General features: G+C 41.1%; 2 protein-coding genes and 1 pseudogene across 3 annotated transcripts; 1 reads left to right on the top strand and 2 right to left on the bottom strand.

Moving 5' to 3' along the window:
- Positions 1–9,364: 9,364 nt before the first annotated feature.
- LOC147645112 (uncharacterized) lies at positions 9,365–18,889 on the bottom strand. Of its 2 annotated transcripts, none has more exons than XM_086828095.1 (3): positions 15,278–16,194; positions 14,377–15,203; positions 9,365–9,585 (listed from the first exon to the last, which is right to left on the bottom strand). In XM_086828095.1, the coding sequence occupies exons 2-3, from the start codon at positions 14,842–14,844 to the stop codon at positions 9,532–9,534; spliced, it is 522 nt and encodes a 173-aa protein (XP_086684221.1). In that variant the 5' UTR covers positions 14,845–15,203; positions 15,278–16,194; the 3' UTR covers positions 9,365–9,531. The 2 variants fall into 2 exon arrangements, 1 of the variants encoding a protein (XP_086684221.1); XR_015270589.1 differs by lacking the exon at positions 9,365–9,585 and adding an exon at positions 18,800–18,889 and having other exon boundaries at positions 13,579–15,203; positions 15,278–15,477.
- Ugt50B3 (UDP-glycosyltransferase family 50 member B3) lies at positions 13,379–49,672 on the top strand. The gene is made up of 5 exons (XM_086828093.1): positions 13,379–13,612; positions 20,633–20,816; positions 47,968–48,264; positions 48,320–49,107; positions 49,161–49,672. Exons 2-5 carry the CDS (start codon positions 20,763–20,765, stop codon positions 49,327–49,329), a joined length of 1,308 nt encoding a protein of 435 aa, XP_086684219.1. The 5' UTR covers positions 13,379–13,612; positions 20,633–20,762; the 3' UTR covers positions 49,330–49,672.
- Positions 49,673–65,732: 16,060 nt separating this feature from the next.
- The window catches only part of LOC147645113 (uncharacterized), an 8,572-nt pseudogene continuing 2,215 nt past the window's right edge, over positions 65,733–72,089 (bottom strand).

Below are 72,089 nucleotides of genomic sequence, written 5' to 3' on the forward strand. Positions count from 1 at the left end.
ACTCTATGCTGTTGTAAGCCTTTAGCGAACGCAAGAAGAGAAACAAAAGGGGCTGGCTCTAGAGCGCTCTCTCGCTGGCTTTTGAACGAAGTCCGAGAGAGCCTGGAGCCAGTTCAAAAGCCAGCACGAAAAAATCGTGTGCAAAAAAATAGTATGGCGTTACTAATCTTATACTTATCTTTGCCTCCACTGTCGGAACTTCCTATTTATTGGAATCACCTTTCCGCTATTCAGATGGTTTCCAGTAGACTTTTGGATAGAGACCAGTTGGTAGTTCTAGGAGATTTTAATATCCCTGGTGCTATTTGGTGCTCAAATAATTCCACCAATACTCTCCATACACCTACACAACATGACTTTATCACTGGCTTGTTTGACATTTCGCTGTCTCAAGTCAACCATGTGCGAAATTCCTTACAGCGCTTGCTTGATCTTTGCTTTGTCTCTGATCCTGCGAGAGTAAGTTTAGCAAGGGTGGCGCCTGTGACGCAGCCCGAAGATCCTTATCATCCAACTTTCGATGTGACTCTTGATATTGGGTGTGACGTACAGAATATTTCTGACCGTTCAGCCAATAAAGTCCTATGTTTTCGCAAAACGGACTTTGAACGGCTGAATAATTTTATAAACGAGTTCAATTGGTCCGATCTATACATGTGCACTGACATGGCTGTTGCCGTGGATATTTTTTACAGTGCCATAAATTCATTTTTTACTGAATGTGTTCCGTTATATTATCCGCCAAGCTCGAATAAACCGCCATGGTTTACTAAAGAGTTGAGTCGACTTAAAAATAAAAAATCTAGACTGTATGCTAAATTTAAAATCACCCGTTCTCAATCTGCCCTTTCATCTTATTTATCAGCTCGGTCAAACTTTACCGTGCTGAACGCGCAGTGTTATAAAAACTATTTAACTCGTTGTAGGGCCCAGTTCTCACAGGACCCAAAACAGTTTTATAATTTCGTTAACACTAAACGTAAGCCTAAAACAAATCCTTCCTCGCTTTCATTTGAAAATACTACCGCAAATAATGATCAGGCAATAGCCGATCTATTTTCGCAATTTTTTCACACAACCTATTCTAGCTCTTCGTACCTACACCAGACCTATTCTTACGACATACCCAAATCAAACTTAATTTTCTGTCCTAGCCTAAACGAAAGCTCTCTCCTTTTAGATCTTTATCGTGTCAAGCCAGTTTATTCACCAGGTCCCGACGGAATTCCTGGCTGTGTGCTCAGGTATTGCGCCGACGCCCTGTGCTATCCCCTTCTGAAATTGTTTACCTTGTCCTTGGAAACCTCCCACTTTCCCATTATTTGGAAGGAATCGTTTATTATTCCTCTCCACAAAAAAGGTAGCAAATTGGATGCCAGAAATTATAGAGGAATCTCTAAGTTGTCGGCCATCCCTAAATTATTTGAAAACATTATCACCCCTCACTTACAGCACCTTTGTAGATCGGTTATTTCTCCATGTCAACATGGTTTTATGAAGCGAAGATCAACAACAAGCCATTTGGGACCCTTATTGCTTACATTGTTCATAAATGACCTGCCCAAAGTCTGGACAAACTCCAGAGTACTTATGTACGCGGATGACGTCAAGCTTTGCGTGCAATAAAATGACGTTGCCTGCCAGTCAGATTTACAAACAGATCTTAATAATTTTCAAACTTGGTGCCGTGTAAACTTATTAAACTTAAATGGCTCGAAATGCAAGCTAATGACATTCTCTCGTGTCGCTCCTAAGCTTGCTAATTACACGCTGAACTGCTGCTCTTTGGAAAGAATTAATACAGTTGACGATTTGGGCGTCCGCTTGGACCCAAAACTTGACTTTATTGATCATATTTCGTCTATGGTGAATAGAGCCAGGGGTGTGCTTGGATTTATTAAACGGTGGTCAAAGGAATTCAATGACCCCTATGTTACTATATCCTTATATACTTCCTTAGTTCGTCCTATCCTAGAATATGGATGCTGCGTTTGGAGCCCTCAGGACGGCGTCCATAGTAAACGCATTGAGTCGGTTCAAAAGAACTTTTTACTTTTCGCTCTACGCGGTTTAAATTGGGATGCAAACCAAAGATTACCTTCCTACTCTAGTAGACTCCTATTAATAAACTTGCCGTCCTTAGCCAATCGTAGAACGATGCTAGGGATAACATTTATTTTTAACCTTATACATGGTGATGTGGAAAGTGCTGACTTGTTGAGTCAGCTTAATTTCCATGTACCATGTAGAACTACTAGATCCTATATCCCATTAGTGTTGCGCCACTGTAGAACCTCCTTTGAACTGCATGAACCTTTTAGAGTGCTATGTGCAAAGTATAATGATTTGTACACACTAATCTCTAACGTAGATACCCTTCCCAAATTAAAATCTTTAATACTAACACACTTAGTAAGCATGCAAGCTAACAATCTGGCAGCACGCCGGTAGTCAATTTTCCTCGTATTCTGTCCTATATTTTCCATCGCGCTTACTTACACCTAACCCAAACAGGCACGTGCCTGGTGTCATACGGGCCACTTGAATGTACTGACCTTAGTGCATCAACGTCCAAGAAAAAAATGTATGCCTCTGTAAGCCTCTGCCTCTCGCTCTCTTTCTTACTCACAATAACATTTGGTATGTCTGCCTCCCTCTGTTGCAGCTCTAGAGATAGCGCTGACGCTCTATATTTCTCTGTTGCAGCTACAGAGGTAGCTCTTTCCCTCTCGCTTTCTTTCTCTGGTATCATTGATCAGGAAGTATAAATAGAGGTGCTTCGATCGCCGCGACAATTAAAAATTATAACTTCTTCAGTTTTCAACAGATTTTCATTAAATTTGAGATATAGCAATTTAATATTATTCTAAATTTTTGTGTACAGTTATATGAAAATCATACTACTGTATAATACAGCTGGCATAGGAACGATCAAGAAATTAATACAATTAAAAGTTATAACTTCTTCAGTTTTCAACTGACACTATTTTATATTATTCTACAATTTTTTGTAAAATTTTATGAAAATTGGACTACTATATCATTTAGCTGCCATAGGAACGATCAAGAAATGAATACAATTAAAAATTATAACTTCTTTAGTTTTCAACATAATTTAATCAAACTTAAGTTATAGCATTTTTAAATTATTGTACAATTTATTGTAAAATTTAATGAAAATCGGATTACTATATTCTATAGCTCCCATAAGAACGATCGAGAAATGAATACAATTTAAAATTATAACTTTTTCAGTTTGTAACAGAATTTGATCAAATTTGAGATGTAGCCATTTCATATTACTCTACAATTGTAAATAATATTTTATGAAAATCGGACTGCTATATCATCTCCCATAGGAACGATCGAGAAATTAGTACAATTAAAAATTATAACATTTTCAGTTTTCAACAGATTTTCATCAAATTTTAGATATAGCCATTTTATATTAGTCTTAAATTTTGTGTTAACTTTAATGAAAATCGGACTATTATATCACATAGGTGCCATATAGACGATCGTTACATGCAACGCTATATAAACTTCGGCGTGCCGAAGTTAGCTTCCTTTCTTGTTTTTTTAACCTCAATATATATTAACAAGTTTCTCGTTTGAATAAAATTATTTGGGTTTTTATTTCACAAGATTTTTGTTCTGTTCACAATGGAAGGAATCTAAGTATTTTACAATTCTGTATGAAACCTGGGCGGCTCTAAATGATTTTGAGAATTATGCTCTCGTTGCATCAGCCACCAACCTTTGTTTACAATATTGAACTGGGTCTTTTGTTTGTATCAAAGAGCTGCAAAGTGCTGTGACTGTTTATGTTTACGTTAAGTGCTTGGGTAGAATTTCTTAAATATCAAGTGCTGTGTAATTTAGTAAGCAGGCTGGGGTGTCGGAAGATGAAAATGTCACTCCTCCCCGCTTAAGATAAAGTCATGTCCTCATGACACCGCAGGGTATAGTTGTGGTAATTCTTGTAGTTTTTCTTGTGGTTGTTCTTCTTTTGTTATAATGTTTTCTTTTCGTTTCCAGTATCTTACAATTATTGTTTTGGGTGCATTCTTAAATTTAAACATTAAAATTGTTATTATACTTAAAGTTAAAATTGAACATGTTATAACAACTGTTATTTTATAAACTCTGTGTTCATGGTTGTGTTAAAAAATAATATCTTTCGTTTTAATATACGATGAGGGTTTTAATTTTGTGACATTATTGCTTACGTAAACATTTTGTGCGTATTCTAGGCTTGTACTAGATATTGATATTTCATTCAAAATTACAGAACAGTTGTGAATTCTTAATAGATTGTTTCCCTCAATTATAATATTGTCGTTCGGTAAATTCCAAGTTATTATTATATTTGGTTCAATGTAATTAGTTTATGTAGTTGAATGTGTTTTAGTATATCTACAGCTAGTGTTAGCTTGTTTAATGATGCCTATTTTTGATTTCGATCCTCCAGCAAGTATTTACTTTTATTGAATTTCTTTTGTTTTTGGAAGTTAGTTTTGTAGTGTTTTATCTTACGACCTCTGTTAGTTTCTTCAAAATGGTTATCTGCTCTATTCGGCCAGTAGGCTTAAATGGGTTATCGATGGTTTACCATGAATTAGGGATGCCTTTCTGAATTTAGTATTTACTTCGAATTCTTTTCTATTTCTATTGATATTCTGAATTCTAGATTCCTTTATTTGTTAAAAATGTCAGCTGGAGTTCTGCCAGTGGAATTGTGTTTTATTTTATGGTTATATGTGTACATTATTATTTCCATCTTCATTAGACGATTTTCTTCATTTTCATCGGTATTGATTATGCGAATTTTCTCATTAAGAGTTTTGTGAAACCGTTCTACGTCTGCTATACCATTCTTGCTTGTTGTTATTTGCAGTTCAACGCCCTCTTTATCTAACCATTCATTAAGTGCAATACTCATAAAAGCGCTATCTCTATCTGTTTTTAGTATTATTGGTTTTCCCATATTATTAAATATTCGGATGAGTCCTCTTTGGACTTCCATCCAATCCTTGCCATCTAATTCAACTGCACTAGCAAATTTTGAGTACAGGTCAATGCATGTCAGATAATTTTGATTTCTTATTGTGTAAATATCTACTACATATTTCTCCCAGAAAGTTTCCACTTCTGGTGTAATGTTCAATGTGTGTGATGTATCTCTGTGATCGATCTTGGCAAGATTACAAACATCACATTCGTTAATTATGTTTTGAATAAGTTTTTGAAAATCTGGGTAGTAATAGGTTTCTTTGAAAAGCCTGACCATTTTCTCGATTCCTAAATGCAACAATTTTCTATGGTTGCTTAAAATAACTTCCTTGAGTTCTGCGTAACTTTCAATGTTAGTTAGTTCTATATATTCGTTCTTAATAACTGAGTTGTTTTTAAATTAATGAATTCTTGGAATAGCCTTTGAATTATTTCGAAGTCCGCCTCATTATACCCTTGCAGGGTATTATTTTTTCAGTCAGAAGTTTGCAACGCAGTGAAGGAGGTACCTTCGACTATATAAAGTATATATTCTTGATCAGGATCAACAGCCGAGTCGATCTAGCCATGTCCTGTTTCTACGCAAACTCGTCTCTTATAAACTTTATAGTTAGCCTTCAATATACTCTCACTCGTATATATGTCGGAACGGGCTGGATCGGACGACTATATCATATAGCTACCATAGAAATAATCGGAAAATTGTTACAACAAAAATTATAACATTTTCAGTTTTCAACAGAATTTAATCAAATTTAAGAAATAGTCATTTCATATTATTCTACAATTTTGTGTAAAATTTTAAGAAAATCGGACTACTATATCATATAGCTCCCATAGAAACGATCGAGAAATTAATAATTGCTGAGCCAAACCAATGGTTTATGATCACGTAATATCTCAAATTTTCGTCCGTACAGGTAGGGCCTCAACACCTTTGTTGCCCATACTATGGCCAATAACTTTTTTTCAATTGTGCTGTAGTTTTCTTCGTGTTCATTTAATGTGCGGCTAATATAACTAATGGGTTTGTTTTCTTGAGAAAGCACTGCTCCTAAAGCAACATTGCTAGCGTCAGTAGTTAGAAAACTTTTTATTGAAATCTGGGCAACTAAGTATAGGATCATTAATTATTAATTGTTTTAATTTATTGAATGCTTTAATGTAGCTCTCATTTATTACTATTTTAGCTCCTTTTTTCAAACACTGTGTCATTGGTTTTGCTATATTAGCAAATTGTGGTATGAATTTTCGATAGTAGCCATAAAGGCCACGAAATGATTTTATTTCCTTTTGTGTTTTTGGAATGGGAAATTTTACTATAGCCTGGACCTTGTCTGGATTTGGTTTGACACCATCTGGTCCAATTTTGTGACCAAGAAAAACTGCCTCACTTGTAGTTTAAGATTTGCCTCTCCTAATTTTTTAAATACTTCCCTTAAAGAGTTTAAATGTTGGTCAAGTCACGCAGAAAATGTTATGATATCGTTGAGATATACTAGACAATGTTTATTTATTAAATCTTTAAGTATGTGACTCATACATCTTTGGAATGTTGCTGGGGCATTTTTCAATCCGAACGGCATACGTGTGTACTCAAAATGACCATATTTAGTCAAAAATGCGTTATTTTTTATGGATTTCTCGTCCATTTCAATTTGATGAAAGCCTTTGGCTAAATCAATTGTTGTAAAATATTAACAACGTCCTAGTTTACCGAGTATTTCATCCATATTAGGAATGGGAAATCTGTCGCTTATTGTTATCTCATTTAGTCCTCTATAGTCGATTACGATTCTAAACTTTTCTATACCTGTGGCATCAGCCTTTTTTGGTACATTCCACAATGGACTACTGTAGGGTGATTGGATGTGCCGAATAATTTTCTGATCCAACATCTCTTTTATTTGTTTCTCAACTTCCTGTTCGAAAGTAAAAGAGTAGCCATATGGTTTTCTGTAAATTGGGTTTTCGTGTTGTGTATTAATTTCATGTTTAACGACACTCGTAAAAGTCATCTTCACAAAATTGAATGTCATTGAAAATTTTTAGTAAATTAAGTAGTTTAATTTTTTCTTCGTTGTTCAAATAATCGAGTCGATATTTCTGTCCCCCTTTTATCTCATTTTTTATGGCGTAATTAATTTCTTCTGTATAGTTTTCTGGTTTTAAAAATGCTTCACGTGTTTTTTCTGCATTTGGATCCCTCGAATTTGAGAATTATGCTCTCGTTGCATCAGCCACCAATCTTTGTTTACAATATTGAGCTGGGTCTTTTGCTTGTATCAAAGCGCTGCAAAGTGCTGTGACTGTTTATGTTTACGTTAAGTGCTTGGGTAGAATTTCTTAAATATCAAGAGCAGTGACGGTTTATGTTTACGTTAAAGGCTTGGGTAGAATTTCTTAAATATCGAGTGCTGTGTAATTAAGTAAGGAGGCTGGGGTGTCGGGAGATGAATATGTCACTATATATAGCTTATATTGTCTGGATTCCAAAACATCGAAGTTCTATCTGCAAGGGTATATAAATTTCGGCGTGCCGAAGTTAGCTTCCTTTCTTGTTAATTTTGAAGGAGTTTGGAGTAATATACATATGTATTTTATCTGGCAAAAGGTGAAAAAAGGTTAAATTGTACAAATCTAACTATCGCGTGAAAGTTTTTGGTACAGCAGTAAATGCATTTGATAAATAGGGTAATTTAAAAAACAGGGAATTAAATTAAAAACAGTGGTATTATATGGAAATCAGCGAAATTATACAGGTAACCTTGGAATTATATGAAAGGAAGTGGAATTTATTGTTTTATATGAAGAAAGACTTAAAGTTAAAATTGAAAACTACGAACTAAATGATACAATTAACAGAGAATAACGACATTAAAAATTCAAGTGCAAAAATAAAATTACGACAACAGAAATTTAAGTGAAACCAAGAAAGGAAGCTAACTTCAGCACACCGAAATTTATATACCCTTGCAGATAAAACTTCGATTACTAGGAAACAATACAATAAAAATTATATATATTTATGTTATATTTAGAGTTTTACTTTCTAAGATTTGCATTATTCCTCCATATCTAACGATTGTTTGTATGGCAGCTATATGATATAATCGTCCGGTTTTCTTAAAATTTTACATAAAATTGTGGAAAATGAATTGAAATGAAAATAAATTATGAATTAACTATATCTCAAATTTAACAAAAATCTGTTGAAAACTGAAAAAGTTATAATTTTAAATTGTATTAATTTCTCGATCGTTCCTATGGGAGCTATATAATATAGTAGTCCGATGTTCATTAAATTGTACACAAAATTGTAGAAAATTATAAGATGCCTATACCTTAAATTTTATTAATTTATTTTATCGGTAATTTATATTACACTTGAGTGTATGTATGTGTGTATACATATATTTACCTAAGGGTTATAAATATAATTAAAATTAGAAATAACTAAAAAACTATTTGAAATTTGAAGTGTCATATGGCATTTATTTAGACATACATTTTTGGCTGTCTGATCATTTTAAAATGCAATGGATTTGGATTTGGAAGCTGCCGTAATGTCGGATCAATCGGACTTTGATTTAGACAATCATACAGAGAAGTAAGTCGAACAGAGTTTCGCAACACCTCACTGTAAGGCCTGTATGAAATATGTATCACTTATCTCGTGCGGTGTTAAAACCACTGGAGGTGCTGAGGCGGCTCTAAAACATTTGCACTTGATAATGAAAACACATCAAAAATGTCGGGGTATTACGCGACGTGCATCGGATCTTTATTGATTAGGAAAAGACATATAAATAACTACATGTACTACATTTGGACTGAGAGTGAGAGAGAGCCTACGGGACATTTGAGGCTGGTAGCGAGATTTATAGGTGAAGGAAACAAAAGCAGGCATTATTTAATTTTGTTAAGCATAAATTTATTTAATATGAATTGTATTAATTTCTAGTGATCGAAATTCTATATGCAACGGTACATAAACTTCGGCGTTCCGTAATTGTCTTCCTTTCTTGCTTTGGATTTACTTTATGGCACATAAATAAACGAAGACTCATTTCGAAAACTGGAACATGTTAACCACTTAAAAACAACAACCTTCAGTTATAAATTATGCGGCGGAGTTCCTGGCACGTCAAGCGAGTTCAAAAATTCCGTCGGATAGTTAGACGCTTCATCCTCGTTGATCACGCCATCGACCGATTCGTATGAATGCCGTTCTCTAGCGATTTGCGATACTAATCCAAGATTTGCCACCTCCTCCTTCAATGACTTGAAAAATTGTCCGGGAACGACATCAAACCAGTCGACGCATCAACAGGATGCCAAGCGCCAAAAGTAGTTTTGAGAATTCAACAGCAGAGGCGTCATTCTGTAAAGTGACTCTCATGCTAGTGGTCAATTTTTATTTCTTGAGTTTTACAGGTTGTCTTCTAGTAATATTTCATTTATTCAGCGTTTCTGCAGGGTATATTGGGTCCGTCTAATAGCTTTTTTTCGGCACGTTCATCTTCTGTTTGAGCACTCGCACACACCGTCCATTGTTAGGCCGTCTAGTACCTGGCATTATTAAAAAAAGCAATTAATTAATTGTTTCCAATGTCCAATGTCCAATGTTTAATCGCCTAAAAGCAGGCATTATTTGAAAAATAACATCTTACAAAGCTCACTTTGGTAATTTTCCGATGTAACCTCAGTGCATACGTAAAAAGTAAGTTGCCAACATCTGTTGAGACCCTAAAGAAACACATTTGCCTGGCAACTTTGAACAATGGGAACAAATTGTATTCAAATCTCAACTTATGTGAGAATTCCAAAGATGTACCCGATTTTTTTTATAAATACATAAGTATAACAGTTATGTTGCATTAATTATCTAATATATAAAATTCTCGTGTCACAGTTTTCGTGCCCTTACTCCTCCGAAACGGCTTGACCGATTTTGATGAAATTTTTTGTGCTTATCCGGTATCTATGAGAATAGGCCAACATCTATTTTTCATCCCCCTAAATGTTAGGGGTAGTCCACCCTTAGCGTTCCAAGTGACCCTACTGCTGCGCCATCTACAGGCAGCCAGCTGAATCAAAGCATTTCCTGTCAAACATTCAAAACATATTGAAAGAAGAAACTTGAAAAGTTCTGAACCGTTTATGCCCAAATTTTTAGAGAACATGCGTTGAGGTTCCAGCTCGGTTATTGACTACTTTTGATGTTGATAGCTTATCTGCGGCTGCGAATATATTTTTTTTTTTAGCGTTTCCCCGTGCCCCTACTACTGCGCCCTCTACAAGCAAATCAAAGCATTTCCTGTCAAACATTAAAAACATATTGAAAGAAGAAATTGGAGATACAAATTTTATTTTTTGTTCAGGTTCAGTAAGAAACGAAGTCATGCCACCAAAAAAGTCGAGATTGGGTCGTTGTATTCGCAATACAGAAGCAAAACGACGTAAGATTACGAATATGACTGACGAAGAACGGGCCTCCTTCCGAGAGACTGAGCGGCAGAGAGCAATGCAAATGCACATAGAGGAATCAGCAGAAAGACGAGCAGATAGGCTTGAGAGAAAACGATTGAGAGTTAGGCAGTCGCGTTCTGCAGCAATCGATTTGATTCACTCTCAAAATAATGATCGCGACAGGGCAAGGGTAACTGAAGCGCGTTTACAGCTTGAAGCAGATCAAACCCTGCAATACAATCGTCTTGCATTCAGATATAATCCAACTGTTGATTATAGCTCGAATCGCAATGTCGTTATTGGCCAGATGCATCAGGTCTGCATATACTGTCAGGCTCTCAAATTCAAAAACGAACCAAAAGGATTGTGTTGCGCTTCCGGGAAAGTGAAATTGCCTCAACTTGAAGCACCACCAGAGCCTCTGCACTCTCTATTCGCTGGATCTACTGCTGAATCGAAGCATTTCCTGTCGAACATTAGGAAATACAACTCTTGCTTTCAAATGACGTCATTTGGTGCGGAAATTATAACTGCGCAATTCATGCCAACTTTTAAAATCAAAGGACAAATCTATCATAAAGCCGGTTCCCTGCTTCCGTTCCAAGACAGCGAACACAAATTTCTTCAAATGTACTTCATTGGTGATGATGGAGATGAAGTAGATGCACGTTATGGAATCAATAAATCGCTGAAGAGGCCAATTATTTCGCAGCTACAGAATCTTTTTCACGAACGGAACAATTTGGTGCGTTTATTCAAAACAGCAATCGATATGATGCCTTCGGATACCCATAAAATTGTCATTCATGCAGACAAAACGCCTGCTGGAGAACATATCAGGAGATATAATGCTCCAACTATAGACGAAGTGGCAATTGTCATAGTCGGGGATCAGTTTCAACCTCGAGATATTGTTCTCCATCGACGAAACGATCGATTGGTAAACGTCGCAGAAACTCACCGTTGTTACGATGCTTTGCAGTATCCACTAATCTTCTGGGATGGTGCCGATGGATACCATTTCAATGTGACTTATTTCTTATGCGTTCAACCACAATATGCCACAGAGAAACGTGGCAGTCCATTTGGAGAATGGTCAACGTGTCTATTTCACAGAAAAAAATGTGCAAGAAAGAGTCCTGAATCGGCCAGCGACAACTCTGACTGCCTTCTTCACCTTATGCCAGGAAGATGATTTTGCCAGAACCTTGATGTATTCAGAAGTGCCCTCTTAACCATAATATGCCCGTGCGAAGCCGGGACGGGCCGGCTAGTTATGTATAAAATTGCAATCTTCAAGGGTATACAATCTTCGAAGTGTTAAAGTTGGCTGCATTTCTGCAGATTAATTAATAAAACAAAATATACTTTAACTTTGGTTATTATAAAACAGCAGCCAATCTAATATCGATATGCGAATTAATTACTTAAACACTTAGACCTATGTAGCTCCGTTGTGATATCTTGGCTAAAGTACTGGGCTATTGTATTCTTGTTTTAGTTGTAATGTTTCTGTTAAAGTCTGAAAATATCTGGACGAGAAAAGAATGGTGCTCTACGTTTTCTTTCTCATCTGCATCCCTGCGGCTTTTGCAGAAGTCGATAAGCACTTCTGATAGTTTGCTGGCCCAGAGACCAACAAGCTAGTGTCTTGTTAAGTCACGACTAACAAAGTATAAGCCTGCAGGTGTCTTTTTGCTATCAATGGTAGCCTATGTCCGGGCTGGGAGAAGAGATTTGGTATTATCATGTCGTCTAAGCTCATCAGCCACACAGTTGCTTTAATCTGAGACTTTCCCACTTCCTTGCGTCTCAAGAAGAAGCACAAACGATAGGTCGATGACTCTTTGGCTATTAGTGTGATAGATGTGGTAGTATTATCCTTTTACACAGATCCGAGTTAAGGCTAAGTTTAAAAAAATAATCTTAGCCTTGCATTGCTTCCCTACTGATAGTGGTGAGCGCTTGCTTCGTATACAATGATTAGTTTGTGCACAGATTAGCTCATGTGGTGGGCTTTCCTTGAGTACTTTCCTTTAGAGCTCATACTCTTATTAGAATGCTTTTAGCTTAAATACATGCATTAGTTTTACTTTTGGGCTAACAGCAAGCTTGTTTTCCTCTGTTTTTAGACCAGCCATTTTATTACCACCCACAGCTCCTTGAACGGAGTACGTTCGTTTCCAACTAACCGCATCAAGAAAGCAACGACCTTCACTACAATGATTTTAGCCCCATCAATATTGAGGCCGTTCATATTTCCCATGGGCTGCGGCTTACCCATTAGAAAGGATAATTAGTCACCCCATGGCGCCTCCAATTCGTGCACTATGTCATGCATGAAAGGGTTGCCGCCATGATTCGTAGTGGCCTAGTTGGACTGACCTATATGTATTTTTACCTTGACGGCTTTCTAATAGTGGTTATGGTAACTAGTGGTTATGGTAACTAAACCTAGGTCCCCGCCCGGGTTCACTGACTTAACACAAAGTGTTCTAGACCCGTAGGGAGAAGCTCGTTCTCGACCCTTTCCCAGCTATTCCATGTGACTCGCCCTTTAAAGCTTCCCCTGTCGACCACCACGGTGAATATGCTGGTTTGGGTCATCTTAGGGGTTAACTTAGGGAGACCGACTACCGGCTGTCGCCCTCTCAATATTTCTCTCTTTCGGAAGGATCCTTTCGTCATAGCTACTGCTGCTACTACTGATTATGCTTGCGCAGATGGAGGTAACGCAAGCTGGTTCTGCGGAACCAAAATTTGTTGCATTCATTTTAAGAGAGACCTTCTCCGGCAAATCATTTATAAGTTAACGAATTCAATATTCCCAAAAAGGATGCAGGCATGTTCACGGACTTTCTAACACGTTGTTTTTTTTACTTTGTTCAGAATTTTTCTTGCAGTAAGTGTCCTTGTGCCAGCCCCACTATGTAAAGTTTGGATTCGAATGGGATAACTGGGCTCATAATAGAATTACGACTGTAGTTCCGTCAACAGTCAAAGTGCAAAGTTAACAAAGATGCAATTCTCCTTTCCTTGTGCTTAAATTAGTGAAAAATCTTTGCAAACTTTCACTGTTTATTTTGTGGAGCATCAAATTGATTTATTCTTTCTGATTATGGCAAAGGTATTTATAAATGTATCTTTGATTACATGTTTTGATTATTATGACTTGTTGTCCAACTGTGAACTGTTTTATATGTGTATCTTTTAAGCCTAAAACTAACAAGTTTGTTTGTGTTCCGTGGTGTATAACTTACAAATGGCACAAAGTTTCAAAAAGGTAAAAACGAAAAGTTATTCCCAAATGTATCCTTAATATCGCAAAACTAATCATTTTTGCAACTTTTTGCACGTTTCTTAAAAAAAAAATTACTTATGTCCAGCAACTTATGAGCTTACACACGCTGCACTTCTCGAAGTTTGGGAGAAAAACAGCCGCTTGGAAGATGCTCTAAGAAGCTACATACAAACACAACTTTACGGCGAGCAATTTGATGAAGCTTTAAATCAGCAAAAAATAAAATAAATAAAAATGAATTTTTTGTTATAGCCGTTGCTAATCTAAACATATATGTATATGTATGTACACCACAATTAATAAACACCCTTCAGTACCAAAATTCCTTTCCTGTCCGATTCCTGGTGTCATGTTCAAAAAACAAAAACAAATCCCATGGGATAGAGCCAAACAAACTTGGCGAATCCATCGACAATTGCCAGTATATCTTTGTACTGCTTTGATGTGGCGTCCATTGGCCCAAGATGGTCGATATGTAGTGTATGCAACGGGGTGTCTTCTTTGGCGATGCAGTGCAATAGCCCTTCTTGCTTTCCCATCTTCTTACTGTAAATAATGCATTTAATACAGTTGGCTTTAAAATTCGTTACCTTCCGCTCTAGGTGAGGGATCCAAAACTGCTGCTTTTCGGAATGAATAGTTTTTTGAACTGCAAAGTGGCCGACTTCATGAGGCTCTCGAATGACATCTTTTTCCATTGATTTAGGCACAACAATAAGATCGTTGCCTTCGACTGTTCGGTAAAGAATATCACCTTTCATCCTAAAATTTCGATATGGACGATCCTGGAGAATGACCAGAATTGCTTTACTGTATTCGTCATTCTGTTGTGCGTTCCTGATGCGTGCTGCTACTTCTGCTGTTACGATCCAAACTGACTCTGGATGGCGACTCAGGTGATCCACGTGTTTCATCTTGTTCCCTGGCTTGTGAACAACATTGCAGCTGAAGGCCTGTAGATACATTACGTACGCTGCAACTTCTCTCGGAATATCGTCTTTTCTGGTGGTGTCTTTGAACGCGGAGCAATCTGTGACAAGCTTGAAGTGAATGCCCATGAGGTAATGACGAAACTTTCTGAGCGCTAAATAGATAGCCTTCGCCTCTAAGATATAGCTATGTCTTTCGGCCTCTGAAGCTGACGTTTTCTTACTCCAGAAATAAACCGGGTGCAGTTGGCCATCAAATACCTGCAGTAAAACTGCTCCAAATCCGTCCTTACATGCATCGGTGTGCAGCTCAGTTTGTGCTGTTCGCGAGTATATGTGTAGCACCGGTTCGCAGAAGAGAATCCGCTTAAGCTCTTGAAGGGACTGCAGTTCTGCGCTTCCTATTTGGAATTCGACGTCCTTTCTGAGGAGATTGGTCAACGGTCGGGCAATATGAGCATAACCTGGTATAAACTTTCTGAAAAAACCTGTTAAACCAAGAAATGACTGCACCGCTCGTATATTTTTGGGTGTTTTAAATTTACGTTCGATGATGACTTACGTATTATTCACTGGGTCAACCATTCGGTTATTTGGTTTTTAATAGCCTCGGTTTCGTTTGCAGATAGGCGAGATGGTGACTGATGAAATGGTTTTATTACGCCATCTGGAGTGATCTTCAGCTCGACTGGACCCTGGTTAGAAGGGTTTGATGGCCTTCTCTGGACTTCTTCGACGAGTTTTCACACTGCTTCTTTATACCTGGGTGAAAAAGTAAACAAATTAGATGCTTCTTTAATATTATAAACATCGGAGCCAAATCCATCTGCTTCTTTATCTTCAGTTCTCAAACCCGTCAATTTGAAGCCATTGTCGTCCAAGTAAAAGTTGAACTTTCTGGTAAAATCATGACCTAGCAACGCTCCACAATCGATGACGTCATTGGGCACGACTAGAAACATTTGCTGCGTGAATAACTGATCGGCAACAACTTCAGCGGTGAAAAATCAAATAGGCTTTGTTTTTTTCTGGCCCAGACCACTCAACAACGATGCACTTTTATAAATATCAATGTTTCCAATTTTTTCAGCAATCTTCTTCGTGACAAGTGAATCATCCGATCCTGTATCGATCAATCAATTTATTTCAGCACCATTTACGGAGATTAGTTTGAAACGGCTTTGGTCAACCACTTTGCGAACATTTGCTTCTACAAACGGACAATTTTTAGCAATATGACCGGTCTCATTGCATTTGAAGCACTTCGTTGGAGACTGACAATCTTTGATTTTATGCTCTGCTGAACCACAAACAGAATTCCTTTCGTTTCTGTTGGTTATTTGGTGATGCACTCCGCTTGTTCCACGAATTACGAGGCTTATCGTCCAGTTGCATTATAATTTCATATTGTTGTCTGAGGGATTTGAAGGTCTTGCACGAATAAAGTATTGCCTTGTACCACTAAGCAAGAAACACATAGAGGTGTCAAACAGTACCAAAAAGTACTATCACAAAAACGGCTGAGCCTGGAACCCCAGAGCACCCGAACGATACGTCTAGAACCCCAGAGTGCCTTCGGCTTTTTCGAGTTCGAAGCAGTCGTTCGAAACCGAGCACAACAAGAATTCACTTTTCAGTGGCAGATCGACCGTGGAAGGATGAGCAGGGGTGCGTTTCTTTGCGCTGTGCTCTCGTTTCTTTGTATATGTGTATATGTGTACAAGCGCTCACACGTTTGTATGCGTGTGCAAATTTCTGTTCGCAGAGTCTTTTTCATAGGTTTCGGACGGCCACAGCCAGTGGGCCGAAGCGGCGGCTCACTTGCTTATGACGTCACAGCAATACTTAGCGGTTAGCGCTTGCATTGGGGGACAAATTATTTAAGTTATCTAACTATAATTACCACTTATTTTAATTTAATTTTTGTTTTTCCTGACAATATATTTCCCAAAAGTCATTTTGTTGATGAATCATCGATGAATTGTTCAAGAATTTTTATTGATGACGGCTTATGACATGCCCATGTTAAATTCATCAACAGTTTGTATAGCCTGTCATCGATGAATCATCAACAGCACCCCCTTGACTGTTGATGAATTACTGATGACAGGTACTGCAGGGTATGTTGTTGTTGTCTATGCAAGTGATTTGCGCGTGTCACTTTTTGTTTTGTTTTGATTTTCTAAGATTCTTTGATTTGTTTTAATTATGCTTACATACATATGTCAATATCTATGTATGTATGTACATATGTATGCATATTTGGGCGCGCTTTTTTTTGGCGCACTTTTTTGTTGTTGCTTAGCAAATAAAAAAAAATTAAATTAAATAAATAAATACTTAAATAAAAATGCATTAACAATTCATCGATGATTCATCAAAAATTCATCGATCATTCATCAACAATTCATCGATGATTTATCAACAATTCCTCAAAAAATTCATGAACAATTCATCGATGATTCATCAACAAAATGACTTTTGGGAAATATATTGTCAGGAAAAACAAAAATTAAATTAAAATAAATGGTAATTATAGTTAGATAACTTAAATAATTTGTCCCCCAATGCAAGCGCTAACCGCTAAGTATTGCTGTGACGTCATAAGCAAGTGAGCCGCCGCTTCGGCCCACTGGCTGTGGCCGTCCGAAACCTATGAAAAAGACTCTGCGAACAGAAATTTGCACACGCATACAAACGTGTGAGCGCTTGTACACATATACACATATACAAAGAAACGAGAGCACAGCGCAAAGAAACGCACCCCTGCTCATCCTTCCACGGTCGATCTGCCACTGAAAAGTGAATTCTTGTTGTGCTCGGTTTCGAACGACTGCTTCGAACTCGAAAAAGCCGAAGGCACTCTGGGGTTCTAGACATATCGTTCGGGTGCTCTGGGGTTCCAGGCTCAGCCGTTTTTGTGATAGTACTTTTTGGTACTGTTTGACACCTCTATATGTTTCTTGCTTAGTGCTTGTACTCATTTTTAACATCAACTAGTCCGTTTACGATGTACTGCAGCATCGCTGATTCCTCAACCTTTTCTGCCGTGGCTATCTGACGTAAATGTAAAATGTATTCGTGAAATGTCTCGCTCTTATTTTTCTTCCTGCTTTGCAACTATCGCCAGTTGCAAAGCACGTCGGCGCTGGTGGTATTGCTTGAAAACTCTTCTATCAGTGCTCTCTTTAGCTCATTATATTCGCTCACACACACTGACTGTAGAAATAATTTGGCTGCACCTATCATCTTGCCTCTGGCTTGTACATACATACATCTGTTTAAGTGCATCTGCATTTTTTTCGAACATTTCGAACCATTGTTGCACCAATTGACCATCAAAATCGTTTACTATTTCTCAAAATTATCAATTTGTGGCTTGGCGCGGCCATTTGTGCTCTCATCAATTTGAATTTTTAATGACAACAACTGCAATATATTGTCGATTTTATTCTTCATATCCGAAACTTCCAATACATTCTCATTTTCTTTCAGTTCCACTGCTTCTTCCTGCTCCTCATCGACTTCTTCCATATCTTGTACTTCCCTTCTATTTTTTGCCGGCGTTCTACGCGTTATTTTTTCCATATCCAAGTCACAGCGAAAGGAATATAAGAGTACAGAATTAAACTGCGCAGTTGTCTTCTTTGATATTTTTTCTACCTGAATCGCTTTACTACGCAGTTTCTTTTTTCAACCGAATTTCACAACTTCTGTTCACAGCTTCTAGTCACTCACTAGTTAATTTAACTCTTTTCTTAATTGTTTATCTCAGACCCGGAACGAGCCCCCAAATGTAGAGTTTGTATTATAATGTTTATTTAGAATTAGTATGCTGAGATTAATATAATAACTTAAACGACTTTAACAACTTTCAAACGACTCCCGAAAAATGCGACTGCTTCTGTTTACTTCTTTTCCGCAACTGATCCACGCTCCCTCTGCTCTCTCGATCACCCAAACGCCATTCACAACGAAACCCATAAGTATCCGTTGTCCGCCTCTTCCTCACTGCTTAACATACATATGTATATACATATGTATATAAGAATCAAAGGACAATATTTTCCATAAATATACTCACCAATTAAGAAGAAAACAAATACTGGATATATAATGGCCTTCCGTTCACACCATCAAGGTTAAAAAAGAGTCCAGGTTCAAAAGCAAATCTGGAAATAAATTTATTAACTAAATACAAATAAGTCACTTACTCTTTAAAAATATTTAATAAATTACATTACAAAACACTTGTGAATACTTCAGCTGTCATTATAGCTGTGAACAAATCGATTTCAACAACGAGACTTTCGATTCTTTTTTTTTCGTTAAATAATATTTTTTAATCATCTCAATCTAATTTCGGAACCGCTTCTCCGAATCCCTTCAAAAACAGCAATTAATTGTTTGGCAGTATCCGAACACAGTTTGAATTTTCATCGCAAGCTAGTCTCTCAGTTTTAATGCTATCTGAATGAAACTGGGTAATTAGTCTTCTATGTATATACTCTCACTCGTATATATGTCGGAACAGGCCTGATCTGAAGACTATATCATATAGCTGCAATAGAAATGATCGGAAAATTTTAACAACAAAAATTCTAACATTTTCAGTTATCAACAGAATCTGATCAAATTTGAGATATAGGCAATTTATATTACTTTACATTTTTGTGTAAAATTATATGTATGTATTTTATATATAATATAGCTCCCATAGGAAAGATCGAGAAATTAATACTATTAAAACTTATAACTTTATCAGTTTTCATTTAAATTAATACCAATTAAAAATTATAAAAACTTAAGATGTTGCCATTTTACAATATTCTACAATTTTGTGTAAAACGATCGAGAAATTAATACAATTAAAAATTATAACATTTTCAGTTGTCAACAGAATTTGATCAAATTCGGGATATAGCCATTTCATTTTACTTTTCAATTTAATGTAAAATTTTAGGAAAATCGGACTACTATATCATATAGCTGCAATAGGAACGATCGAGAAATTAAAACAATTAAAAATTAAAACTTTTTCAGTTTTTAACAGATTTTCATCAAATTTGAGATATAGCCATTTTATATTATTCTTAAGATTTGTGTCAACTTTAATGAAAATCTGACGATTATATCATATAGGTGCCATACAAATCTGTGAAGGTAAAACTGTTAATATAATATGTATAGGTGAATGAAATGAAAGCAGGTATTACTTCATTGTTTTTAAACATAAATATATATAATTTATATTGTATGGCTTATGTATGTATGCTCTATATGCAACGGTATATAAACTTCGGCGTGCCTAAGTTAGCTTCCTTTCTTGTTTTTTAACCTCAATATATGTAATTTATATTGTCTGGATTCCAAGTCATCGAAGTTCTATCTGCAAGGATATATTATATATATATATAAACTTCGGCGTGCCGAAGTTAGCTTCCTTTCTTGTTTTCTATTAAATTAGTGGTTGAGATTGGAAAATACTACTGTCATCGCTATTTAGTCTTATTTCACTTATGTTATTTTGTTAAATTTTTCTGTTAGTGGATACCGGTATTTTAATGTTGGTAACTATGAACATTAGAGTAAACTTCACCTGGTCAAAAATGTTAGAACCAGTTGAAAATTACATGCCAACACGACCAAGATTTGTTGGTATAAAGATTAGGGCAATTTCGACATGGTTTCACGAAAAAATACCCACCAAAACAAGTGCAACTGTAAAGGAACTAAACGAAGCAATTAGATGTAGTGTGATTATTATTCCATAAATTACATAGAAAACAAAACATTTTTTTAATAAGAGTAATACAGATTTTCTTATAAAATGTTAAAAATGTTCATTAAATATACCATTACCTTTTAAAAAAAGGATAGATAATTTATTAATAAATTAAACTTTCCGTGATTTCAGGGGTCACAATATTACTTTTCTTAGTGGCTTTCGTGCAGATTTTCAAATTAAAGGTCTCCACGAGATAACTCCATCTGGTTTAGTTGAATACATTCAAAACTACACCAATTGGGATTTACTGGGCTCTCGAATGGCTGGAGATATGCCCATTAAGCCATGGGATGGCCTGAGATATGCTTTCGAAGTAAGTTACATCACATTAAATTTTATCTTTATAATTTGTTCCTAAGATTAATTGTTTTGAAATTTTAAATTACCCTGCGTATGCCCTCTCTAGTGTAATATATTTCACTTATAATAACAGTCAATATATATTCATGAATATATTTCTTGGGAGAAGTTAAGTTTGTAAAACTAAAAAATATAAATTTTAAATACGATTTTTGTTATCATATATTGATTTATTTATTTTATTTATTTTTCACTTAGCAACATATTAAACATATTAAATGTAAATTAATTGATTGTGAAATAGTTGCCTGAAGCCATCTAACGTGGTTTTTAAAACCTAACGTTCCAATAGCGGCGAAAATTTTGTTGATTCCGGTGGTGGGCAGATTTCACTATGGAAAGTGCTTTTTTGTTGAAAGATTGTGCGGTTAAAACGTTACTCAAAAGAAACCTTCTCTTTACTGGCAGCAGATCATTTTGGACCGAAACTTGAACAAGAAACTACAAGATGAAAGTTTGACATAATTCAAAAAACAAAAAATGGAAAATATGAAATTAAGGAAAATAAGTGAACTCACGTGCATAATTTTTATCGAAAAAAAAAATTTTGCTGCTATTTCCTTAAACTTTATACTGTCATTGCCGTGATAGAATAATAAATGAAATTACTTAAATTAAAAAAAAAGACAAATAAATACATATTAATAATTCTTAAATAGAGTGTAATAAAATATTTGTTATCCGATTGTACCGATGGAGAACTCAATTCTTAATTGATTTCCGTTGTATTTTCTGGAGGGTCAACACCAACCACCTCTCAACGCCGTTCTAGAAACCTCCATGGGTTTCAGATCCGGACTACCTAACGAAAGTGGAAACACAATGTTTTTAGGGTTAGAACTGAAGTTTTTAGTTTGTGAATACATTAAATATTATTATTATTATTATTTGCACAAAAATGTTTTATAGGGTGGGAGTACTTAAGGAAAAATGGTTCAAGTATTTATATTCGATACAAAGAAATTAAGCATACCTAACAAGCCACCATATATGTATATATATAAGAAGGTGATGCATTGCACGGTTCACTTAGAAAATTATTTTAATAAGGATAAGACTATTAGATTCGGAATATGACCTTTGGTTGGCATCCCAGTTAGGTAGCGTAACAAGAAAAGTATAATTTTTTTTTAAACTAACGAACTAACAAACGAACTAAATTTAAAAGGTTTTTGTAACAAAAGGGGTGATAGAAATCAATTGAATCTTTAAATAATTCCAAACATACCTCTGGTTTTATTTTCCAAGCACACAAAATGATCGCTAGACTTAAGTTTAAAATCCACCAAAATTATATATTGAATTAATTAACTCTTTGAACAGACGTTCAGCGAAAAAGTTGCAAACTTGGAAACAACATATGATAATGTCATCAACGTTCATTTAAAACCCTTGAAGTTAAATAAGTTTTAACGACTCACTTATTAAAAGTTATTGATGTCTGTTTGTAATTCCGTCTGGTAAGAAAGGTCATTATATTGCACGCAAAGCTTAATGTCTCCAGGGTACATTGATGGTAGGTAGGTAGAAGTGGTGAGGGCCCATCCTAAAGCCTCCAGTTAGAGATGAGTTCCTTTTTGGTTCACTCCCTCCGTTGTCTACTTGTTGTCACGATCACGCTCAATTAAATATGAGTCAGTAAGAAAGCATAGGATTGCTGATATCTTCAGATTTCATATACTTCCAGGTGACTCCAGCTTGTAGGCGTGGAAGTGACGTATTCTAATGTGATTTAGCGCTGCGCAGGAGCAGAGCAGATGTTCCGATGTCTCTTGCTCTGTAGATTGCTACCAGCTTTTACAGATTGCATTATATGGCAGTCCCATTTTCATTGTGTGCGACTCAATCGCACAATGTCCTGTGGTAACCACAGTCAACCTGCTGGTGTCCCGTTTGCTGTGGGCCAACATTTCTTTGACCTCCTATACTCACTCTTTTTTAACCATTCCTTGTTGGCAGTCTGTTTGTAATGGTCGTGGATCCTTGTCTGAACCGAGTTCATGGAGATCGGTATCTCTATATCAGTGCTCAGACCTGCAGATCCTGCTCCGGCTAGTTCGTCATTGGCTAAGGACGGTAAGTTTATTAATAGGAGTCTACTAGAGTAGGAAGGTAATCTTTGGTTTGCACCCCAATTTAAACCGCGTAGAGCAAAAAGTAAAAAGTTCTTTTGACTGAATGCGTTTATTATGGACGCCGTACTAAGGGCTCCAAACGCAGTATCCATATTCTTACATACGACGAACAAAAGAAGTATATAAGGATTTAGTAACATTGGGGTCATTGAATTCCTTCGACCACCGTTTAATAAATCCAAGCACACCCCTGGCTCTATTTACCATAGACGAAAAATGATCAATAAACTGAAGTTTTTGGTCCAAGTGGACACCCAAATCATCAACAGAATTAATTCTTTCCAAAGAGCAGCAGTTCAGCAAGCTTGCGGGACGCCAGATGTAACACATTGTAAAACATTGGATAAATTATTCTTAAAGAGGATCTTTTGCGTCCTGCAATTCAGATAACTTGAGATCCAATTAAGAAGATCACTTGAAAAACCCATTAAATCGGGTTTTCTAACGAGGAGAAAATGGTAAACAGAGTTAAATGCTTTACTGAAATCAGTATAGATTACATCTGTCTGAAAATTGTTATGGAAGCTCTTTATAATATAGGAAGAGAGCTCCAAAAGATTTGTTGTTGTTGATCTTCGCTTAATAAAACCATGTTGACATAGAGAAATAACTGATCTACAAAGGTGCTGCGAGTGAAGAGTAATTATGTTTTCGAATAGTGTAAGGAAGGTCGACAACTTAGAGATTCTTCTATAATTGCTGGCATCCAATTTGCTACCTTTTTTGTGAAGAGGAATAATAAACGATTCCTTCCAAATAATGAAAAACTGGGAGGTTTCTAGGGTTCTAGGTTAACAATTTTAGAAGGAGATAGCACAGAGCGTCGGCACAATACCTAAGCACACAGCCAGGAATTCCGTCGGGACCTGGCGAATAAACTGGCTTGACACGATGAAGATCTAAAAGAAGAGGACTTTCGTTTAGGCTAGGATATAAAATTAAGTTTGATTTGGGTATGCCGTAGGAATAAGTCTGGGGTAAATACGAAGAGTTTGAAAAAGTTGTTTGAAAAAACTACGAAAAGAGATCGGCTATTGCCTGATCATTATATGCGGTAGTATTATCAAATAAATGCGAGGAAGAATTTGTTTTAGGCTTACGATTAGGGTCCTTTGAGAACTGGGCCCTACAACGAGTTAAATTGTTTTTATGACACTGCGCGTTCAGCTAGGTTAAATTTGACCGATCTGAGAATTAAGATGAAAGGGCAGAGCCGGGTGAATTTAAATTTAGCATACAGCATAGATTTTTTATTTTTAAGTCGGCTCAACTCTTTAGTAAACCATGGCGGTTTATTTAAGCTTGGCGGCTAGTATAACGGAACACATTCAGTAAAAAATGAATTCATGGCGTTGTAAAAAATATCCACGGCAACTGCCATGTCAGTGCACATGTATAGATCGGACCAATTGAACTCGTTTATAAAATTATTCACCCGTTCAAAGTCTGTTTTGAGAAAACATAGGACTTTATTGGCTGGACGGTCAGAAATATTCTGTACGTCACACCCAATATCAAGAATCACATTGAAAGTTGGATGATAAGGATCTTCGGGCTGCGTCACAGGCGCCACCCTTGCTAAACTGACTCTCGCAGGATCAGAGATGAAGCAAAGATCAAGCAAGCGCTGTAAGGAATTTCGCACATGGTTGACTTGAGACAGCGTAATGTCGAACAAGCCAGCGATAGAGTCACGTTGTGTAGGTGTAAAGAGAGTATTGGTGGAATTATTTGAGCACCAAATAGCACCAGAGATATTAAAATCACCTAGGTCTACCAACTGGTTTCTATCCAAAAGTCTACTGGAAACCATCTTAATAGCGGAAAGTGATTCCAATAAAAGGAAGTTCCGACAATGGAGGCATGTATCTACCTTCGATAGATAGCTTTACTCAAAGGATTTCAACATCGTTGCATTCCTCGAAGGTTAATGATTCTGAAGTGAGTGAGCAGTCCACTGCTATAAGAACTCCACCCCCGCGCCTGATAGGGCGATCTAGCCGATATACTGTGAACACAGCTGGAAAAACTTCGGAGCTCAGAATCTCCGGCTTTAACCAGGTTTCTGTGAGCACAATAACCTGAGAAGCAAAACGAAAGGCTATCAGAATACAAGTTAGGAAGCTTACGACGTAAGTCTCTTGCATTCTGATAGGAAATACCTAGAGAGTAGGTTAGTCTTTTTGGTTAGTTTGGGATTGGAAGACGTAGAAGGCGCAGTGGTATGATCAGGCCTGGGTAGAGTTATTAATACAGGCCGTTTTTTTCTTTTTAGCTTGGAACAACTTAACAACAATGTAATCTGGCCATAAGTTGCGAGAGCAAAGTATTAAAGAGCTCGTTAGGGACATTTATTTTTAAAGATGAAAGGTCCCTAGCGTAAGAAAATTTAAACTTTTCCACCTTTATCTTAATTTTTTCGGCTCAGGTATTGCCTTGTATAAAGGCGAGATTATCTTCCAATGCTTAATCAGCTGAGAGATTATTGGGTTATCTGCCGTGCCATTGTCGGCCGGTATTCCGGGCCTAACACCCTGGGCAGATGTAGCGGTATACACGGGACTTTGAGGGGGCAATAAATGCGACCCCCAAGGGGACAGAACAGAAATCACCGGCGGTACGGGCACACCCGCTGCACATTCGGGTACCGAATCTTTTCTAACGCTCAATCTCAGCACTCGTGGAATTAATGCTGAGGTCGAGGGTTGTGCCGAGGGAGGCTGCTGCTGATAGTCCGTTATAGGTAGTTGGGGTCCGCTTACATGCTACCCACCCTCATTTAATAGCGTAAGGCTATTCAATTTAGTGTCCAGCGCCAAGAACATATCAAGAGTTTTACGAAAACTCGTTAAAATGCCCTTAAAACCGTTATTGGTTTGCAGCATGAAAGAAGAAAAAAAACAAAAACAAAAAGCAAAAGAGCTGTAAAGATAAGAAATGAAGAGTCACAGCGATAGCGGGAGAGCGTGGGAGATGAGATAAGATAAAAAGCGCAGTGGCACAGCGAAAGCGAGAGAGTGGGAGAGCGTGGGAGATAAATAACAAAAACGTTTAGCTGTTGCGACGGCGCAAACAAAAGCTAAACGAAGAAGGCACAAAAAGGAATGCAATATATGCAAAAGCTAGCACTAGCAGCACAACTAAATTGGGAAATAAAACCAATTATAAACACAAATCAGAATAGATGCATGCACACGCGAAGTGAACGGGAAGTTATAAACACAAAATAGAAAATTTAAGTTATCCCCGGTGGTTATTTTCAAACTTTAACACAAAACGAGAGCGCAAGAAAAAAAAACACGTCCATGCACTTGGAAAAATGATGGTATATGGTATATGTATATATGTATCACAAAAACTTTCATTATCTTGTGAGCGTCGATTTCTTTGCAATCCATGTTTATGCACTTATTGAAAAATACTGCACTCATCTGCACAGTTGTACAAATTAATTAAATGTTAATGCGTCAGAAAAAACGGTAAATTGCCGTCGGCAACTTATATTCCTCCACGGGTGGTCCCTCGCAGTTGAAGATCTTATGCTGAAATGTACTTGGCCTGCGAGTAGTCCGTGACGCTCACGCTCGTTTAGAGCGTAGTTAACCTCTCGGTACTTTGGGGTCCTAGATATCATGGTAATGGGTTTTCCATCCGTCGTTAGATCGAATGCCTTCTTGTAATCAGGATAGCTGAGGATGACATCCTCTGAAGCAAGAATGTTACGCAACTTTTGGAAAGCAAGTTCGGGGAATTCCTGAATGGGGTTGGTTTTTTCTGCGTCAGTTGTGGCACCATTGTTGGTGACAATAAAGCCCAAATAGCTAATGCTTAAAAAAACGCGATTTTTGCGTTGACACCCTCATGTTGGCGTCGTGGAGGCTCTTTAGAACCCAATCTACGTGCTGTATGTGGGCGTTGATGATCTCATCAACATAGACATAGCAAAATTTGCCAATCTGCTTTCGCAGTATGTCGTCGATGGTTCTTTGGAAGATGCTGGCAGCATTCTTTAAACCAAATGGAAGCCGGCGAAACTCGTATTTTCCTCTGTTAACGAAAAACGAAGTTTTTTCACGGTCACGCTCTGCCAGAGTGATTTGGTGGTAGCCCGACTTCAAATCTAATGTTGTGAATTATTTGGCTTCGGCTAAATTCTCTAGTATCATAGAGATATTTGTCATGGGATAGTGATCTGATATCGTCTTCTCATTCAATTTGCGAAAGTCTAATACGAGCCGCATTTTTTGCCCGCTTCGTCAGTGCCCTTTTTGTCTACTACCCATATTGGGTTATTGTAGGACGACTTTGACTTTTGTATTATGCCATTTTTTACCAACTCTTGAAATTCGCCACTGACAAAATCCGCTGCCCCGATTGGGTACGGGTAAAGCTTGATATAAATGGGCTCCTCGCTAACCGTCGTGATGGTAGCTACCACCGACGTGTTGTACGGCAGGGCCTCGTTGATGTTTGCAAAGGCTTTTTTTCGTTCGCCAAGCATTTTGATAAAGGCCACTCTAGCTAGAGACAGTGCGTCCGAGCAATCAATGTTGGTAAAATTGACGTCGGGGCACGATTGGAATTCTAACTTTTCTACTTCGGAGCCCCATTTGAGGTGGCCGGAAGCTAAATAAAGCGATGCCCCTGGCTGTTTTAACAGGTCAAGGCCAATTATGGCATCCAAGGAGGACAGATCTTGTGATATGAAGAACGTGGCCTTCAAGTTGAATAGGGAGACATAGCACTTCTTAGTGATGGTGGTGGCGCCTTGGATAGAATGTATCGTGAATGCCGATTCTACCGGGCGGACGCCTTTCAATCCCTCATATCAAAAGCCTCATATCTACCCCCGATACTCTTCATCTGAAGACGGGTAGCAGGGATTTTCCCCTAAAAAATTAATAGTGTCCGAATCATATTCGTGAATGGCATCGTCATTGATTTCCTGGGGCGCTCTTGAAGCTGCGTCGGTGTATTTTTCTTCAATCTTCTTCACCTGCGCCCTGTGCGATGTGGTTAACCCTCTGTCTCTTGTGAGGGCCGGATCGATCGAACCCGGCCGGCTTCCCATTTTGGTAGGCCGGCGCTAGAGATGGCTTGACATTGAAAGGTCAACCTCCGTGGGCTCTGGCGTGTTCTTATGTCATTGTGCGGAGCGGAGTGCACCTGAGCCTTGTGTTGTTTAGTGAAGTGTGGGTTTTTGCTCGCACTTACTTGGGGGTGCCCTTGATAGGAAGTTTGTTGGCGATCTTGCGACTTTGGAATGGACTTTGATGTCACCTCTGGAGCCAATGCCAACGCAATTGGTATGTCTTTCGGCTTTGCCAGGAAAAGGACATCGGAGAGGCTGCGCTTGAGGCCCGAAATAAAAATTTTTTTTGCACAAAATTTTTGCCGTGAAATTGAGGCGGTCTATGATTGCATTAAAATTCAATATTTTGCCAAACGAGGAAAGCACCGCATCGGCAGGGCCTCTAATCTTACTCCTAATTATAACTACCGCCTGGTAATGGATTGAGCTATTAACATATTTCCTAAATATGTAATATGCGGCTACTGCCGCTTGCCGCCAAGACACATATGTGTTCTGTGCACCCGTAATTTTGGGCAGGCATTTAACGGCACCTAAAGGCTCGTTGCATTGAACATTGCCTTTAATGGCAATGGGCTTATAAACTTTGATTTTTGGAGCTTCTGCCTGTGTAGGTGCGACTTGCCCCGCTGCCACATGAGCGGTCAACTGCTGTTTGGCTTGGCGCATTTCCCCTTCTTTGCCGACCCTGTCCACTAGGGCATGGGCAACTGCGGCCTGAATTATAGCTTTAAGCTGGTCGGACCAGAATTCCTACTGAGGGGCTAGCGGGTGCCCGTATTGGGGTGGAAGTATGCGGGGGCCCTTTACTTTCAGACTCTGAGTCACTAGTGTATCGTTTGTTTTCCTTGTAATGTTGGAATGGAGAGCTCCTATGTGGCCAAGTTAAATCGCACTGGCAAAGAAATGCTTGCTCAAGCTATTTTGCCCATGAAGGCAGTTGGCATGGCAAGGCGTATACAGGGACGGAGCCACCGCCTTAGTAACAATGTATGTGAGCTCGTCGAACCGAGCTGCTGCCTTGCCAAGCAGCAGACTGAGCCTCCGCTACGAAAAAGAACAAAGAACAACAACTTGCCACACAAATGCATATGCAAGCGTATCGGGTTCAAAGCAGTGGGGTGGGGGCAATAAAAAAAAACTGTACTGCGAGGCAAATACCAAGAATTTTGGGTCTAACCAAAAAACACAACGAATAATATTAACGATTTCATAATTAAATTATTTCTGAGCGGCGGCCTTGCGCTAGGCCGAGATATCTAATATTCATAGTTATTTGTGGCAATAAAGAATGCAAACAATACCCAGAACAGATATAACAGCATATAACAAATATAATTATAGCACATACATTTCCACAATTCAAATCGTGATTAAAATAATGAGTTAATTAATCTTTCTTTTATATAAGGTTAAGCTAGGTTAAACCGGACGGCCCACCTGAGGGGCCAATCATAGGCCAGTATGGCCCTTATTTATCCGGTTGTTGTTTTCACATGGTCCTGGAGAATCTTACGCGGTGTTGAAATCCTTTAGGATCGCGGTAGTTTTTGTGAAGAGAAGTAGTTCACCTGGGACCTCTAGTGATGCCAGTACCGGGGCACTAAAGTGCTTTACTCTTGCCTGCGTTAGGGCTGGCCACTTACAGATGAGATGCTCAAAGGTTTCGGTTGCCTCAGATTCATCCCAATTTTTTGCCGCTGTTGGTGATGCCCAGATTGACTGCATGCTTCCCACTAGTAGTAGTCTGCAGTCTTTTCGGGATACATACAGTTCCCATGTCAGCTTGCTTTCCAGTACAGTGCCCAGGTATTTGACTTGTGTTTTCGGGGTCAGCCTGGTTGTATTTATTTTTGGGAGGATCCATCGCAGTACCTTGTATCTCTTTGTTAAGAGAATGAGGTCCGTCTTATCCGCAATAATATTGAGTCCTACCTTGTCCGTTCACTCAAATATCTCCCTATGTGTTGATTCCATGATCGAGCTAAGGGTCGATGGACATACTCCCGTGATAATTATGCTTTTTTCGCCAGCATAAGCTGTTATCTTTACAAGGTACTTTCTCTCGAACCTGCTGATTAGGTCGAGGGGCGATAGGACTCCACCTTGCGGCGTGCCTCTGTGCGCTCTTTTACCATGGAAGCGGTGCCCCAAAACGATTGTACCCGTCGGCAACTTAATAGATTTCCAATTCAAAAGATGATGGCGGGGTGCGTATTGGTTGCTCATAGGCGCTCCATTATTGCGTTTGTGCTTACATTGTTGAATGCCCCGGATATGTATAAGAAGACTTCGTGCGCATATTCCTTGTTGTGCATGGCTCTCTCAATGATAGCTACTAGAGAATTCAGCGCCGTCTCAACTGATTTCCCTTTTGTGTATGGGTGCTGGTTGGTTGACAGTAATCTGCCCACATCGTTTCTGATGTTTTGGTCCAGCAGCTTTTCTAGCGTTATCTGATGCTAATCGGCCTGTAGTCCTTTGGACTGACGTGGCTGCTCTTCCCTGCTTCAGGCAGGAAGACAATCCTTGAGGTCCTCCATTGGATTGGGATATAGCCCGTACTATGACGGCTGTGTACATTTCGTATAGCCATGGAGTGATGACTCCTTTAGTCGCCTGCGGCATGGCTGGGAATATTCCATCTAATTCTGGTGCTGTTCTCTCCGCGATGTAGTCTTTAGCCCGGTGAATTCTTCTAGAGGATATAAGTTCATTTGGGAGATGCTCTTCCCTGGTTTCTAGTACCTGGTGCTTGTTAGCATCGGTGATCTCTGTGCAACCTGGAAAGTGCAAGTGCGTTAGTGCTGTTAGGGCCTCTTCGCGGCCCTCAGTCCACTGCCCGTTATCGCGTTTGAGCTGAATCTGTATGATAGGTTGCTTTGAAAGCAACTACCGTAGTCGAGCCGTTTTTAGGACCGTCCCTATGTTGGAGCAGAAGTTTCCCCGAGAGCTTATTTGTGCCCAGCGTGTTTTCTTTTTGCAGTTCTTTAGAGGATTTTGTATTCCTCCAGTAATTCCTTTAAGAGGGTTTCTAGGGACTTTTCTATGGCATCATTGGATTTTACTGCGCCCGAACTAGTCGCGAGTTTACGAGAGATAATATTTTGAAACTTTCCCCAGTTAGTGTTTCAGGGGTTCCTAAAGACTGTTGGTTTTTGAGAGTAATCGAACTCGCATTGGAACTGTATGTTCCTGTGTTCTAAGAAGGATGGTCTCTCCAGGACCTTCCAGTCTGATACCATGGTACTTTATCCCGCTACGAATGTTATGTCGAGGTGGGGCCTACAAAGGTGTGTTCCTTCCACACGTTTGCTTTATATAAATTGGTAGAGAGAATAAAGTCTTAAAGTGACTCACCTCTGTCGTTTATGTCGTGTCTTTCCCATACGCTGTGGTGCGCATTGGCGTCTGCACCCACGATGAGTTGCTGGTCCTTTGGGCCGGGATCTACCAGACTGCTGAGCTCTTCCGGTGGAGCTGTCCTATCGTGTGCCATGTAGCAGGAAGCTACCATTAGGCGCTTCTTCTAGCTTTCTAGCAACACCACAGTCAGGTCGTCAGAGCTGTAATGAGACATAAGGTTAGCTTGAAGTCCCTTCCGTACGAGTACGGCGGTTCTGTTTCTACTTACCGATGGTGTGTAGAACGCGTTGTAGTTTGAGAATTTTAGTCCGGCGACGGCATTGCCGTCCATGGCTCTTGGACTCGAGCTACATCGGCGAACCCTTGCTCCATGGCAATAAGGAGTTCCGCCGACGCTACCTTGCTCCTATGGAGATTTAGCTGCAGCACCCTTAGGGACATGGATTCTGGGTTCAACTCCACTCGACTGGTTGACTATTATCGTCATGTCACCGTCTTCCTCCTCTTCCTGGGCGTCAACAATGGTTTCCAGGTCCTTCTCCACCTCGCCTGCTTGGCCCCGTCCCACAAGGCTTCCAATTGGCCGACCGTTTGCGTCAGCCACTTTCTCGTCGGGTCATCCATACATTTTAGGATTTTGACCCCATTGGCGCTACAGGGTCTTCCTCCATCCGTGTAACTAATGAGTCAACGAGCCGCGCATGCACCGTCTTCCACTGCGCCTCGGTCATCTTGCTATTCTCATCGCTCCTGTCAATGATTGCCACGATCAAATGTCGTTTGGTCACCTCACTGGCATTCGCGATTTTATTTTCCTTTTGGGTTTTCGCCTTCAAGGGGGGGCCTGCTTCCTTGGACACGAGTTGGACTCCGCTTGCTCGCCGGAGTGTCTTTTATGGCACTCTAGGCAGAGCGTTGCCGCTTGGTGACAAGCATCTCCTCCACCTTGTTGGCGAAACCGGCCGTTGATGCCATGCTAGGAAGCTTGGTGAAGTGCAGCCTGCTCTCCTCGATCCTTTGCTCGGCCAGTTGAGCTTTACGTTCTCCTCTTCGGAGAGGGCAGCTTTTGTCCGGAGCCGGCTCTGGATTCGAAGGGCAGCTTTATACTGAGCCTTAGCCTTCTTCCCCTCGCTCGAACGCTTCGGCCCATCCCTGCGCGGTGAACTGGAGCCTGGATCTGACGAGCGAAGAAGGCTTTCTTCGTCTTCTTTCGAAAGCTGCACGCTCTCCAGGTCCGAGTCTGTATAGACAATTGCACTCGTGCGGCTTAGCCTTCTTTTCGTCGTTATATTGGCAGTAGCGTTACAACTGACTTGGCTGCTCCCATCAAATCAGAGGTGTTACCGCTGGCGACACGCATAGAGGAATGCTCCCCTTCGTGCGCGCCGGTGGTAGCAGTCACGCCTTCCACCGGCGTTTGGGCTGATTTCCCAGCCCCGGTTGCCTCTCCTGTCCCAATCCTGTGAAAAATTGGTTTATTTCCGGGGACCCACCCACTTGCGTTTTATGCCTGTCGACAGGCACCTGCAACCATGGCTAGTGATTCATTTCCTCCGGCGTTTAGGCGGGAAAAATTGAATTGAAGCCTTAACTAGACACTGCATGCGCCACTGCATTACCATTGTACGGGGTAATACAGTACCCATTGCCCAGCCGGCTCCCTCATGGAGGGTTCAGCTGGAGGATTTTTGCCAGCCTTCTTTTATAAAACGTTAACAAAAAATTATGGAAGTGGAGCTGCATTAATTATTCTGGCAGCGATTTATTTGATTTATTTTAAAGTTACATTAATGCAGATATAGGGAAGTATAGGAACTGAGGTGCTCACTTACATGTTTCCCCTATTTGTTTCACTGGGTACTTTAAAAGTTGGGCGCCAATTAATTAAATGTAAATGCGTCAGACAAAGCGGTGAATTGCCGTCGGCAATTTATACTCGCCCAAGGGTGGTCCATCGAAGTTGAAGATCTAATGCTGGGGGCGGACGACAGGTCCGTTGATGTCATTTAGCCTGGTGGCCATAGAATATCCAATTAGGAAGATTATGTTAAAAGGATAACTGTCCTTCTTTATCTGCTGGCCTAATAATAAGGGTTTAACGACGGATTGTCGGAGATAGGTCTGGGAGCGATTGCTTATTATGGCTTTATTAATCAAGTACTGGAATCAGTACAATATAAATTAAATATATTTATGTTTTTGGACGTTGATGCACTAAGGTCAGTACATACAAGTGGCCCGTATGACACCAGGCACGTGCCTGTTTGGGTTAGGTGTTAGTAGGCGCGATGGGAAATATAGGACAGAATACGAGGAAATTGACTACCGGCGTGCTGCCAGATTGTTAGCATGCATGCTTACTAAGTGTGTTAGTATTAAAGATTTTAATTTGGGAAGGGAATCTACGTTAGAGATTAGTGTGTACAAATCATTATAATTTGCACATAACACTATAAAAGGTTCATGCAGTTCAAAGGAGGTCCTACAGTGGCGCAACACTAATGGGATATAGGATCTAGTGGTTCTACATGGCACATGAAAATTAAGCTGACTCAACAAGTCAGCACTTTACACATTACCATGGATAAGGTTAAAAATAAAGGTTATCCCTAGCATCGTTCTACGATTGGCTAAGGACGGCAAGTTTATTAATAGGAGTCTACTAGAGTAGGAAGGTAATCTTTGGCTTGCATCCCAATTTAAACCGCGTAGAGCGAAAAGTAAAAAGTTCTTTTGAACCGACTCAATGCGTTTACTATGGACGCCGTACTGAGGGCTCCAAACGCAGCATCCATATTCTAGGATAGGACGAACTAAGGAAGTATATAAGGATTTAGTAACATTGGGGTCATTGAATTCCTTTGACCACCGTTTAATAAATCCAAGCACACCCCTGGCTCTATTCACCATAGACGAAATATGATCAATAAAGTCAAGTTTTGGGTCCAAGCGGACGCCCAAATCGTCAACTGTATTAATTCTTTCCAAAGAGCAGCAGTTCAGCGTGTAATTAGCAAGCTTAGGAGCGACACGAGAGAATGTCATTAGCTTGCATTTCGAGCCATTTAAGTTTAATAAGTTTACACGGCACCAAGTTTGAAAATTATTAAGATCTGTTTGTAAATCTGACTGGCAGGCAACGTCATTTTATTGCACGCAAAGCTTGACGTCATCCGCGTACATAAGTACTCTGGAGTTAGTCAAGACTTTGGGCAGGTCATTTATGAACAATGTAAGCAATAAGGGTCCCAAATGGCTTCCTTGCGGGACACCAGATGTAACAGATGTAATAAATTATTCTTAAAGAGGACCTTTTGCGTCCTGCCATTCAAATAACTAGAGATCCAATTAAGAAGATCACTTGGAAAACCCATTGAATCGAGTTTTCTAACGAGGAGAGAATGGTTAACAGAGTCAAATGCTTTACTGAAATCAGTATAGATTACATCTGTCTGACAATTATTATGGAAGCCCTTTATAATATAGGAAGAGAGCTCCAAAAGATTTGTTGTTGTTGATCTTCGCTTAATAAAACCATGTTGACATGGAGAAATAACCGATCTACAAAGGTGCTGTAAGTGAGGGGTGATAATGTTTTCAAATAATTTAGGGATGGCCGACAACTTAGAGATTCCTCTATAATTGCTGGCATCCAATTTGCTACCGTTTTTGTGGAGAGGAATAATAAACGATTCCTTCCAAATAATGGGAAAGTGGGAGGTTTCTAAGGACAAGGTAAACAATTTCAGAAGGGGATAGCACAGGGCGTCGGCGCAATACCTGAGCACACAGCCAGGAATTCCGTCGGCACCTGGCGAATAAACTGGCTTGACACGATGAAGATCTAAAAGGAGAGAGCTTTCGTTTATGCTAGGACAGAAAATTAAGTTCGATTTGGGTATGTCGTAGGAATAAGTCTGGTATATATACGAAGCGCTAGAATAGCGAAAATAGATCATTATTTGCGGTAGTATTTTCAAATGAAAGTGAGGAAGGATTTGTTTTAGGTTTACGTTTAGTGTTAACGAAATTATAAAACTGTTTTGGGTCCTGTGAGAACTGGGCCCTACAACGATTTAAATAGTTTTTATAACACTGCGCGTTCAGCACGGTAAAGTTTGACCGAGCTGATAAATAAAATGAAAGGGCAGATTGAGAACCGGTGATTTTAAATTTAGCATACAGTCTAGATTTTTTATTTTTAAGTCGGCTCAACTCTTTAGTAAACCACGGCGGTTTATTCGAGCTTGGCGGATAATATAACGGAACACATTCAGTAAAAAATGAATTTATGGCACTGTAAAAAATATCCACGGCAACTGCCATGTCAGTGCACATGTATAGATCGGACCAATTGAACTCGTTTATAAAATTATTCACCCGTTCAAAGTCTATTTTGAGAAAACATAGGACTTTATTGGCTGGACGGTCAGAAATATTCTGTACGTCACACCCAATATCAAGAGTCACATCGAAAGTTGGATGATAAGGATCTTCGGGCTGCGTCACAGGCGCAACCCTTGCTAAACTTACTCTCGCAGGATCAGAGACAAAGCAAAGATCAAGCAAGCGCTGTACGGAATTTCGCACATGGTTGACTTGAGACAGCGAAATGTCAAACAAGCCAGCGATAAAGTCATGTTGTGTAGGTGTATAGAGAGTATTGGTGGAATTATTTGAGCACCAAATAGCACCAGGGATATTAAAATCTCCAAGAACTACCAACTGGTCTTTATCCAAAAGTCTACTGGAAACCATCTGAATAGCGGAAAGGTCATTCCAATAAATAGGAAGTTCCGACAGTGGAGGTATGTAGGAACAGGTAATAAAAATGGAGCTACCTTTCATAGATAGCTTCACACAGAGGAATTCAACATCGTTGCATTCCCCGAAGGTTAATAATTCTGATGTGAGTGAGGAGTCCACCGCTATAAGAACTCCACCCCCGCGTCTGATAGGGCGATCTAGCCGATATACCGTGAACACAGCTGGAAAAACTTCGGAGCTCAGAATCTCCGGCTTTAACCAGGTTTCTGTGAGCACAATAACCTGAGATGCAAACGAAAGGCTATCAGAATACAAGTTAGGAAGCTTACTACGTAAGCCTCTTGCATTCTGATAGGAAATACCTAAGGAGTAGGTTAGTTTTTTGGGTCGGGATTGGAAGACGTAGAAGGCGCAGTGGTAACGTCAGGCCTGGGAAGAGTTATTCCTACAGGCCGCTTTTTCTTGTTCTTCGCCTCGAACTCCTTAACAACGATGTACTCTGGCCAGAAGTTGGGAGAGCAAATAGTGTTAAAGAGCTCGTTAGGGACATTTATTTTGAAAGATGAAATGTCCTTTGCGTAAGAAAATTTGAACTTTTCTAACTTTATTTTTATGTTTTTCGTCTCTGGTTTTGCCTTGTATAAAGGCGAGAACATCTTCAGATGTTTGGTCAGGGGAGAGCCGCGAGACAAAAATATGTCTCGTGGGTGGAACCGCTATAAGGGCTTTTGGCAAGGCAGATTAGTTATCTGCCGTGCCATTGTCGGCCGGTATTCCGGGCCTAACACCCTGGGCAGATATATCATTAATCACGGGACTTTGAGGGGTCAATATTTACGACCCCCCAGGGGATAAAAAAGAAATTACCGGCGGTACGGGCACTCCCGCTGCACATTCGGATACCGAATCTTTCCTAGAGCTCGATCTCAGTACTCTTGGAATTAATGCTGAGGTCAAGGGCTGTGCCGTGGGAGGCTGCTGCTGAGAGCCTGTTGCAGGTAGTTGGGGTCCGTCTACATGCTGCCCACCAATAGCAGTTTTTTTGCGCCTAGGAGACTCATTTAATAGCGTAAGGCTATTAAATTGGGTGTCTAGCGCCAAGAACATATCAAGAGTTTTATTAAAACTCGTTAAAATGCCCTTAAAACCGCTTTTGGTTTGCCGCATGAAAGACGTCATCTCCCTTTCCACATCGCGACAGGCCTCACAACAGTAACGCAGGCCGATGATTTTTTTTACATCGTCCACCGTCCGAGCTGCAACTCCAATACACTTGGCGTGCATGACGTTGTCGCACAGCCAGCAGCCGATTGTAAGGTCACCTGCAGCAATTGCCTTTTGGCAGGTTTTAACAAAACAGACAATATTTCCGGACATTATGAGGACTTACCACTGTACTTGTACTTGGGAAAAAAATAACAACAGAGCTATAAAGAAAGAAGTGAAGAGTCACAGCGAGAGCGAGAGAGCGGGAGAGCGTATTAGATTAGATAAGAAAAGAAGTGCAGCGGCACAGCTAAAGCGAGAGAGTTGGAGAGCGTGGGAGATAAATAGATAAAACGCTTAGCTGTTGCGACGGCGCCAACAAAAGCTAGACGAAGAAGTCACAAAAAGAAATTAAAAATATGCAAAAGCTAGCACTAGCAGCACAACTAAATTGGAAAATAAAACCAATTATATACACAAATTAGAATAGCTGCATGCACACGCGAAGTGAACGGGAAGTTATTAACACAAATTAGAAAAATTAAGTTAACCCCGGTGGTTAGATACAAACTTTAATACAAAACGAGAGCGCAAGAAAAAAACACGTCCGTTCACTTGGAAAGATGAATGATATGTTATGTTAAAAAACAAAGAAGTAATTTTGTTCACCCAGATTTGCATTATTCCCCCATTTTCGTTTTACAAAATTGTTGAATAATATGAAATGGCTACATCTCAAATTTGATGAAAATCTGTTAAAAACTAAAAAAGATTTAATTTTTAATTGTATATGATATAGTAGTCCGATTTTGCTAAAATTGTACTTAAAATTGTAAAGTAATATAAAATGACTATAACTTAAATTTTATGAAAATCTGTTGAAAACTGAAAAAGTTATGTTTTTAGTTGTATTAATTTCTCGATCGTTCACATTATCTACAATTTTCATATTATTCTACTATTTTATGTAAAATTTTATGAAAATCCGACTACTATATCATATAGCTCAAGCTAAAATTTTTAATTGTATCAATTTATCGATCTTTCCTATGGGAGCTATATGATTCGAATGAGTCGGATTTTCATAAAATTTTAAATGGATTTATCTCAAACTTGATGACAATCTGTTGAAAACTAAAAAAGTTATAATTTTAAATTTTATTAATTTCTCGATCGTTCCTATGGGAGCTATATGATATAGTAGTCTGATTTTTATAACATTTTACACAAAATTGTAAAGTAATATTAAATGGCTATATCTCAAATTTGAATAAATTCTGTTGAAAACTGAAAATGTTATAATTTTTTTTGTAAAAATTTTCCGATCATTCCTATGGGAGCAATATGATATAGTCGTCCGATCCGGCCCGTTCCGACATATATATGAGTGAAAGTATATAGATGACTATCTACACAGTTTCATTCAGATAGCTTCAAAAATGAGAGACTAGTTATCGTACAAACGGACAGACGGATAGACAGACATGGCTAGATTGACTCGGCTGTCGATCTTGATCAAGAATATATGTACTTTATATGGTCGGAGGTGCCTCCTTCACTGCGTTGCAAGCTTCTGACTGAAATTATAATAGAGGTCCTCAGCTGTTCAGATAACTAAGGAAAATAACCTTTGAACTTAGCTTACCTGTGCTTAATAAAAGTTTGTAAAAGGTCAACTTTCGGAGACTGATGATAAACCGAGGATTTAGGTTTTGGTTGACGGATTAAAGGTTGCGCCTCTTTAGCGAGATTTTATTTGGAATAAATAAAATTTGCTACATGCTGATCAAATCACCATCTCACATAGTTTCTCGGGAATCCTAGTTGTTCAGCATTCCTCTAAGGATACAATTGCCTGCGCTTAGAGTCTAGATGCTTTAAAAATTTAATCCTGCTTTCCTTCAGTTTTTCTTCTAGATTTAAGTCTTCAAGTTCAATATGTTTTTGGTCTCAAAAATTTTTAAGTCGTTTTTTCTAAAAGAAGCTCACAAAGTTAGTCACCCCATAAAGTAAATATAAAAATCGTCAATTTAGTCAATGGATTTTAGATAAATTGAACATAGAAACGAATTAAGCCTGAACTTAAAGGAGGAGTGCAATAAAATATATGTATATATGAACGACAAAATGAAAACAGCTAATTAAAGAAAATGAATTGGAATAAATCGTACACCCACAAATCCGGCAGTCATTGCACACAAGAACAATAGCTTGCCGAATTTTCGAAGAGACATGTATCTTAGTAATGAACTGGAAAGGAAGATAACTTCGGCACGCCGCAGTTTATATGTCCTTGCAGATTGAAATTCGATCACTAGGAAATAATGCAATGTACAATGTATATTATACATTATTTATTTTTATGTAAAAAAAAAAAAAAGATCGACGGACGAGCAGTGATTGAAAGCCGTATAGTGGCGTACGGTGGCCGGGGAGCAGCTAAAGAGTGCCGAAAAGTGGCGACAGCGTTCCGCGGCCGGCGCGCATCTTGACGCGGTTGGCGCGGAGCCAGAGCCTTCCGGAATGATGCAACAACGTGTGATGATCCTGTTCCCACGTTTTGCAACAGTCCCCTAGCCGACACGCTCCGTCAGAATGCTCGTGAACCAGACAGCTGGGGCAGTACCGATTGGCAAGGAACGCCCGTAGCCGCTTTTTGGCACTCAGGCGAAGAAAACGTCGACATTTCCGGAACGGGTGGATCCCACTGCAGACTCGGCAACGGAAGGACAGGGTGCCTTGACTACATCTGCTTTCCAGTGCGATGGTGCTGCGTGGACGTGGAGGCCTCGTGCTGGGTATGTTTGCCGGAATTTGACTAGAAAAAATTAATGGAATCAATTCTGGTGCAAATTGCGAATTAAAAGTACGGATTAGAGCTACGAGACAACACAGTGACGTCGGATTATTGGAGCAGGATGGTGGCTTGTTATTGTGGGAAGGCGGACGCGTTCATCGAAAGGAGGACAACCTTTGCGCTGGATGAGTCCCCACGCAGTACGGATGTCGACCACACGGGCATGGTCTTCAGATCCCGGACGGAAGGTTTTCTTCCTTGACAACCACCATTTCCCCAACACGAAAATCTCTTGAAGGGGGCCGCGACTTATTCTTCTTATGGAGTTCCTTGACATATTCATCCTACATGGGCGCGATCGGGGGCGATTCAAGGCACGTTTCAATCCTAGCCAAGAGCATGGACAGTTTTCTGGTGGCCGTGGACTTATAGAACAGGGCCTTAAAGATCTTAACGCCTGCCTCCCACATACTGTTTATGGCTATAGGCACCGGTCAGGGACCCTTTTGGGCTTTGGAGAAGATCGCGGAAGAGGAATGCAACGATGTTGAATTCCTCTGTGTGAAGCTATCTATCAAAGGTAGCTCCATTTTTATTACCTGTTCCTACATACCTCCACTGTCGGAACTTCATATTTATTGGAATAACCTGTCCGCTATTCAGATGGTTTCCAGTAGACTTTTGGATAGAGACCAGTTGGTAGTTCTAGGAGATTTTAATATCCCTGGTGCTATTTGATGCTCAAATAATTCCACCAATTCTCTCAATACACCTACACAACATGACTTTATCGCTGGCTTGTTTGACATTTCGCTGTCTCAAGTCAACCATGTGCGAAATTCCGTACAGCGCTTGCTTGATCTTTGCTTCATCTCTGATCCTGCGAGAGTCAGTTTAGCAAGGGTGGCGCTTCGCAGCCCGAAGATCCTTATCATCCAACTTTTGATGTGGGGATTGGGTGTGACGTACAGAATATTTCTGACCGTCCAGCCAATAAAGTCCTATGTTTTCTCAAAATAGACTTTGAACGGGTGAATAATTTTATAAACGAGTTCAATTGGTCCGATCTATACATGTGCACTGACATGGCAGTTGCCGTGGATATTTTTCACAGTGCCATAAATTCATTTTTTACTGAATGTGTTCCGTTATATTATCCGCCATGCTCGAATAAACCGCCGTGGTTTACTAAAGAGTTGAGCCGACTTAAAAATAAAAAATCTAGACTGTATGCTAAATTTAAAATCACCGGTTCTCAATCTGCCCTTTCATTTTATTTATCAGCTGCTGAACGCGCAGTGTTATAAAAACTATTTAAATCGTTGTAGGGCCCAGTTCTCACAGGACCCAAAACAGTTTTATAATTTCGTTAACACTAAACGTAAACCCAAAACAAATCCTTCCTCGCTTTCATTTGAAAATACTACCGCAAATAATGATCTATTTTCGCTATTCTAGCTCTTCGTATATATACCAGACTTATTCCTACGACATACCCAAATCGAACTTTTCTGTCCTAGCATAAACGAAAGCTCTCTCCTTTTAGATCTCCATCGTGTCAAGCCAGTTTATTCGCCAGGTGCCGACGGAATTCCTGGCTGTGTGCTCAGGTATTGCGCCGACGCCCTGTGCTATCCCCTTCTGAAATTGTTTACCTTGTCCTTAGAAACCTCCCACTTTCCCATTATTTGGAAGGAATCGTTTATTATTCCTCTCCACAAAAAAGGTAGCAAATCGGATGCCGGCAATTATAGAGGAATCTCTAAGTTGTCGGCCATCCCTAAATTATTTGAAAACATTATCACCCCTCACTTACAGCACCTTTGTAGATCGGTTATTTCTCCATGTCAACATGGTTTTATTAAGCGAAGATCAACAACAACAAATCTTTTGGAGCTCTCTTCCTATATTATAAAGGGCTTCCATAATAATTGTCAGACAGATGTAATCTATACTGATTTCAGTAAAGCATTTGACTCTGTTAACCATTCTCTCCTCGTTAGAAAACTCGATTCAAAGGGTTTTCCAAGTGATCTTCTTAATTGGATCTCTAGTTATTTGAATGGCAGGACTCAAAAGGTCCTCTTTAAGAATAATTTATTACATCTGTTATATCTGGTGTCCCACAAGGAAGCCATTTGGGACCCTTATTGTTTACATTGTTCATAAATGACCTGCCCAAAGTCTTGACTAACTCCAGAGTACTTATGTACGCGGATGACGTCAAGCTTTGCGTGCAATAAAATGACGTTGCCTGCCAGTCAGATTTACAAACAGATCTTAATAATTTTCAAACTTGGTGCCGTGTAAACTTATTAAACTTCAATGGCTCGAAATGCAAGCTAATGACATTCTCTCGTGTCGCTCCTAAGCTTGCTAATTACACGCTGAACTGCTGCTCTTTGAAAAGAATTAATATAGTTGACGATTTGGGCGTCCGCTTGGACCCAAAACTTGACTTTATTGATCATATTTTGTCTATGGTGAATAGAGCCAGGGGTGTGCTTGGATTTATTAAACGGTGGTCAAAGGAATTCAATGACCCCTATGTTACTAAATCCTTATATACTTCTTTTGTTCGTCCTATCCTAGAATATGGATGCTGCGTTTGGAGCCCTCAGTACGGCGTCCATAGTAAACGCATTGAGTCGGTTCAAAAGAACTTTTTACTTTTCGCTCTACGCGGTTTAAATTGGGATGCAAACCAAAGATTACCTTCCTACTCTAGTAGACTCCTATTAATAAACTTGCCGTCCTTAGCCAATCGTAGAACGATGCTAGGGATAACCTTTATTTTTACCCTTATCCATGGTAATGTGTAAAGTGCTGACTTGTTGAGTCAGCTTAATTTTCATGTACCATGTAGAACCACTAGAATCTATATCCCATTAGTGTTGCGCCACTGTAGGACCTCCTTTGAACTGCATGAACCTTTTAGAGTGTTATGTGCAAATTATAATGATTTGTACACACTAATCTCTAACGTAGATTCCCTTCCCAAATTAAAATCTTTAATACTAACACACTTAGTAAGCATGCAAGCTAACAATCTGGCACCACGCCGATAGTCAATTTCCTCGTATTCTGTCCTATATTTTCCATCCCTCCTACTAACTACTACCTACCTAACCCAAACAGGCACGTGCCTGGTGTCATACGGGCCACATCAACGTCCAAGAGTAGGGTGGCTTTCCCTATAAAGGTCTTCCCGTTGTCCGACTGAACTTGGAGGATGGCGAGACAGCTGACAGTTGTACGGGAGGATTATAGGATGCCGTTTGCTGTTGGCTTTAGGACCTAATCTCAGAGGCGAAAACGCTGCGTTGCGTAGCAGACACCACACTCCTTGAGTGTGAAGAAACTCTGACTGTTTGCTTCTCAAGCACAGTCACGAGGGAGTCATTGCTTTGACTGGGCTACTCGCAACGACGCCTCTGCATCCCAGTGGCTAGCAAGATCCGCAGGGTTTTGCTCGGAAGGGACATGTGACTGGGTAATCATTTTACAATTATACCCATCGGAAAAATCTGGTACCTCTTCAATCATAGCAATGAGTGCGAGTGAGAGGGGCTCAACCTAGTAATTTAGAGCAGGACAAAAATAGAATGTGTTGATTAACCCTTAGATGATGTATGGGGCAATACATTTCTTTTTATAATAAAACGAGTAGAACATTTTTTTTATATATTAATTTATAACAATTTTGAGGTGCAAATGAGGCATTGTTTTTGTTTTCGTGTTGCGAGCCATTTTTTCAAGTTCTTTATTCAAAAATATATTCTAAGCTTAAAATAGATTTTATTTTTAAATGTTATGTTTAAATGTCATGTTTATGTTGATGTTGTTGTTAATGCAACCAGGCGAGGACTAGTTTTTCCAACAGTCCAGGGTGAACACCTGCCCTGGCATTTTAGGAAGAATGGCACTGTCCATTTCGGACAACAATAAAGATCCGCACAACCACAACCGAGGGAGTGACACCGTTTTGACTGTAAATACTCGCTTTGCCTTTAGCAAGTTCGTCATTACCGTGGAGCCAACATCCACGCAAATGGCGGCTCCTCACGCCTTTTACGAAGCGTTGCAGAGCCCGTGGTGCTCGATTTTCAAATGAGGTCGGAACGCGACCCATCGAGGAATGCTGACCTGGTCGTGCGCGGAGTAATTCCCCTGGAAGTTAACCCATCGTTCTGAGAAACCTTTAGGAAGGGCGACGCCCCACCCTAAGTCCTGAAGCCAAATGTCCTGCATGAACATCTTCGCCTGGACAATAAAATGGGCGAGCCTGCCCCCTGGGTCGAACAATTTGGCAATTTGGGATAGGACCTGGAGCTTCGTTAATGACGATCCCGGCTTAAATTCTGGCCGTGCTTTCTGCGTCTATTTCCAGGAAATCAGCCCGAAGGAGATGGTCGCTATTAGTGCCGGTCAAAATCGCCTTGCTATTGGAAGTCCATTTCCTAAGTAGGAACCCGAACACAGGGCCCCCTCTAGCTTGCGGACTGCCATCTGTGCCACAGATTTGGAGTCTTCCCTAGCTAAAATGTGGTCGACATACATTAATTCTCGGGTAATTTTACTGGCCAGAGGGTACCTTGACTCTTCGGCGTATGTATTTGGAACAATTAATTACAGTAGACTGAGAGGAAACAGACTGATTAAGGCCGGAAATTTGGGCTTGTATCATTTTAATGAGAAGCTTGATCTGGTTGAACAGCCGTTCCATAATGAAGTTCCCCTCTGCCCGCGATCTATTAAGGATAGCGCTTGGAAGCTGCAACCCAAATGGCACACGTTAAAAGGGGCGGTGCCCAATAGGACGGCTCCTGAGCCGGAAGCGAAACACACTTTTACATCTGACTGTTTTTCTATGGTACCCGTGAAGCTGCTGTGGGCACTGGTGCATTCCCGTTGCTGATGACCTCGTGCAAAACAGTTCAGGCAAAGCTGCTACCTCTTGATGTAGTCGGATCAACCACTCACGTCACAATTTCTCGAGCGGGGTGATACGTGAGTTGTGAATGTAAATCGTTGTGAACAGGTTTGTGAAGGTTGGCCAACGAAGATAGTCACCCACGAAAACCTCGGTGTCCACTGGTGGTAAGCGACAACCAGTGGACGGGGGTGTGTGTCCACTGCTGAAAGCCAGAGTTGACTGGGTGGCAGCCCTTTCTATTATTTCCTGAAGCTGAGCAACATACCTTGAATAAACGGAGTAGCTGTAGCTGTACTTTCATTCCAGCACAGTCGAAGTGGCCGTACCGGCGTCGGACACGGAGATCAGTTCGGAGCAGCTTTTATAACACTTCTCCATCTTTTCCGACAGGACCCGGATTTAGTCCCTATGAACCTGGTACATATAAGGGGAGAATCGGCTTTAATTGAGACGCCCACTGAGATGCGGATTGGGATCTGTACTATCCGTTTGTATAGGATCGGATGCGGTTTCTTATCGACTCCCGTGGGCATCCTCGGAATCGAATGCTGCTGATCAGTGCTTGTGAACTGAAAGTAAGTCACACTAATGCTCGATCTGGGACGCCAAAAAAGTGTAAATAATTAAATGGAATCCGGCCACAAGGACTGTCACTCGGATCAAGGAAGTCTGTTGAGATTTTCCGTATACAGCGAAGAGGAAAAAATAAATAATAAAATTGCGGACACTCTTCTGTGAAGCCTTGTTTACTTGAGTTTCGAAAAGGCGCGTGCCGCAGCGAAACTCTGTTTCGCTCGTCCGGCGCAGATCGATTGCAGCACGAGTGGCACCACCACTCGAATAAAAAAAAAGGAAAAAAGGAGAACAGAACGGTTGAATGCTTGAACGGTTCTGCGAGTTGGGAGGCGTCGTTGTGACGGCCGACCGACTACAGAAAACAAGCCAAGAAAAAGACATATGTTGCGAGGTAGGCGGAAAGTGCCTGTTGCTGGTCGATTTTCCTCGTCGTCAAAACACCAAAGAAAAAAACAATTTTTGATAAAGAAAATTATGAGCCGTTCATATTTAATAATTTCAGCGCCGGAAATGTGGAATTAAAAACCTTGGTTCTTGGTCGCGCAGAAAAAGCTCACTGCGTTTATGTGAGGGACCCAATGAACTCTTCAACAACAACAAACACGGCCGCTGCGGCGGCGGAATTAAAAACCTTGGTTCTTGGTCGCGCAGAAAAAGCTTACTGCGTTTATGTGAGGGACCCAATGAACTCAACTTCAACAACAACAAACACGGCCGCTGCGGCGGCGAAGTGAAAAAAAAAAAACAAACGCAGTTGCACCTGTGTGGGTTGGAGTTCAGATTTTGGTTGTGTTGGTAGTTGTCTAACCAATTGTTAATATCAGAAATGATCGGCAGAAAATGTTTAATTGTTTAAAGTCGTAGTGGTGAAATTAAAAACATTGCAACCGGTGCTTATGTGAGGGACCCATAGAATTAAACTGCAACAAAAGCAACAAGCTAAGTTTAAAACAATTTAAAAAAAGACTTGCGTTTGTGTTAGGGTTTTACTGGTGTCGCTTTGCTCACTTTAATTTCTTGAATTATATTATCGGAGGGTATTTCGTGGAATCGGAGGCAGAAAATATATTACGAATATACTGTTCGGCGAACAAGGTGAACAGCCGAAACAAGTGCACACCGGCCGTCCGATATTAATTTTGACCCTTTTTCCCGCAACACAATTTCATTGTTTACGGCGAACTTTTATATGGACGGAACTATGTATGTGTAAGAGGTTAGCATTCGTGTGTGTGTATGGTGCATGACCATTAGCAAGCTAATGGGCAACGGGGAATCGAAAGAAACGGCGAGGGATATGGCGGCGCACACAAAGCGGACACAGATGGACAATTTTCGAGGATCGGAGGCGAACTAAAATGGAATTTCTCAACTGCCGTGGTGTCAGGAAGTCTCGGACTGGGAGTAAATACGAACAAAAAACGTTAATCTTGCAACAGTGCGACCGAAAGTAAATGATTGGACCACTTTTGAAGATCGTTAGCGATAATAGGCGTACTGAATAGACGTTCTGAATAGACTTGTACTGCTGAAGAAATGGCGAAAGGATATCCTTTCAAAATCCGGCTCGACGGACCAAATGTTCAGGGGTGCGATCCTGCTGACTGAAGACAGTTTAGGTGCGAGATGACTTTGGGACTATAAAGTCTTATACGAGAGGGAGAAGATTTGGGACTCGAAAGCCTTTTATTAGATAAGAAGAGTTTGGGACTCGCAAATTTTCCACGAGAATCGGTGAATCGGACCTTATTACTGTGACTCGGGTGTGACCCGCCCTATAGATGTTTATTTGTCATACCAGTATTACCCTTCGTGCACGATCAAATATTTTGCGTATTAATTTTTTTATTCCACTAATTTTTCATATTAATTATCCTATTCAATATTTTTATCTATCTATGGGTTTCTGCGCGTGACAATTTTTCCAATTGTTTTCAACATTGCTGATGCAGGAAGTCTGGACCAGAGAGCTTATACTTACCTCCGTTTGTGTTGCATTAAAATAGCTGGTCTGATAATAGTGATTAAAGACAAAATGATAGGAGTATTAAGTCAAAAGTCAAAACAAATCGATTAGTTACATTTCTTTTCTAAAAAAATAAATATCGGCATGTGGGAAATAAAATTTACTTTGTACTACGAATTGTGTATTAAAATAATTCTGATCACAATATCTTTTCGATTTATCTTGTAACCTAAATTTAACACAATTTTATTTATTCCTGACAGTCGTGTGACGCAATGCTTCGGGACACAGAAACTAGAGAATTGTCAACTCGAACCTTTGACTTGGCCATATTAGACGGAGCCTTCCCGGAATGCGCGTTGGGATTGGTGTACCAGCTTAAAATCCCGTTTATGTATATAAACACAGTAGGCTTCTATACCGGTAGCCTCTCTATTGCAGGAAATCCTGCAAGCTATGCCGTTACTCCGAATTTTTATTCTCGATTTACGGACACGATGAATATCTATAATCGGGCCATAAACACGGGTATGCAAATTGGACAAAACCTTCTGCACATGGTGAGGAAAACTTAAATTAAAATTTTAGCAAACCTTAAAACTACTTTATTCCTAGTACGTTATGCGGCGAACTCATCTTGTGTTGCAGGATCATTTGGGCAAGCATATACCGCACCCTTATGAAATGTCTCGTAATGTGAGCTTTATTCTCCAAAATGGGCACGCAGTGGTGTCATATCCTAGAGCCTTTAATCCAAATGTGGCAGAGGTTGCTTGCATTCACTGTAAACGAGCTAGAAAACTTCCCAAAGATCTAGAGGACTTTATTGGCGCTTCTGGAGTTTCAGGATTCATTTATGTATCGATGGGCTCATCAGTGAAAGCTGCGAATATGCCTGAATCGCTCCGTCGCATGCTAGTAAAAACGTTTGCCCACTTGCCATATCATGTGCTATGGAAGTACGAAGGCAGAGCTGCAGATATACAGGATCTTACTTCAAATGTGAAACTTTCAAGGTGGCTTCCTCAGCAAGACATATTGGGTCATCCAAAATTACGAGCATTTGTCACCCACGGAGGCTTGCTTAGCATGTTTGAGACAGTATTTCACGGAGTACCAGTCGTAACCATGCCAGTATTCTGCGATCATGATGTTAATTCTGCCAAAGCCGAGGTAGACGGCTACGCCGTCAAGCTGGATCTTGAGTCTCTGTCAACTAATCAACTTTATAAGGCAATCATGAAAGTGATTCATGATCCGCGTTATAAAAATGCAGCTCGCTATCGCCAGAATCTTTTACTAGATCAGCGCTCGACAGCCTTGGAGACGGCCATATACTGGACTGAATACGTGCTTCGTCACAAGGGCGCTTATCATTTGCAGACACCTTCTCGAAATATGCCGTAAATTAATTAATCTTTTTTTAAAACATTAAATAACTTTTCTTGGTTCACAGATGGTGGCAGTACTATCTTCTAGACGTTTTCGCCCTTTATCTATTTGCTTCCTTCATCTTATTTATTTTACTGAAACGCCTTGATTTTCGGACTGAGAAGGTACAAAGCATTCAAGTCACGACGTATACTTCCCCAATCCAATCGGGAATGAAGCCTAAGAAGCTCTAACTGAAGCCTGCCTTTACATATATGCCTAGAAATAAGAAAGTTTTAAATTGTACTGCAGCAGCCAAAGTTTACTTCAGCAAGCCTCAGAATAGGAGCAAATAAATTTTCTTTGTTTTTTTTTTTTGTTAAATATCGATGGCAGCTAAAACCTTGTAAATATGTTTTACCTATATAATTAATTAAAGGAAAAGCCAGCCAAAGTTCGAAAATAAAACTGTGCCGATACATCACTTATAAATTCAATTTAGTCATGGCATACTTATTTTAACATACGCCTGAGGTTCTTTCAATCTACGAAAATTAAACGAATATATGACGTGTTAAAAAATGTAAATTACGAAAATCTTTTGGTTTTTATTAAATATCTGAGTTAAAAGGCTATTGGGATTCATATACGGCTGCAGAATACGGTTCCTGTTTTCTTTCCACTCTAAGTACAATACAAGGCACCAGCGTTCAAGCGAGGGGAAGAAGGCTAAGGCGCAGTAGAAGGCTGCCCTTCGAATCCAAAACTGGCTCTGGACAAAGGCTGCCCTCTCCGAAGAGGAGAAGGTAAAGCTCAACTGGGCCGAGAAAAGCATCGAGGAGAGCAGGCTGCACTTCACCAAGCTTTTTCAACATGGCATCAACGACCGGTTTCGCCAACAAGGTGGAGGAGATGCTTGCCACCATGCGGCAACGCTCTGCCTAGAGTGCTATAAAAGACACTCCGGCGATCAAGCGGCAACGCGTGCCCAAGGAAGCAGGCCCCCCCCATGAAGGCGAAAACCCAAAAGGAAAAGAAAATCGCGAAAGCCAGTGAAGTGACCAAACGACATTTGATAGTGGCAATCATTGACAGGAGCGATGACAATAGCAAGATGACCGAGCCGCGGTGGAAGACGGTGACCTGACGATAATAGTCAACCAGTCGAGTGGAGTTGAACCCAGTATCCATGTCCCTAAGGGTGCTGCAGCAAAATCTCCATAGGAGCAAGGTAGCGTCGGCGGTACTCCTTATTGCCATGGAGTAATGGTTCGTCGATGTAGCTCTAGTCCAACAGCCATGGATTACCTCTGGCAATGCCGTCGCCGGACTAAAATCCTCAAACTACAACGGGTTCTACACACCATCGGTAAGCAGAAACAGAACCGCCGTACTCGTACGGAAGGGTCTTCAAGCTAACCTTATGTCTCATTACAGCTCGGACATGTCTGTGGTGCTGCTAGAATGCAAGAAGAAGCGCCTTATGGTAGCTTCCTGCTACATGGCACACTATAGTACAGCTCCACCGAAAGAACTCAGGAGTCTGATAGAGCCTGGCCCAAAGGACCAGCAACTCATCGTGGGTGCAGACGCCAATGCACACCACAGCGTATGGGGAAGCCCCGTCATAAACGACAGAGGTGAGTCACTTTAAGACTTTATTCTCTCTACCAATTTCTATAAAGCAAACGTGTGGGAGGAACACACCTTTGTAGGCCCCACCTCGACCAACGTGCTAGACATAACACTCGTAGCGGGACAAAGTATCATGGTATCAGACTGGAAGGTCCTGGAGAGACCACAGGTACATATAGTTCCAATGCGAATTCGATCACACTCCAAAACCAACAATCTTAAAAAACCCTCGGAACACTAACTGGGGAAAGTTCAAAGAAATAATCTCTCGACGACCTAACCAGGCTGACCCCGAAAACACAAGTCAAATACCAAGTAAAATACCAGCAAGCTGGCATGGAAACCCAATGTACTAGAGAGGGTGAAGAAGGCCACCATTGCGCTATATGCATCCAAGAAGATGCTCAGCAGCACATGGGGCCTCTCACCCTCTCTTATGCACTGGGTCTAAATATCGATGGTGCGTCCAATATTTCTATACGGGGTTAGTGTGGTAGCAAGCCATGAAAAAGAGGACCTACAAAAAGCTTATGGAGAGAACCCAGCGGCATGCACTGCTCTGCATATCTGGGGTGCTAAGGTCAACTCCCACAAAACCAGTAGAGACTTTAATTGGAATTGATCCCATTGACATCTACGCGCAACTGACCGTGGGAAAGGCTGCGCAACGCCTAGTAGCGCTAGAAAGTATGTCGACAAAATGAGACGGGCACAGTACAATTGGTCGAACCTTGAGCAGTGTATCTGACTACATGAGGCCTAGAACTTGCCCGGATTTGAAAACATCAACATTTATGGGACCTGAAGACTGGAATATGGTTCAGGACCACGCTCGACACCTCAATAATTTCACTGACGGCTCCAAGCTGGAAGGAGGAGTTGGAGCGGGCATTTACTGTACAGACTCCGAGATGAGGCTCTCGAATAAGCTACCAAGCCATTGCAGCTTATTCTAGGTGGAAGTCTTCGCCATCAGGTAGGTAGTTCCAAAAATGTACTGCAAGCAGGAACGCATCTACTAGTGATGCCAGTACTGGGGCACCTAAGTGCTTTACTCTTGCCTGCTTTAGGGCTGGATACTTACAGATGAGATGCTCCAAGGTTTCGGTTGCCTCAGATTCATCGCATTTCCTGCAGTTGCTGTTGTTGGTGATGCCCAACCTGACTGCATGCGCGGCAGTCAGGCAACGACCCGTTAGAATTCCCACTAATAGCCCTTTCGGGATAGATGCAAAACGTAGTGGCTGAGTTTGTCATTGCGCTCTTTGCACATGATTTTTGATGTTTTCCAAGTAGAAGAGTTTCCTCTCCACCCGATATTTGCTCGTATGTCCGCCCATCTCTCTAACTCGCCTTGGAGCGTTCTTAGAGAGAGTGGAACGTTTTCTATTTTATCGATAGCCAGTCCGACTCCTTCATTTACAAGTGCGTCTGCGATTTCATTTGGTGCCCTGGTGGCTGGGAACCCAGTAGCTTCGCACTGACGTTGTCGTGCTCAGGATTTCTAGTGCGTCCCTGCTTGCCAGTACATTTTTGGAACCGACCGCTGACGATTACATGGATCTAATCGCCTCCTGAATGTCAATGCCAAATAGTTTACCGCCTCACATATTGGACGTTGATGCACTACGGTCAGTACATTTAAGTGGCCCGTATGCCACCAGGCACGTGCCTGTTTGGGTTAGGTGTTAGGAGGCGAGATGGAAAATGTAGGACAGAATACGAGGAAATTGACTACCAGCGTGCTGCCAGGTTGTTTGCTTGAATGTTTACTAAGTGTGTTAGTATTATAGATTTTAAATTGGAAAGGGTATTTACGTTAGAGATTGGTGTGTACAAATCATTATAATTTGCACATAAGACTGTAAAAGGTTCATGTAGTTCAAAGGAGGTTCTACAGTGGCGCAACACTAATGGGATACAAGATCTAGTAGTTCTACATGGTACATAGAAATTGAGCTGACTCAACAAGTCAGCACTTTACACATCACCATGGACAAGGTTAAAAATAAAGGTTATTCTACGATTGGCTAAAGACGGTAAGTTTATTAATAGGAGTCTACTAGAATAGGAAGGTAATCTTTGGTTTGCACCCCAATTTAAACCGCGTAAAGCGAAAAGTAAAAAGTTCTTTTGAACCGACTCAATGCGTTTACTATGGACGCCGTACTGAGGGCTCCAAACGCAGCATCCATATTCTAAGATAGGACGAACTAAAGAAGCATATAAGGATTTAGTAACATAGGGGTCATTGAATTACTTCGACCACCGTTTAATAAATCCAAGCACACCCCTGGCTCTATTCACCATAGACGAAATATGATCAATAAAGTCAAGCTTTGGGTCCAAGCGGACGCCCAAATCGTCAACAGAATTAATTCTTTCCAAAGAGCAGCCGTTCAGCGTGTAAGTAGCAAGCTTAGGAGCGACACGAGAGAATGTCATTAGCTTGCATTTCGAGCCATTTAAGTTTAATAAGTTTACACGGCACCAAGTTTGAAAATTATTAAGATCTGATTGTAAATCCGACTGGCAGGCAACGTCATTGTATTGCACGCAAAGCTTGACGTCATCCGCGTATATAAGCACTCTTGAGTTGGTCAAGGACTTTGGGTAGGTCATATATAAATAATGTAAACAATAAGGGTCACAAATGGCTTCAGAAGGGGATAGCACAGTGCGTCGGCACAATACCTGTGCTCACAGCCGGGAATTCCGTCGGGACCTGGCGAATAATCTGGCTTGACACGATGAAGATCTAAAAGGAGAAAGATTTCTCCAATATGACGAGCGGCACCCTATAATCCTTCCGTACAACTGCCATCTGTCTTGCCTTCTTGTCCACTTTACGCATCGCATAACGCTACACGGCGGTAATTACCTGACAATCCTCCTGATCTGTTCAAGATTCTGGATTCCGAGGGTGAGGAATTTGGTCAAATCAGTCATCTATTCGTGCAAGGTGTGTGTCATCCACAAGAAGAAGGTGCAGGCGCAACTTATGGGAGAGTTGCTTAAGGAGAGGAAGTCGTTCTCTCGTCCCTTCACCTACACCGGTATGGACTACGCCGGCCCCTTCGACATCAAGAACTACACGGGCCGAGCCTGTTTGATTACAAAGGGGTATGTTCTAGTGTTTGTATGCTTCACTACTAAGGCTATCCATTTAGAGCCTACGTCCGACCTTACGATCGAAAAATTTCTCGCTGCTTTCGCCCGTTTCGTGTCCCTCAGAGGATTCCCCCGCCAAGTTAAATCGGACAACGGAAAAACCTCTGGCATTTCATTCCTCCGGGAGCCCCCTACATGGGAGGCCTGTGGAAGGCAGGCGTTAAGAGCTTTAAGACCCTGTCCTATAAGGCCACGCGCAAATACACGTTTGAAGAGCTGTCCACGCTCTTGGCGGGAATCGAAGCATGCCTGAATTCGCGCCCGATCGCCCCCCTGTCCGAAGACCCCGCCGACTTGTTGGCACTTACTCCTGGACACTTTCTTGTTCGAGAGCCATCCCTAGCCACGGTGGAACCCGAAATAAAGAGAGGCACAACGTCCAGGTGGCAGCTCATGAAGGCTCTCTAGCAGCAATTTCAGCTGCGGTGGAAGGAAGAGTACCTCATGGAACTTCATAAATGGAATAAGTGGCGAGCCCCTTCAAGAGACCTCCGTGTAGGGGACTTGGTGGTTGTTAAGAAGACAACCTTCCGTCCAATGAATGGCGGTTAGAAAGAGTCGATGCGGTGTTTCAAGGATCCGACGGCCGTGTTCGTGTGGTCAACATCCGCACAATACTAATTCCTTCATTGTTCTTCGTCATTTCGGCAGTCATACCCAGCACGATGCGTCCACGCATCGCCATCCTACCTACCGGTCCTACCGTTGCCGAGTCTGCAGGGAGATCCACCCACTACGAAAATGCCGTCGTTTTCTGCGCCTGAGTGCTGAGAAGCGTCTACTGGCCGTCCCCGCTAACCGATACTGTCCCAGCTGTTTGGCCCACGAGCATTCGGACGGAGCGTGTCAACGAGGGGACTGCAGCAAAACGTGTGGCCAGGACTATCATACTCTGCTTCACCTATCCGAGCGACCACTGGCTCCACGCCAGCTGCGGCAGAATGCGCGCCGGTCTCGGGACACTGTCGCCCCTTCTCGGCAATCTGCAGCCGCTTCTCGGACGGTCTCCGCTACTCCACGGTCGACCCCCGCCCGTACACCATCGTCCGTCGCGCAAAGGCAACCGTCCACCATTGGCCAGGGGCGCCCGCCGAGTGCGGCCTCAGCGCCGACGCTGTCAACGTTGCTGCAGCGACACAGTGTCAATGTCCTTCCGACCGCGCTGGTACGGATTGTCACCAGAGCGCGCACCTTCGACACGGACGCGCTCATCGACCCGTGCACGCCTACGAGCTGCTACCACGCGTCGCTGGCTGTTAGCTTCCGTCTACCCACCACTAACGTTGGCGGCGAACAAATTTGTTCGGTCACTGTGGGCTCCAAGACGGAAAGGAATGTCCGTTTCGACTTCCGCACTCCAATCCGGGAGCTTAGCGAGACGGTGCGGGCCCACTTCCGCGACATCACTCTGGCCGACGAGCGTTTCCATCTACCGGCGACCATCTTCGTAGTCCTATGCGCGGATATGTATTCGAGAGTGATGCAGCCCGGCTTCCTGAAAATCCAGGATGGCCTGCAAGTGGCCCAAAGCACCGTCTTCGGTTGGGTCGTGTCTGGAGCCTGCCATCAGCCATAGTTGCAACGACCCTGTTGCAACCCGAGCGATTGCAAGGGGGGCAGGATGTTTACGTGAGGGGCGCACTGTGCCGATTCTGTTCAGGAGCGAGCTTTCTGTCCCCGGCTTGCTCTCGCACTCCAACTATTGCCGATCTCCCGCTCTCGCTTTAACGATGCAAAGCGACCGGAAGCTCGGTTCTAAGTTAAGTTTGCCGATCTCCCCTCTCGCTTTAACGATGCAAAGCGACCGGGAGCTCGGTTCTAAGTTAAGTTTTTAGTTTCTTGTAAGCAGCGAATAAAAGCTGACGCTGAAATACATACCACGACTCCCAAGCCTTTGAATTTTCAACACTGACGAGTTAATTTTTTCGCCAGCGACGTGAAAAATATTTGGGCTCCGATAAGTACTCTTTGCGGGCAGGATCGCTACCCTCAAGCTAGAAACACACGATGCAAAATATAAACACAAGTGAAAACATTTTGCTGCAAACAAAGAACTTGCAAAGTTTTCTTGCAGCAATATTTGTTGCTTGTCGTCTGTATACATTCTTTTACCGCCATCTTGGTTGCGTCAGTCGAAATAGCTATGCAAAAGTTTGCGTGCAAAACAAAAATTTATTGGTGCAAGAAAATTTCTTGCAATGTTTGCATAGGTGAACCCATTTGTGCAAACTTTTGCTGCAAATTATTTTCAACTTGCTGCAAATTGTTTGCATCGTGTGTTTCTAGCTTAACACAGTAAATAAATAAAAGAAAAAAAAAAAGAAAAAAAACACGCTTTTATAAATAACCGAACTAAAAAGAAGAAAATAATTTATAATTGCAAACAAAATTATTTAATCCAGAGCAATAGTATATAATTTTAAACAAGATCACTAAATTCAGAGTTAAAAGCGTGGGGTGCATCTATAATCAATGTTATATTTATTCTAAGGGCAGAATTATGAAAATATAGAAAACTCCTACAAATAACAGTTTCACTGTACAATGTCTCGCCAAGTACATGTTTAACAATGTACATGTTTACAAACAATGATAAATGTATTTCTGTGAACATAAAATATAAAAGAAAATCTCTGATATTTACAAAAAATTATTAGATTAACAGCTGCAGAATATCTCGTCACGCATGTATTTAAACATTATGTATATCAACACTAAGCAAGAAATACATAGAGAAGTCAAACAGTACAAAAAAAGTACTATCACATAAACGGCTGAGCCAGAGCACCCGAACGAAATGTCTAAAACCCCAGAGTGCGTTCGGCTGTTTTGAGTTCGAGCATTCGTTCGAAACCGAGCACAACAAGAATTAACTTTTCAGTGACAGATCGACCGTGGAACGATGAGCAAGGGTGCGTTTCTTTGTGTTGTGCTCTCGTTTCTGTGTATGTGTGTATATGTGTACAAGCGCTCGCACGTTTGTTTGCGTGTGCAAATTTCTGTACGTACCCTGCAGTACCGCATGTCATCAATAGGACACAGTTCGATTTATCGATAATTAATTTTTCTATTTCGTAATCTCATTATTTCATTTAAGGCCTCTTTGTTACATGGAGTTTTTCCTGTTAACTCTGAACAATCAAGTTCTTCAATGCGAATACCGTCTAAGGATCTTACACGACTAAGTTATTCATAAGCTTGTCCAGCAGCAAAAAGGCGTGAGCCTAGATAAATGACTGCATGATGAACTGTACAACCCTTCATCTTGCGATCACCCTCACCACCCTTTCTTTCATCGACCAGAAGATGTAAAAATGGCAGGCGCACGTATCGACACGATTGTTGGCATTATCATTCGCCCAACAGCAAGATGTGAAATGTTGTCCATGTATATTTGAAACCAGTGGTGTATCAGACATCCTCTTATAAAAATATTCATAAACATTTTCATGAAATTATTTATTCTAATTACAAGTTGATGTATTGTAATAGAGGTTGTGGATTTGGTTTTATTTTCTAGTGACATCATTTTGATGGCTTGAAGTTCTTTTTTAACAATGATTTCATCATTGAAAGGTTTTTCTTGAGCATGAAAAATCTCATTAATTTGAATAATATTTGTAAGTCTTATTTAATATTAAATCCCAATGATTTTAAAATCAATTTATTTTTTAATGTGAGATTCGGCGTTGATTTGAAGGAGCTCGGGTTGATTTTGATAATGATTTTGAAGATGATGATGCTTTCAATTCAACTGTAGATTTAATAATGTTATCAAAGGAGCTATGTAACGTATTTTTATTATAATCTTGGACGTTGATGCACTAAGGTCAGTACATACAAGTGGCCCATATGACACCAGGCACGTGCCTGTTTGGGTTAGGTGTTAGTAGGCGCGATGGAAAATATAGGACAGAATACGAGGAAAATTGACTACCGGCGTGCTGCCAGATTGTTAGCTTGCATGCTTACTAAGTATGTTAATATCAAAGATTTTAATTTGGGAAGGGAATCTACGTTAGAGATTAGTGTGTACAAATCATTATAATTTGCACATAACACTCTAAAAGGTTCATGCAGTTCAAAGGAGGTCCTACAGTGGCGCAACACTAATGGGATATAGGATCTAGTGGTTCTACATGGTACATGGAAATTAAGCTGACCCAACAAGTCAGCACTTTCCACATCACCATGGATAAGGTTAAAAATAAAGGTTATCCCTAGCATCGTTCTACGATTGGCTAAGGACGGCAAGTTTATTAATAGGAGTCTACTAGAGTAGGAAGGTAATCTTTGGTTTGCATCCCAATTTAAACCGCGTAGAGCGAAAAGTAAAAAGTTCTTTTGAACCGACTCAATGCGTTTACTATGGACGCCGTACTGAGGGCTCCAAACGCAGCATCCATATTCTAGGATAGGACGAACTAAGGAAGTATATAAGGATTTAGTAACATAGGGGTCATTGAATTCCTTCGACCACCGTTTAATAAATCCAAGCACACCCCTGGCCCTATTCACCATAGACGAAATATGATCAATAAAGTCAAGTTTTGGGTCCAAGCGGACGCCCAAATCGTCAACTGTATTAATTCTTTCCAAAGAGCAGCCGTTCAGCGTGTAAGTAGCAAGCTTAGGAGCGACACGAGAGAATGTCATTAGCTTGCATTTCGAGCCATTTAAGTTTAATAAGTTTACACGGCACCAAGTTTGAAAATTATTAAGATCTGTTTGTAAATCCGACTGGCAGGCAACGTCATTGTATTGCACGCAAAGCTTGACGTCATCCGCGTACATAAGTACTCTGGAGTTAGTCAAGACTTTGGGCAGGTCATTTATGAACAATGTAAACAATAAGGGTCCCAAATGGCTTCCTTGCGGGACACCAGATGTAACCCTTAGAATATTGGATAAATTATTCTTAAAGAGGACCTTTTGCGTCCTGCCATTCAAATAACTAGAGATCCAATTAAGAAGATCACTTGGAAAACCCATTGAATCGAGTTTTCTAACGAGGAGAGAATGATTAACAGAGTCAAATGCTTTACTGAAATCAGTATAGATTACATCTGTCTGACAATTATTATGGAAGCCCTTTATAATATAGGAAGAGAGCTCCAAAAGATTTGTTGTTGTTGATCTTCGCTTAATAAAACCATGTTGACATGGAGAAATAACCGATCTACAAAGGTGCTGTAAATGAGGGGTGATAATATTTTCAAATAATTTGAATAACTATGTACTCTGGCCAGAAGTTGGGAGAGCAAATAGTGTTAAAGAGCTCGTTAGGGACATTTATCTTGAAAGATGAAATGTCCTTTGCGTAAGAAAATTTAAACTTTTCCACCTTTATCTTAATTTTTCGGCTCTGGTTTTGCCTTGTATAAAGGCGAGAACATCTTCCGATGTTTGATCAGGGGAGAGCCGCGAGACAAAAATATGTCTCGTTGGTGGAACAGCTATAAGGGCTTTTGGAAAGGCAGATTGGTTATCTGCCGTGCCATTGTCGGCCGGTATTCCGGGCCTAACACCCTGGGTAGATAATGGTGTGTGCACGGGACTTTGAGGGGTCAATATTTGCGACCCCCCAGGGGATACAACAGAAATCACCGGCGGTACGGACACTCCCGCTGCACATTCGGATACCGAATCTTTCCTAGCGCTCGATCTCAGCACTCTTGGAATTAATGCTGAGGTCGAGGGCTGTGCCGTGGGAGGCTGCTGCTGAGAGCCTGTTGCGGGTAGTTGGGGTCCGTCTACATGCTGCCCACCAATAGCAGTTTTTTTGCGCCTAGGAGACTCATTTAATAGCGTAAGGCTATTAAATTGGGTGTCCAGCGCCAAGAACATATCAAGAGTTTTACGAAAACTCGTTAAAATGCCCTTAAAACCGCTTTTGGTTTGCCGCATGAAAGACGTCATTTCCCTTTCTACATCGCGACAGGCCTCACAGCAGTAACGTAGGCCGATGTTTTTCCTTACATCGTCCACCGTCCGAGCTGCAACTCCAATACACTTGGCGTGCATGACGTTGTCACACAGCCAGCAGCCGATTGTAAGGTCACCTGCAGCAATTGCCTTTTTGCAGGTTTTAACAGAACAGACAATGTTTGAGGACATTATAGCGACTTACCACTGTACTTTCAATTGAAAAAAAAAGAACAACAGAGTTATGAAGAAAGAAGCGAGAGCGAGAGAGCGGGAGAGCGTAATAGATTAGATAAGATAAGAAGTGCAGCGGCACAACTTAAGCGAGAGAGTTGGAGAGCGTGGGAGATAAATAGATGAAACGTTTAGCTGTTGCGACGGCGCAAACAAAAGCTAAACGAAGAAGGCACAAAAAGGAATTAAAAAAATGCAAAAGCTAGCACTAGCAGCACAACTAAATTGAAGAATAAAACCAATTATATACACAAAATTAGGATAGCTGCATGCACACGCGAAGTGAACGGGAAGTTATAAACACAAATTAGAAAATTTAAGTTAACCCCGGTGGTTAGATTGAAACTTTAACACAAAACGAGAGCGCAAGAAAAAAACACACATGATAAATAATCATTCTGTTGATCGTAAGTGAAGACGAATTGATACAGTTTCTCCACGCAAATTAATTAATTCTCCGTTTTGATCAGTTATCCGTATTTCGAGTGTGCTTATTCCGCTGGTGTTGACAGGTAAATAAATCAAGTTTCGTGGTGTAATGTTCATTTTATATCCAGGCGGAACATTGATTCCAAATTCATGAAGCACATGATTTGGTGTATTCCCCACATATGATTCACTAACAATGTTACACTCCAATCTAACAGAATTTATTTTTAAAATATTTACAGGGTTATCCGAGATGTAAATTTCATTTTCATTTGGTCTTAATTTACGCTTATTAAATCTAAATAATCGTCCAATTGGTCGTTCATGATTAAAATATACTGTCTCTTTTTTAGTAACAACTTGAACTTGTAAAGTATTGGTGTTACATTCAATTGTTACACTATTTTGAAGTTCATATTCCTTGAGCTTATTAAAAATATATTTTATTATATCCCCAAACTCATATGAGCCTATATGTATTTCTATGACTTTGTTTTCAATTTGAAATAGATTATTCCCCTTATCCACATTCGGCATAGAATTGAATGTATAAAAGTCGATTAGAGCACATTCATAATTACGATTTAACTCAATTTGAGGAAAAAATGTTCGCTTAGTACAGATGTGTTTCCACCAATTATTAAAGCAATTGTTTAAAGCAATTGTTAGCGATGTACTCATTATGAAGCTTAATCCTGAACTGTCTTTTTAAACAAATGCAGGGTATTATAATATCGGTCAGAAGTTTGCAACGCACTGAAGGAGGCACCTCCGACTATATAATGTATATATATATTATTGATCAGGATCAACAGCCGAGTCGATCAAGCCATGTCCGTCTGTCCGATTGTCCGTCTGTGCGTTTGTCCATCTGTCCGTTTCTACGCAAACTAGTTTCTCAGTTTTGAAGCTATCTGAATGAGACTTTGTAGTTAGTCTTCTATATACTCTCACTCGGAACGGGCCGGATCGGACGACTATATCATATAGCTTCCATAGGAATGATCGGAAAATTTTTACAAAAAAAATTATAACATTTTCAGTTTTCAACAGAATTTAATCAAATTTGAGATATAGCCATTTTATATTACTTTACATTTTTGTGTAAAGTTTTATGTATGTATTTTCTATATAATATAGTTCCCATAGGAACGATCGAGAAATTAATACAATAAAAAATTATAGCTTTTTCAGTTTTCAATCAAATTAATACCATTAAAAATAAAAACTTAAGATGTTGCCATTTTATAATCTTATACAGTTTTGTGTAAAACGATCGAGAAATTAATACAATTAAAAATTAAAACTTGTTCAGTTTTAAACAGCTTTTTATAAAACTTAAACTATAGCCATTTCATATTATTCTACAATTTTGTGTAAAGTAATATGAAAATCGAACTACTATATCATATACCTACATAGTTGCAATAGAAACGTTCGAGAAATTAATACCATTAAAAATTATAACTTTCTCAGTTTTCAACAGATTTTTGTCAATAATAATACAATTAAAAATTATAACTTTTTCAGTTTTTATCAGAATTTTATCAAATTTGAGATGTAGCCATTTCATATTACTCAACAATTATGTGTAAAATTTTAATAAAATCGGACTACAATATCCTCCCATAGGAACGATCGAGAAATTAAAACAATTAAAAATTATAACATATTCAGTTTTCAACAGATTTTCATCAAATTTGAGATATAGCCATTTTATATTAGTCTAAAATTTTATGTCAACTTGAATGAAAATCGGACTACTATATCATATAGGTGCCATACAACCGATAGTTAGATGTAGAGGAAAAAAGAAAATCTGTGAATGTAAAACTGTTAATATAATATGTATAGGTGAATAAAATGAAAGCAGGTATTACTTCATTGTTTCTAAATAAATATATATATAATTTATATTTTATGGATTCCCAGTCATTGAAGCTCTATATGTATGCAACGGTATATAAAATTCGGGGTGCCAAAGTGAGATTCCTTTGTAGTTTTTTAACCTCAATATATTTAATTTATATTGTGTGGATTCCAAGTCATCGAAGTTCTATCTGCAATGGTATATAAACTTCGGCGTGCCGAAATTAGCTTCCTTTTTTGTTTTCAATAACTTTATTATACTTATATTATTATTTATTCGAGAATAATAAACTGATCGAATCCTTTCTGAATCCCAACACCTTCTTGATATATTCAGGAATGAATTATAATGCATATCGCTGTTGACATGATCTCGATATATACGACGCATGTTTAAGTCATCCTGTTTAAACATTATAATAAAATTCGCGTTGTCTCGAATTAAATGTTTCGGAATATGTGTATACGTTTGAGCTAAATAGTATGAATCAATCTTCCTATCTCGTCCCATACAAAAATAATCTCTAATATTATCTTATTTTTCGGATGCGCTATCATAAAATATCAAAATGAAATTGTTTTTTGCTTCTTCCGGTGACAAAACACTATCATTTGACAAAAATGTGTAATATCCCATTCCTCGTATTGGTTTCACAAAATTTTCCAAATAATGATATTTTGGTTGGAACAAACTCTTTGAATAAATATTTTCAAATTTCCATTTGGACTTTCGATAAGACTTATCATCACATTGTTTTTTCCACGATTGGATGGTCCAACAATTAAAGCTCTAATTGTGTTTGGTAACAATGAACTGTGTCGTGGATGAGTAATTTCACCATGTACACCACTATCTATGTTTCTTACTGTGATACTTTTATTTTGTCTTAATAAACGCATGATTTAAAGATAAGTTCTTCATTCGAGGACAATCATTCGTTAATTGAGATTGATATAAAATGGGGAAACATTTTTATAATATAATCAGTCATAAATCAAATGTGAAACACTTTACCCTTTGAGGCTCATATACCTGGGTACAATTACTGTGAACCTGGCACAAACCTTGAGAAACGATTACTTCGTGGTGACCGAGGGATCAACGGTTTAGATGAGGCTTGTCGGGAACACGACATATCATGTTCAAATAGCAAGGACTTGAGTGAATGACATAAAGCAGACTCCATCTTAATTGTTAGGGCTTGGGATCGTGTAAAAGCATTGAATAGCAGTATTAGTGAAAGAGCTGCAACATATTTTGTGACCAACGTGAGCTAAAGAAAATATTTGGGATGGGAACAAAGCAGCAGAAAAAGAAAGTTATAAAAAAAACTCTTACCTCAATCATCAGAAAGGCAACAATCGAATTGCGAAAGAATAAATCTCTTGACTTATTGAATAAGTACATAATAAACAGTAAAAGTGGCTCGCTCTTCAGTATCTTACTTTATGAGGTGTAGGAAAAATGTTGTAATTTCACGGGTAACAGCTGTCCCTAAAATTGGTGGATTTTTACCATTGGTACCTATTTTAACAGCCCTAGGCCTTTGCCAAAGATGGCAAATGCAAAACTTGAGGAAAACCAGAGGCATAATAGAAAAATGGAATCGGTAGTGTTAGGCGAGGGATTGTATTTACAACCATACTGAAAAGGAGTGGGCGGATGGTGTCCAAACATCTGTAGCCGTCGTCAAACCAATAATTTGTCGGCGGCCGATGGCAGGAGTTGATTGAATGTTGTTGTTGTTTCACTTGTTATTAGAACTGAAACTAAAGCCCCGCTCAAGGGCTGCTAGGACCGTGGAGTCGCCATCGGTTACGAGACAAGAGGGAGCGAGCGACGACCGGGAGCAGCGAGAGCGAAAGCTCGTGCTCCCACACTGCTGCTCAAAATTAAGCGCCCTCGTGGCGGGACCATTCTCCCCCCCCCCCCCCCCCTTGCGCACGCAGGACCGCGTTAGGCCTCTCGGCATGCTCCGGAGACGGTCCATCCGAACACGATGCTCTGGGCGACGGGCAATCCCTCGTCCAATTTCAGGAACCCCGGTTGGATCAGCTTTGGATACAAGTCAGATCCCAACACGAGGGAGATTGTCGCTGGACGATGGAACAAGGGATCATCGAGGCGGATGTCATCAAACTTCGCCCGGGTGGCGTCGCTCAGAGTCCGTGTATGAGTTCTGATCTTGAGGCTGGGATCGAGCCTCAAAATCACCTCGAGGCTGAAACTGCCGGTCCGGGACCGGATGTTCGCCGAGCAGACCTCGTCTTTTCCTGCTTCCACTGTCGGTAGCCTATACGCCGCCGCCAGCGACCGGTCAATGGAGCTGACCGCCATGCACGGGTCAATCATGGCCCCCATCTCAAACGTCGTCTTCTCAGTATCAAGCACGACGCAGGCCGTCGGGAGCACATGGATGACCTTTTGGTGCAGCAATGCTGCCACTGACGAGGATGGAGTGGAGGCCGCAAGACGGGTTGCCTCGATGGCTGGCGACGGAGACCTGGAGACGGTCATCACGGACGGCCGTGGCTCCCTCGCCGTGCGTTTCGAAGGAGGTGCTGGTGGCGATGAACAAGTCGGCTTTTCGGCTTTTTTTCAGATGCAGTAGCGTATGGTGGCTCTCGCCACACTTTTTGCAGCCATCGGTGCTGCGACACGTTCCTTCTGAATGTTGGTGGGCGAGGCAGTTCGAGCAGTACTTGTTGATCAGTACTGCTCGAAGGCGCTTTTCAGTGCTCAGTTTCAGGAACCTCTTGCACTTCCGAAGAGGATGGATTCCCCGGCAGACTCGGCAGCGGTAGGAGTTAATACCTCGTGAACGTCTGCTGTCCAGGGTTTCGGCGGTTCGAGGACGCGGCACCATGATGTCGAGTTGTTCTGCGGGAAAACGAAAAAGAAAAACTTTAATGGGAGTCGGTTATGTGGTTGGAAACGGAAATATTTTCCTCATTGGACACGTAGGGGACTTTACTCTCCCCAGGGAGGCGGATGACTTTGTGGACGGGCCGTTTTATTGTGCCGCGCGCCGTACGGATCTCCACCACTCGAACTCGGCCGTCAGCGCCCGGACAAATCGAAACGATTCTCCCGAGCCGCCACTCGTTCGGTGGCAGATTGTCATCCTTGACGGCTACTATATCGTCTATTTTGAGATTCGTGGTCGGAAATTGCCACTTGTTGCGTTTGTGGAGCTCTTTTAAATACTCCTCTTTCCATCATGCACTTAACTGCTGGTGTTGGGCCTTCAAATGTTGCCATCGATTCAGTATCGATTTTGCTTCGCCTTTTATGTCGGGCTCAGCCGTGGAAAGCAACGGCCCTCCAATTAGGAAATGGCCTGGTGTGAGGGCCAGCAAATCGGATGGATCTTCGAACATGGGGGAGAGGGGTCTAGAATTGAGGCACGCTTCGATCTTCGCAAGAAGAGTCGCTAGCTCCTCGAATGTGTACTTGCGGGTAGCCGTGGATTTATAGAAAAGGGCTTTGAAACTTTTCACCCCGGCTTCCCACAGACCCCCCATGTGTGGAGCCCCTGGTGGTATAAAACGCCATACTAGTGCTTGAGGACTGTATGCTGCATTTACGGACTCTTTGACGGCCTGTAGGAAGTCCCTTGATAACAAAGCTGCTGCCCCCACAAAGGTCTTGCCATTGTCTGAGTGGACCCGCTGAGGACAACCGCGCCTAGCTACGAAACGAGCAAAGGCTGCTAGGAACTTCTCGGTTGTAAGATCGGATGCGGGTTCCAAATGGAAAGCCTTAGTAGAGAAACACACGAATACACACACGTATCCCTTGGTAACGAGACATGCTCTCCCAGTATAATTTTTGATTTCGAAAGGGCCAGCACAATCAATGCCCGTGTAGGTAAAGGGCCTGGAGAAGGAGACTCGGTCTCTCGGTCGCCCATCACCTGTGTTTAAAGTCTTTTCTTATATATTGTGCACACTTTACACATTTACACTTTACAGACTGCCGCCTTGGAGCGTAATCTGGTGCGTCAACTGAATGAGAAGGCGTGCCTGCCTACGTCGTAGGGCAGCGGGATTGGATGTCGTTCATCGTACTGCAGGGCTTTTGACGCAGTGATGCGCCCACATGCCCTTAGAAGACCGTGTCGGTCAATGAACGGATATAAGTTCACAATTGAAGATGCCACTGGAAGGGGCCGTTTCTCTCGCAAGCACTTGTACTCTTGGCCGTATGCTCTACGCTGCGCAATGGAGATCAGCGCTCGTTCTGCCTCTCGAAATTCTTCACTCGTGAGTCGTGAAGTGGGCGAAATTGAGCCCTTGCGGCAGCGCTTGCAGAATCGTAGAACGCTTCGAGAAGCGTTCCAGAAACTCATCAGAAGGGGCCTTACTAAAATGCACCCTGACCGCCCACTGCTCTAGCTCTGTGTTCGGATGCACATCGCTCTGCACTGGCCATAGCTCTTGTGGCCCTTGCAGCCACTCAGGTCCATGCCACCACAGTTAACTGTCCGACTACCTAAATCGGCGGAGTTCTGTTCGGATCGAACGTGTGCCCAGCAGTCGACTGGTATTGCCTGGGTTATCTTGGCAACTCTGTTGGCCACAAACGTGGTCCAGTTGCAAGCAGGCTTTCGTACCCAGGCCAGCACGATCGTGGAATCGGTCCAGCAGCTTATGTCGAAACCGGAGTCGGCATATGGTGAAGAATCGTTGCCACAATGTCGGTCAACAGAACGGCACCGCAAAGCTCTAGCCTGGGAAGGGACACGGTCTTTACTGGAGCGACTCGTGTCTTGGCTGTAAGGAGGTGTGCGAAGGTTTCGTGCCCAAACTCGACGCGCACGTAAATAGCCGCTCGAGAAGCCTTTTGGGATGCATCGCAGAACTTTTATATCGGGCTGGTACCGGACCCATCTCAGAACCCGGATCCGGCTGAGGTCGGAATACTCCAGGAGGATCGCCATCTCTGACTCATTTCGCTAGGAAGCGTATCGTCCCAGCCCAGATCTTTCAGCCAAATTTCTTGCATGAAAATCTTGGAGCGCACGATGAACGGAGCGAGCCATCCGGCCGGATCAAACAACCTCGCAATTTGGGATAACACCTCGCGCTTGGTGTAGGAGGTTTCCAGTGCTATTTCTGGAGGGACGAAATAAAATTCATCAGACCTTGCCTTCCAACGAATACCTAAGGTCTTGGCCGTAGTTTCGGCATCGATGTCGAGGAACTCGCTATGAAGGATGTGCTCGACTGGAATATTCTCCAAAATGGACCTGTGGTTGGCAGTCCACTTCCTTAATGGGAAACCCGAGGAGTTAAGAGCCTCTTGCAACTCTTGGATTGAGATTTGGGCTTCATTTAGGGAGTTTGCTTCTGCCAAGACGTCATCGACGTACATGTTTTGATTTAGAATCCGGCTGGCTTTTGGAAATAGCCCTTGGACATCCTCTGCCAGTTTTTTTAGCACTCGAATGGCGAGGAAGGGCGCGCCGTTGACCCCGAAGGTAACCGTATGCAACTCGAAGTCTCGGATATCCCCTTCCTTATTTCGGAACAGAATTCTTTGAAAGGGCATATGCTTCGGATCGACCCTGATTTGACGGTACATTTTTGTAATGTCTGCACTAAATACGTATTGAAAGTACCGCCACTTCAAAATCTGGATAGTCAAATCGGATTGCAGGACTGGGCCAGCATGAAGAATATTATTTAAGCTGGTTCCATTTGCAGACGGACTGGAGGCGTTAAATACAACGCGAAGCTTTGTCGTGGTGCTCTCGGGCTTAAGTACTGCATGATGTGGATGGTAATAGGTAGGAGAACTATGAGTCGGTGAAACTTCCTTTATATGACTCAGATCCAGATATTCCTGAATCACGCTATCATATTGCAATTTTAGGCAAAAGTCTCTTTTTAAACGATTCTCGTTTCGAAGAAACTGAGCCAACGCAATGGACCTTGAATATCCCAGATTGGATCCGGAGTTTTCAGGGTCGCAGAATGGGAGCGTGACCACGTACCTCCCGCTTGCGTCTCTTGTCGTAGTTCGAATAAAATTAGTCTCACAATAAGACTCCGACTCCCCTACCATCTTCATTGGTGGATCCTCCACCTTCCAGAACTAGCTAAGAAGTGTGTCCAATGCACACAATGCGACTCGGCTGGCCTGCATACTGGAGATCTGCCCCGTTAGCACCCACCCAAAGATGGTCTCTTGGCCTAGAAGTGAGCCGCATATATCTCTTCGCGTGCCACCCATCATCACTGACGGTAGAATATCGGCCCCGATTAGGATGACAATCAAGGCACTTTCAAAGAACCTGGGGTCCGCCCATTGGAGATCGGGCAGGTCCTTCAAGGAATTTATCGAAATTGGATGCGACGGAAATTTGCCCGATAATTCCGGAAGGACATAGGCTACGGTGTCTAATTGTAGCCCCGGTTTGGTAGGGGAGCGGATTGCGAAATTGCAAGTCTTGTCGACTTTGCCGAAACCGAATGGTTTAGTCCGGAGACTTGCGTCTGGATGTTCCGGAATGGCAACTTAATAATCTTGAAGAGGCGTTCGGAAATGAGTCGAGTCGATTAAGGCTCGTTCTCGGTAGTTAGTCCCCAAGTGGCACACGTCGATAATCGCCGTGCCCAGTAGAACGGCTGTAGTGCCGGAGGCGAAGTAGTTTTGCACCGTTGATGTGCTCGCAGATGCATTGCTGCTGGAGGGTCTTGAGGGCGAGTTGGAACTCGCATGGTCGGAACTTAGGGGGCCGCGATGCAGCAGCGTATGATGCCTCCCCTTGCATGTGAAGCAACTGTAAGTGCTTGAGCAATCACGAAGCTGATGGCCTCTCGCCAAACAATTCAGACAGAGCTGCTTCTTTTTGATGTACCCGGAACGCGCATCGACGGACATTTCAAGAAAATGCGGGCACAATCTTACCGGATGATTCTCCTTGGAGCATCTCTGTTTGGTGCTGACCTTTGTCTCAAAGGATTGAAGCTTTTCCGGAAATGTCTGCGTTGGTTTCATATCGTCGATGGCCTCTAATGTCCAAAACCTCTCACTCAGGAAAGTATTAATTTCCTCCCAAGCTAGTATCTCGGATTTTGAAGTGAAGGACTGTTCCCATAAGGACAGGGTGGCATTCGGCAATTTGCTTGCGCACAGGAAGACCAGTAGACAATCCCTGTACTCTGTGGAGATTTGGGAGTGTGCTGGCACTGTTAAAGACCCCTGAATCGTGAACTGGAGCTCCTTTAGAGCATGTCCCGACTCTTGGGAAATGGAACTCAAGTTGAAAAGGAGCTTGACTTGGCTGTTGACTAGAAGTCGCTTGTTCTGGAACCGGTCTTGAAGAGCCTACCACGCTGAACCGAAACCGTCATTTGTCAGCGGGGATTTTGCGACAATGGTCTTTGCTTCGCCACTAGCAATAATCATATTTTGATTGCAGCAGCGCCAATGTGCTGAGGGATCTTTCTAGGGAAATTAAGTCGGAGCAGGTCTCATATTCTTTTTCGAATTTTTCCCATAAGGCTCGCACCTGTTGGAGGCGTAGTTAAAGTGTATGCGAGGACGGTGTCGCTTGACCAGGAGTGTTAATATTTGCCTCAAAGAGGCTTACGCGATCGCTGACCGCAATAAACTTGTGTAAAGCTGCGGTTGCTGCCGTTGGCTGGTCGGAGAATGCCATCTTTTTGCTGACCGCGCGTGTCACCCTTAGGAATTCACTCCCGGAAGTGGAGGGGATCTCAGGCTTAACTGCCATCGACGATTCGCTGGATGCTTTCGCCAATGGATGGGAAATTACAATCCGGGGAGTGGTCTTTGAACTTGGCGACGGAAGCTCCCTTCCTGGAGATCCCGACAATACGGTTCTTTCTTTCGGACTGACTGACTTGGGTGTTGGCCTAGCGCGAGGCGGTACTGGAGTGGATGGGTCGGCTTTGGACTCCTTTCCTGGCGCAGATGTCGGTTTCGACTTTTTCTCTATGGGCATGCTCAATTAGGGCCTGACGAAAACCGAGACCGCCTGACTGACGCACCGCTCAACCAGAAAACAAAAAAAAAAACACTGCGACAAGGCCTGGACTAGGATAAACAACCCAGTCTAAATCTCAATTCGAAAAAAAATTGAAACTCCGCCCCCACTGGTACAATAGTAAAAGAGAAAAAAAAAAATCGGCTACAATAGCGCAACAAACCAAACTAGGGACAGAGACCGCAACACAATTAAAAAAAACTTTTCTCGCCAAGCTAATGGAATTAGCTATGGACCTATTGAGCGGTACTTGTCAATTGCTTCCAGTCGACAGCCTCGATTTAACTTCCGGAATACGACGGATAATCGCAGAAGGAATATGAGCACGAAGAAAGACATAAAAAAAAGAAATAAACGAAAAAACAAAAAAAAAAACAAAATATCGCCAAAACCCAAACCAGCTGGAAAAACCAGCTATAAATTAGCTAACGCGTGTGTAGCTTGTTATGCAGCAATTAAGAAAAGTAAAAATAAAATTTGGATAATTTTTAAGTCCTTGGTTCACGAAATTTATTTCTTTAAAAAATTGTAGGTGGCGGATTTTGTCTCGTCGGCACTGTTCGGCTGTGGACTGTATAAGTGCAGTACACACTCTAGGCACAAAGAGGAGACGAAAAGAAAGACAAATAATTACTTGATATGCCCTTATGCGGGCGTGTGTATATATGTATGTAGACAATTGTAGAGATCGATGCTCAGAGCAGAATAGCGCAAAGCTTGCCCAATATATATGTATGTATGAATTATTATTATTTTTTAATTACATATGTTTGTGCAAATGTATTTTTGTGTATATATATATATCTTTATTATTTTTCGAATTATATATAAAAAAAGGTTATAATTGTTTGAGTGTGTGTGTCTGTGTGTATATATATTTTTCGTATTGTACCCTGCAGTACCTGTCATCAGTAATTCATCAACGTTTCATCAACAGTAAAGGGGTGCTGTTGATGATGCATCGATGACTGGCCATACAAACTGTTGATTTATTTAACATGGGTATGTCATAGGCTGTTATCAATAGAAATTTATCAACAATAAATCGATGTTTCATCAACAACGTCATCAACAATTCATCAACAATATATCGATGATTCATCATCAATTTATCGATGTTTTGTTGATGACACATCGATGTTTCATCAACAATACATCATCAATTCATCGATGTTTCATCCACAATTCATCATCAATCAATGTTTCATCGATGTTTTGTTGATGACACATCGATGTTTCATCGATGTTTTGTTGATGACACATCGGTGAAACATCGATGTTTCATCATCAATTCATTAACAATTCATCAATGAATAATCAACAATAATTCAATTACAAAACATAATTAAGGGATTTCATATTTCAATTTATTCACTTTTTTCATATTCTATTAAAAAGTAAAATAATTCAATTTGTTTGTAGGGGGCGATCCTGCCGCTAAAGATCCTGTATTGGAAAATAGCTCCCGCGACTCAGTCGGAAAGTATGATAATCCGTAGTGGTTAAAATGATGAGTAGGGGGCGTCGTGGAGCTCGAATAATTGCTTCCGCTTTATTACGCATCATACATAGTACTAACTAGCTTAAACATAAGGGCTGCGCTCCCGACTGATAAGCTAAGCTTAACAGTGCGAGAGCGGGCCCGCGAAGTGGAGCGCGAACTAGCCGTCCCTCAGCTCGCTTAGCAGCGAGCGAAGATCGGGAATTCGGGAGCGGGAGTTCGCGAACATCGA

This window comes from Drosophila serrata, unplaced genomic scaffold (assembly GCF_035046125.1).
Source record: "Drosophila serrata isolate PLE 108 unplaced genomic scaffold, ASM3504612v1 contig_14, whole genome shotgun sequence".
NCBI lineage: Eukaryota > Metazoa > Arthropoda > Insecta > Diptera > Drosophilidae > Drosophila > Drosophila serrata.

Bases quoted from the DNA above. Each gene is read 5' to 3' on its own strand.
- LOC147645112 (XM_086828095.1), bottom strand. From the start codon at position 14,844: ATGGGCATTCACTTCAAGCTTGTCACAGATTGCTCCGCGTTCAAAGAC. The intron at 9,586-14,376 runs GTAACGAATTTT...TAATAATGCCAG, and splicing joins TCCCTCACCTAGAGCGGAAG to GTACTAGACGGCCTAACAAT.
- Ugt50B3 (XM_086828093.1), top strand. From the start codon at position 20,763: ATGGCTGGAGATATGCCCATTAAGCCATGGGATGGCCTGAGATATGCT. The intron at 20,817-47,967 runs GTAAGTTACATC...TATTCCTGACAG, and splicing joins GCCTGAGATATGCTTTCGAA to TCGTGTGACGCAATGCTTCG. The intron at 48,265-48,319 runs GTGAGGAAAACT...CTTTATTCCTAG, and splicing joins GACAAAACCTTCTGCACATG to TACGTTATGCGGCGAACTCA.